Consider the following 66927-nt stretch of genomic DNA (forward strand, 5'->3'; position numbering starts at 1 on the left):
ATGCCGCTCTTTGCGCGTCATCCCAAGTGGTGACTTCTGGTAGCATTTGGTTTAAAACCATAAGATTTTTTATTGGTTTCAGGATTCCTCGTAAGAGAATCTTGACAAGTAGATCGTTCTTGATTGATAAATTTTTGTTACCCGTGTCGTCGTAGATAGCGTTGTATGTGCGGTTTGTCTTGTCGATAAACATTCTAACAGGCTGGTTGGGTTTCTGTGTTAGTTTCTCAAGCTTTTCAATTTGCTTGTCTCTGTCAGCTGGATGTTTGAAATTGTCCTTGAGTGCTTGCTTCCAAGCTGCATAGGCTTCGTTCGAGTGAGCGCGGGTGCGCTGGGAATGCCATTTAAGGGCGGGGCCTTTGAGTCTTTAGGCGAAATTCTGTTTTTTAATGTCGTCATTCCAATTGTGGATGGTAGTGATTGCTTCGGCTTCGGAGAGCCATGATGAAATGTATTGCTCAGTGGCGTTGCCGCTGAAGGAGGAGATGGCCTGTTAAGACACAAATATCAGAGAAGAGTTTTGTCAGTTTGATACTCAAGTAGAGTGTGTATTTTGTCTCCTGATTAACGTAGGAGACAAGTTCAATGAGACTTACCAAACACAGGAATTCAATTTCACACAGTATTACAACACACTTGTTCTTTGTCAGAAAAACCACACAGTGAGGAAACAGTATCTTCCAACTTCTCTGCATCCACCCATCAACGTCGACAGCCAAGCGTCATCACTCCGACGTTGTCTTCAATGTATTTCTCAGTAAATAACAACACTGACATCTAGTGCTGAATGAGTTCAACACAAACCTCAACATGGCCTGTGTGTCTTCGCGTCGGTTTAAGGCCGTGATGAGGTCCTGTAGAGCGTCCGCCATGACTGGGGGAGTGATTACGGCTGGGTTTGGTTGTAGGAAGAATTCAGATATCTGTGGTTGTGGTGAAGTGCTAACCATAGGCTGGTCAGAGTCGGTAGATGGTGAGTCCAGTTCTATTGGGTCTTGTTGGCTACGTTCGTTCAATATCTTTATGGCTTGATCGTTAGCAAGTTGGGAAAATAAAAATGAGTCTTTAAGGGTTGCAACTTGTGAAGTTAAGGCTGCGTTTGTATTTCGTACAGACAAATATTCTTCTTTTTAATGGTTGAGTACAGATTCCATTTGGTTGGTGCCTGCAATCTGTCCTTTTAAATTTCTGACTGTAGTCTCGTAGATTTTGTTTTCCTCGTTAACTCGTTCCAAGGTTTTTCTGAGTTGAGTGTTTGTGTGTTCAAGGTGATCAACTTTTGGGTGGGTAAAAGCTGGCACAACTGAAGTCAGCTGTTGCTGCGCAAGTTTGTATTGGGCAAAAAGTAGGGTGTATTTCTGGTTTACGTTAAAAAGTTCAGTGGTGTGTGATTGGATGTCTGCTTTTAAAGTTGTGTTTTCGTTGAACAAAATTGAATTATTAGCTTCAAGTGATTTTTTGTAGTGGAGATTGATATCTGTTAATTCTTTATTGGCGTCTGCAAGATTTGCTTTATCGGAAGATAAAGTTTTTTGTGATTCTGCTAATAAGAATTCTTTTTCGGCTAGTTCACGTTTGATGGTTTGATTTTCTACAGTGATATTGTCAAGTTGGGTTTTGTATAAGGTTGTACTGATTTTAATTTGGTTCTGAAGACTTGAAATTTGTTTGTTGTTGCAAGGTTGTTGCAAGGCTGCGGATTCGGATTGAAAGGATAGTTCTTTAATATTAAAAGTTGTAAGAGCGTCTTGTAGTCTAGCGGTGTTGTCTGCGTTTGTTGCTAACGAGAGTTGAAGGTTGCTGGCAAGGATAGCTTTTTCCTTAAAGGTAATCTATAGTTGTTCTGCTAGTTCGTTGGTGTGAAAGTTTGCTGATCGGGCTGTGGCCTCGCTTGAAAGCTGCAAACGGGTTGTGTCGGATTCGAGTTGGGCAATTTGTTTTTCTGCTTTTTTAAGTTGTTTTTTAAGCGTTTTGTGTTCGTTTTTTTTGTGTTGAATTGTTGAACTAATATAGATGTTTGTTTCTTATCGGTACTTTGGGAAATTTGGAGTTGAACGGCTTTAATGGACGATTGGCAATTTTCAACGGCGTATTTATATAAGATTAGGTCGTCTACGAGTCTATTTCGCTTTTCGTTTGGCAAGGTTTCTTCGTAGTGATAATGAGTAAGGGTCTGGATGGAAGTTGGGGAAGTTGAAGTCGGAGGACTATCAGCACTTCTTGCTCGTTTAATTGGTGGTAGGGGTGGATAAAGGCCAGGTTGGTTAGGTGTGGGGGGTCGTATCGTTCGAGAACGAACTGCTGGGGCAGATGGTGGGTTATCAAAAGGACTTTGAAGAAATGGTAGTATTTGAAGATTGTTGTAGGCTGGAGGATCGATGGAAATAGGTTCGATAGCAGCAAATGCTGATTCGATGGGTAATAAGGGGAATAAGGTTGGAGGTGATGGTGATGGATATATATTCGATGATATGATTAATAAGTATTAGAAGTATTAGAAGTATTAGGTGGGCTATTATTTCATGAGTGCTGTCAAATGTTAGAAAATTAAATTAATTGTTTTTGTGTTTGTTGTAGTGTACAGCACACACTCTTAGCCGTCTGCATCGCTCTCGGGAATGCCACTTCGTTGATTTTGTTATCCAGTTTGATGGGCGTGAATCCCTTGAATCGGGATATTAAATCTGTTAAAAATCACGGGTGGAAATTAATGTAATGTAATTAACGAATCATTTCTCAACTTTCCCGTTCTTTGCCATTACGCATTGGATGATATGGCGCAGCTTATTTACTTATTAAATTTTGTTTGATTTGATAACTTTCTACTTGTAATGGCAGCCAGCATTAATTCACTACTCTACTTACTTTGCTCGAAATGTTTCACTCTCTTCGTCTTGTCAAGGTTATACCAGTCAATTTTCACAAGTCTCTAAAAAAATTCAAGTATTCAAATTAAATGACGGAGCATTTTTTCAGTTCGATATCTCGGTGTATTCTGATTCTTTGTTACACAGTAGAATCAGCGCAATGCCGAAGCAATTTAAACGCTTCTAAATTCAACTTGCATTCATCAGCTAACTTTAATGGTGTTTCTCCGTCATCGTTTGGAGCGTTGACATCTGTTGTTTTTTCAAGAATTCCCTTGAACAAATCGAGTGGAATATCCGACCATAGAACGGCCTCATGAAGAGCTGCGTAACTTTTGAACCTTTTGATGTTGACATCGAAATCTTCCATTTCTCTGCCGTCTACACATTTTACATGTATCAGTAGCTGTTCCGTTGCAGTTTTCGATTTGTTAAACAGCGCAGAGTGAAGGGGAGTATCCCCATATTTGTTTTATTGCGTTGATGTAAATTCAAAATAAGATCGTGTAAACATTTCCGCGTTGACAATTTACTTTAAAGATAAAGATCCTTTAATTCAATCGCAAGTTGATTTAGCTAGCTTTTACATGTATCAGTAGCTGTTCCGTTGCAGTTTTCGATTTGTTAAACAGCGCAGAGTGAAGGGGAGTATCCCCATATTTGTTTTATTGCGTTGATGTAAATTCAAAATAAGATCGTGTAAACATTTCCGCGTTGACAATTTACTTTAAAGATAAAGATCCTTTAATTCAATCGCAAGTTGATTTAGCTAACATTTTTTAATTTAAACCTACAGTCGAATGATTTTTTTCAAATAATGAAAACTATTTTTATCAGTCACGGAAGTTGTTTGGGCTGCAGGTCCGATGGACCTTGACGAATGTTCATTCAAAGATTAGCGAGGGGGGGGGGGGGGGCAGAGGCCTTGAGAGGAAGAGAGCTGGTCCGCTCAATAATTTTTGCGACGTGATTTTCTTCGTTGGGTCTTTCGGCTCGGCTGGGTGTATAGTTCCACATCATCTCATCTCTTCTCATCTCACATCGTCTCATCATCCACACGCTCACGAATTTTTTTTCCCGAATTCCCGCCTCTTCCTCCTTGCATGCGCGCTCGATCGATTCCCCACCCCCTCTCTCCGGCGAGTCTGTCTCTTCTATTATCCGGCGGAATGAATCGACTCGACAGACAATACAATCGGCCCATCCGCCATTGTAGGTTCTTCTTTTCCGTCGTTCCTCTGAAAAAATGTTCGTTGTTCATCTTCTTCCGACGCCCGGGGACTTTGCCATCAATTCGAGTGTTTTCGGTTTATTTTGGTTTGACTTGTGCAATCGTTTTGTGCGATGTCTCAATATGCCACCGAGGCTAAGGCAACATCTCTTTCATCCGTGTTGCAACTTGAGAGAACTTTCCTGCGTCCACTTCCGACCGTCATCATCATCATCCCCCATTTTTGATTTGAAAAACAAAACAACAAAAACAAGAACAAACACAAAAGTGGCGGCGGCGGTTCTGGTGGTCCTGGTGGTTGTGTTGAAGGGGGAAGGAAGGAGGAAGGGAAATGAGCCGATAATATGTTGCACGCCAGATAAGAAAATGAAATGAGAAGGGGAGAAAGAAAGAGAGAGAGAGAGAGACGAGTCAAATTCTGTGGCGTTTTAGCGGACGTGTAAATAATAATCATATAAGCGTCGAGGCGCCTGCAAAATGTCCGCAAGTTCGACTTTGTGATGCCATGGAAAATAGAAGTTGCCATTTAAGGAACGGATGGATTTTTTCTTTTCTTATTCTAACCTGTCCATAACTCAAGAAATCGACTCTTTTTCTACACACGGCAACCGAATTGTTGAATTATGGTGATGGTTCGATGCTAAGTGGAGTGGTATACGTCAAGGCTAGTGCATCAGAACTATGTGGCGTTACGACAGGTAGATTGTTCATAACTCACGTTTTGTGATCGCGGGGACTGAAGACGCAAGAAGGCGTCCGCGACGTCGAGCCAAGGGCCTGACCGGTTGGTCTGTGATTAGAGCTCTATCAAAAGATGATGGAAGGTTCGGGCTGAAAGATGTTGAAGATGTCAGCTTCACGCAGGCACGTTCACCAAATGTAACAGTTAGTTACAATGAGTAAATGCACGAACTCAAAGTATGGGAGACAACTTGTATTTGTTATGAAACACAGATGTACATGTTACATACAGTAACAGTTATGCACACAGTCCTGCGGAGTCTCAGGTAGACTCCACTTAAATACTAGTGAGGATGCTGACGTGGCTGTGCCTTGTGGGCACAGACTGTAGGTCAGTTTCCAGACGATCCAGATATGGATCGTTCACGTGCATCTGGCGTGTAACTTGCCAGCTACCGCCTAATAAGGAGAGTGTCTCGGCTGTTGCTATGTGCACGGTTAAGGAACCGTTACAGAGTTTAGACTGATCGAACTTCGAAGGGAAGCACACAAATTCTTTCGTGGTAGTTGTCTACTCATATGAAGGAAAAAATCAAATGCAGCGGTGGCGCTAGAAGAGAGCGCCTACTATTTATCAGATTAATGAATATTTATGATTGATTGCAAATAGAATGCGTTAAATCGGTTTAAGAAATAATAAAATTTTAAATAAGTTTAATTGTAAGATTTTTTCATAACTTTTGTGAATTAGTTTCCCTCAAGCGAGAGAAATCTTTACGTTTTTATTGACTAGAAGCGGTTTGGCTTTTACTCGCGGGCTTACACTAGCATTCCAAGAAAATTCCAAGGACAACAAATTGCAAGTTTGCAACCATAAGCTGCTAGAGACCGGTTAAGTAGAGACGTTTATCTTTTAAAACTACAAAGCTTTCCGTCGAGGTCTCGTTAAAAAAAGCGATCCCTCGAGCAATTGTAATTCTAAGAATAAAAAACGGAGTGAGACTTTTACAGTGTTGACACATTATTTATTTAGCTTTTCTAAGTCTTTTTCGCGCCTAGCGCGCCCAACACCCTCAGACCTGTTAGCTTCTGAGTGCGGACAAAACAAAACAAAACAAGAGGTTTTTGGAAGTCAAGACAAAACAAAAAACTGACAAACATTTCTGGGCGAATGAACTGAAACTGCAAAACTTCTGTTGGACTCCAAACCAAAACTTCTGATGGACACCAAACTCTATTTCGCCGTTTCCTTGACAATCCTTGATTGGCCTTGACCGCCTCGTCCTGCACCCTTGTCTGCTCCTGTTTTGAGTTTTACATACAAAATAGAAATATAAAGAGACTTTTAAACAGATCTGGGTGGGTGGGCTGGGAGATTGCTTAGCGGGATCGCTAAAGCGATCCCTCAAGCAATTTACAAATTATAATATAAAAACTCCATTCCACTTTTACAGTGATTTCAAAGATCGGTGGATGGAAATTTTTTGGCTCAAAACAGCCTGCGAAATCGATAAATTAGTGGTCGTAGGACGCCTATAAAACCGAGTGAAGGTTGATTCGGCCGCCCAGTCACCCGCCGCTAAAATAGAGCCAATCGGAACGCCTTGCGCTACCGCTTGAGATGCGGCCGCATTCCTAGTTGAGTGGGCTGTAAAAGACGCATCTATTCCGGCTTCTAAAAGCACAGACTTGATCCAGCGACTTACGGAGCTGGAAGAAACGTGATTGTAGGGAGCAATGACCCCCAAAAGGAGAAAAATGCCGTTTTTCTCATTCCTTTTTACATCTGTTGTGTAGATGTAATTGCCTAAGAATTGAACAGGACAAATAAGCGGGTCACTCAGCTTGTCGACCACAGTCGTACGGAAAGCACCACCGTGCTGCGCTTTTCTCGGTCGCCCGAGGGAAAAAGAAACTCCGGTGCTGGAAAAGTACACTGATTGTCGGAGAATGGAGCTCAGCTCCGAGACTCTAAGTGTAAGGATTCCGCCAGACTCATAGCAGGTAAAAAGGGACACTTGACTTGCTAAAGTCACCCTCGCTATTGGAAAGAGTCAAGGCCAAGAGTAACCGACACAAACTAGACCCATAACTTCCAGAACAATTTAAACCTTATGCCTTTCTAAAAAAATTCCCTTTGTTTATGAAAAAGACAAGGCCAAAAGCTGACGCTACTAAAAATTTGCCCCATTCTTCAACATTTCAAAATGTAATAAATAGAACTAGCAAGTAAAAAGAATCCTCGGTTCAGTTCCGGGAGTTCAGTTCAGTTCCGCCAGTTCCGTCTAAACTGTTTTTCCTCTGCACTACTCGATTCTACCCTATCCGAAATTCTCTCTCTGGACGAACTTACCGAGAGGTCTTATCATCATCCGTGCTTAAAACTTTTCGAACCAATCTTCCCTTTTTCATTCTTAGTGTATTAGAAAATGTGGTAAATACAAGTATTCATTTAATCTTATCTCAATTCTTATGCTAGTAATTTACGCCATCACGCAGCGTAAGTGATTACATAAGGAATGTTGCGAGCGCTAACAGCGTCGCTAGCTTTTTTGACAGCTGCATCAAATTCAGTTGGTCGTTTGGGCCCCAAGACGCCAACAGCGACACCACCTCTTTCACATTCCACGTACTGGAATATTTCGGGCGGGGTGGGTTTCGGTTGAAAACTCCTTTCAACAATTGCTTTACGAAAGGCAGCCGCCCCATCGGAATGGCTCCTGATCGCTCCAGCGTTGATGACAGCATCGACCTGTGGATGTTGATGAGGCTGTATGAGAAGTTTGCTGCTTGGAGGCCCGCCAAATAATCCAGCACGGAATTTACAGAAGCCAACACGGGATCCAGATCCTGTTCACGACACCAACCGACCCAACCGTTCCTCTCAGCAAAAGCTCGACCACTTCTTCCGAAAGGCCTTGGTCTTGAAATCGTTGCCGGATAACTTCCACGCGATCAGTAGAAGAGGGAGTGGGTGTGCCACACCTTCTGGTGACGTCAGCAACTTCTTGTTCGGCGTCACAACTTTCGCCACGTCCACTGCCAGATCCAGCAACATAGGATACCATGGGGCGCTGGGCCAATATGGGCTCACGAGAACTACGGTGGCCCGCTCCCTGCGAATCTTGGCTAGGCTCCTCGGGAGGAGTCCGAAAGGGGGGAAGGCGTAGGCTTTCAGTCCTTCCCATCTCACTGAGAAGGCGTCCACTCCGGTTGCTCCCGGTTGCGGCGTCCAGGCGTAAAATTTTGGAAGCTTGCAGTTCCAGGCCGCAAAAAAACAGATCCACTTGGCACTCCCAATGGTTGTTCAGGGTTGAGAAGACTGCTTGATCTAGCGCCCAGTAGCTGCTGTCTGGTCTCGTTCTCGATTCTTTGTCGGCGATCACGTTGAGGTGGTCCGGCAAATATCCTGCATGAATCGTAAGATGAGTCTCACACCACGATGAAATCTGGCCGGCTAGAAAAGACAAAGATTTCGAACGGGTGTCACCTCCTCTGTTTACGTAACAGACGGCAGTACTATTATCCATTTGTAATGATATAAAAATGTTGGATGCCGACGCTGTAAATTACTGGAGTGCAAAAAACGCGGCCAGCATTTCCAGTTCATTAATATGTCGCGACGCGTCCTCGGCTGACCACGGCCCTCGAGCTGTGATTCCATTGCACACTGCTACCCAACCGGAGAGAGAAGCGTCTGAAAAGATCGTTAAATCCGGCTCTCCCTGAAAAATTACTTTTCCTTCCGATGAATCCATGCTTTGAATCCACCAGCTGAGATCGGCTTTCGCTTCTTCCGATAAAACTAAGAATTTTTCAAAGTCGCCGCCATTTCTGCCTAACATCCAAATTAGGTCCGACTGTACTTTCCTGTAGTGGGCCTGGGCGAACGGCATGGCCGGAATGGCACAAGAGAAATTGTCCATCACTTTCGCTAGGTCTCTTAATTTAATTATGTTGTTGTTTAGGGCCTGAACGCACAGTTTGCGCGTCTTTTCTCTTTTTGCCGACGGTAGAATAAAGGCCAGGGACAGGGAGTTCAAAATCATTCCCAAAAATTCCAGCGACTGAGTGGGGGTAGGGAGCGATTTCTCCCAGTTAATGAGAAAACCCAGTCTTTGGAGGAGATCCGACGCCATCTTGACATCCGCCAACAGCCCCTTCCTTTTTTTCATTCAGGAATAGCATATCGTCCAGATATATGATCACCCTAACTCCTCTAGAGCGCAAGGCCGCCATAACCGGTTTTAAAATTTTTGTAAAGACGCGTGGGGCTGGGGCTAAACCAAAGGGCAAACAAACAAATTGATAGGCTATCCCCTTCCAACGAAACCTTAAAAAAGGTTGGTGGGCGTTGCATACCGGAACCGTGAGATACGCGTCCCGTAAATCCAATTTGGCCATCCAGTCCCTTTTTTTCAACAAGTTTTGTATCACATCCCCTTCCATTTTAAAGTGGGAATAACGGATATGCTGGTTAAGATTCTTTAAATTGATTATCGGTCTATATAACCCAGTCTTTTTGGAATGGCGAAAATTCTACTGAAAAAAACCGGGGTGTCTGGGGCTACTGCGATTGCCTTTTTTCTAAGTAGGTCTGACACTTCCTTGTCGCAAACTTCTTCCATTTGCGGGCCCATTGTGCAATCTTCCGGCTCCTTGGACTGAAAGGGTTTTGAAATAAAAACCGATGCGAAAACTGGCGTCCACGATTTGCAAGACCCATGGGTCATTGGTGACCGACCGCCATTCTTTAAAAAATAATTTAATTCTAGCGCCTACCGATTGGCCATCTATATTAGATGTCGGAAAATGGGGGAAAGAATTGTAAATGACTGGCACCGGACTGGGTGGAGATCGCTCCGTGGTCGTACATGGCATATGACATGATCGACAGAAAAAATTGATGGAGAATTGACTTTCACATACCGCGTTTGATACGAATATTTCTCTTTGTTCTCTCCGTGACGCGAAGTTCCAGGGCGCTGCTCTTCGGGCTTGTCGGACCTTTTCTGAGACGTCTTTTGACCAGAGCCTCCGCTCCAGCCAGATGAAGCTACTTTTTGTAGCTTAGCGTCCTCGTCCGCTGCCTGCAACAAGGCCGACGTAAAAGTCGGACCAAAAAGATGATTGACCTCCGTCGGAGAAAACTTTGAGGGATCCTTCAGCAAATTCTTGAATCTTGGGTAAACGCTATTCATTACGTTTCCTCTCCTGTTCTTGGAGATAAAGAAATGGGCTTCCGCCCAGAGCTCGATTGCGTTCTCCAACATTCTGCCTTCCAGAAATTGGACATTTGACCGACGTCGCCAGCGCCGCTCCGCTCGACTGAATAATTTTCTGTGAAGATCAGCATCTACATAAGCATCTACACAAGTGCATCTTACCATGAAGTCATGAACGACGTGAACTGACACTGTCATGAACGACGTGAATAGAGTCAACAGACGTCTTTCCACAATCCATAATTCCACAGCATTTCTACCATTTTGCTTGTGGAAACGATTATAAATCGATATGAATACGTACATTTTGGAAAAATCGATACATTCCGTTCCGCCGATTGAAACGGCTAGATGGCGCCATGCAGTTGTATATTTTTTAAGTGATTTGTAAAATAAATAGCACTAGTCGAGTGCTATTTTTTTAGGGGGTCATTTGGCGTTCCGTAGTAAATGGTTTTCTGCTTAACCAGTACATTCTGTTTCGAATCAAATGACGCAATTGTATCGAAACAGTGAATTTCAAATGTCTTTAAATCTTGACAAGGAACCATATTATGGAACGCCAAATGACCCCCTAAAATAATAGCACTCCACTAGTGCTATTTATTTTAGAAATCGCTCAAATAATATACAACTGCGTGTCGCCATCTAGCGGTTTCAATCGGCATAACTGATTGTATCGATTGTACGCATTCATATCGATTGATAATCGTTTCCACAAGCAAAATATTGGAAATGCTGTGGAATTGTGGATTGTGGAAAGACGACTGCTGACTCTGTTCACGCCGTTCATAAGAGTGTCAGTTCACGCCGTCCGTGAGTGTCAGTTCACGCAGTTTATGGTAAGATCCACTTATGTAGATGCTTATGTAGATGCTGATCATCACAGACAATTATTCAGGCGAGCGGAGCGAAGCTGGCGACGCCGGTCAAATCGGGTCAAATGTCCAACTTCTGGACGCATTTGTTCTAGAGAGGTGGCGGCGGCCGTCTCCTTACGGTTTGACCGATCCGTCTCATTCCGCCTCGTCCAGCCGGACCAACAGCAGGAAAACATACACCCACAGATCTTCAGCGTCGACAAATTTCGTCGGCAAACCCATTTTGTTCTTTTTCCTTCTTTCTTTATAAGCCCAATATTTCTTTAGTTTTTTCGGTTTTTTTCCCTTTTGGTCATTGATTCAATTTGATGCAATTCGATGGATAGAATAACTGCACGTCAACAACCACCTATATAAAGACTCATCCAGCTATCATCCAGTAAGGATTCCCGCGCTTCCGGGGGAACCTGGCGAACGACGCGTCTTCAACGGCCGGCGCACCATAAGTCTAAGGCTGACATGTTGGCATTTGTCGACGCCGAAGATCTGTGCTGGGTATATGTTTTTCTGCTGTTCGACCGGCTGGACGAGGCGGAATGAGACGGATCGGTCAAACCGGGCCGCCTCTGTCTACAAATGCGTCCAGAAAATGGACAATTGACCGGCGTCGCTAGCGCCATTCCGCTCGCCTGAATAATTGTCTGTGAATATCAGCATCTACATAAGCATTCACACAAGTGGATCTTACCATGAACGGCGTGAACTAACACTCACGGACGGCGTCAACTGACACTCTCATGAACGGCGTGAAAAGAGTCAACAGGCGTCTTTCCACAATCCACATTTCCACCATTTCTCTTGTGGAAATGATTATCAATCGATATGAATGAGTACAATCGGGAAAAATCGATACAATCGGTTCCGCCGATAGAAACCGCTAGATGGGGCCACGCAGTGGTATATTATTCAAGGGATTTCTAAAATAAATAGCACTAGTCGAGTGCTATTATTTTAGGGGGTCATTTGGCGTTCCATACCATAAGACGTAAGTAAAAAATTAAGGTAGAATTTAAAATTTTCTTAATCCGTTAACTATGGCACGCCAAAAGAGTCGCAAACAAAATATGAAAAAAAGAAAGATTCGCCGCAGCGCCATCCAGCGGTCAATATAGAACTACATGTAAAATTTCCCAAAATGCAGAAATTTTATCGGTTATGCTTTTTTCATGGTTATTTGTCATTATCATAAAACTTTAAAAGAACTGGTGTGTTTATTTCATTCCCTAAATATAGGGGAGAGTTGGGCAAGTAGGTATATGGGAAGCGAAACGAATTTACCTCATCTCCGATGGACAAGCCTAAAAAAAAAAAACGTGTGCCGTTGAGAGACTTTCTGGTGTCTTGAGTCTTGACAAAAGAATTCGAAAGGGATTTTCTCGCTTCGAGCTTCTTTTATTCATAACTGGAATTGACTGAGTTTGAAAACAAAACAAAGTCCCCAGGCGACTCCTAGATGGGGCGACTGCCACTACAACCTCCATAAAAAATTGCTATTAAAAAAGTAGCATACTGTCGAATTCCCTTGCGTCAGTTGGGTGGGAAATTTAACAAGGCAACCGTTTCTCAATACCCAAGCTTCATGTCACGCCTTCTAACCCGTTCTACCACTGACTAAGACGTCTGTGGTTCTACGTTCTAGAAGCTTTCCCCGCCTCAGGTAGATCGTGATTTTATTACTTCACACCAGGGGCTTTAGTTAACTCATTTCGTCTACTCACCACCGGTTTTGCCAAACTGAATACATGAGGTTAATCAACCTAAGTTATTAAAAGGTTGCTCATGATGGATACCTGTTGAAGTTAATGCCTTAGCCCACTCGACCACATGCCGCGTACATACGTTGCGAATGGTAACCTATTTAAATTAACATACCGTGTGTTTATTTCTCATTTTGGAATTAGTTTTTGTATGAAAGGAAATGAAGAGTAAATAAAAAAGTACATTTATTTCCTAAGTTTTCCTTTAATTTTAATTTTCAAATATTGAATATTGAATCTAATGCGAGGTTCTTAAATCCAGTCAAGCTTTCAAATTTACCAATGCATAATTGCATATGGTTCAAATCCTTAAAAATGATAAACTTTTTCTATTCAAATTTGTATTCTATGGTTATATGATTCATGATTATTTGCCTTTCGCATTATTAAAATAGAACTGGTGTGTTTATTTTTTTCATTCCCTAAATATAGGGAATGAAGTGCCGAGTGGGGCAAGTAGGTATATGGGAAACGAATTTACCTCATCTCCGATGGACAAGCCTGAAAAAAAAAAAACCGTGTGCCGTTGAGAGACTTTCTGGTGTGCGTCTTGACAAAAAAATTCGAAAGGGATTTTCTTGCTTCGAGAGAAAGAAAAATAATTATTTAAAAAAAAGGGGGCCGACGCCATGCTGTGTGCCACATGCTGTCGAGTCGTTCCCTTCTTCCACGACCATTTTTTCCCTGTTGATTGATATTCCGGTTGATTCTTTCTCGACTACTCCGCCTCGTCCTCCTCTCCTTATGGCCCCTTTAGATGGTTCTATCGGTCGCTCCTCTTTTTATCTCTCCCTCTTGTGGTGATGTGAAATGGACAAATGGTTATTGATTATGGCCTCGCCCTATCGACTTTTAAATATCTTCACACTCTTTTTTTTTAATTATATATTTTCAGGGCTTCTTTTTTAGATTGAAACCATTTTGTTTGGTTCAAACATTTTTTATTTTTACTTGTACTTGTCTTGTCTTGTCTTTTGGCTTTTATTATTTGAGGGTACTATAGGCAATAAAGTCTGGAAGAGATTCTTCGAAATTCCATTCCGTCATGGTATTCCGGATGAAAAAAAACGTGACGCGAATGGACAAGTTCTGTCTTGTCGTTCCAGTTCCGTCGTCGTTCATCTCCTATTTTCTCTTGGGCACTTACGTAACAAAGTAGAAATGTTGATCAGGCCGCCCCAAAATCGAGCCTCGAATCTTATTTTTTTTTCTCAAAACGTTATTGTTGCGTTGCATCCTTGTTCTTCTGACGCAGCTCAGGGACGCTCAGGGAAGAAGACGGTTCCACAGTTCATTTGAGCTTTGAATCACCCCCTCTCGCCACCCCTGGCAGCAGCACCCGCTTTCCACAATCCCCGACATCGACGTCTATTAACAGACACATTTTCGGCTAACAAGAACAAAAGCAAAAATACCTTCCAATGTAATTTGACTTTGGACAACTAAATCTAAATTGCAAAACGAGGTGAACATTCAAATCATTTCCGGCGGCTTTCAGCGAAGACAAGGTGGAGGTTTTCTCATCTCGGGTGGTCTTTAATAGCGAGTAAACGGTAATGGGTCGGTCAAACGGTGGATGCTTCCGAGTCAACAACTTACTCATGTGTGTAAGTAAGCCTATACTTTATACACAGATATTGTGTAGCCTCTTCTACCTTTTCTATTCCCCTCCTCCCCTTTGCTGGATTTTGGCATCCACTTGGGTAGCCGGAACACTCTTAATTGCGCGCGCTGGATTGTAGGTAAAAAAAGAAAAGAATTGGCCTTGGATTGCCGAGCAAACGAAGGCCACTACTACCGCTTCCGGCCGCCCCCCCCCCCCAATCTTGTTTATGGAGTCATAAAAATACACAAACTTTTTATTCCTATCATTCCTCCTCTTCTTATTCCGTTTCAATCTTCCCTCACTTCTTTTTCTTCGTCTCTCTCTACGTATTTAGCGCTTGTCTGTGCTCAGTGGCACCTGCTGCTGCTGCCACTGGAAAAAGTCCCCGAACTAAACAGGAGACCACCGAAAGAACTCCGTACGTTCCAAAGGCCATGACTCTCTCTCGTCTTCTCTTCCGCGTGTAATAAAACGAGCGTTTAGTGAAGCTGCGAGTCGAAATGGAGGCCACGTTACGTAGGCAAAAGACGTCGGGTTGTTGGGTGTTGTTGGGTGTTGTTGGGTGTTGTTGGGTGTTGTTGGGTTGTTGTTGCCTACCTGAAAAAGGATATGAGCTTGCCGTGCTTGCGCAAATTGCCGCGGTTTGGTGGGCAAATTTTCGCCGCTGCTGCCGCCGCTGCATCCGGACTGATTCAGCAGGTGCTGAGTCTTGCTGCTGCTGCTGCTGCTGCTGGCGCCGCCCGGATTCGATCCTCCTCCGCCGCTCCCGCCGCCGACCACGACGACGGGCGTCGTGTTGGGTAATGACAAATGAGCCGGCACTTTGTCGCCGATGATCCGGACACACTCGGACGGAAAGAATCCGACATCGAATCTGCGTTGGCCTCGCCACCACATGCTCTCTTCCGGCGGAGGCATATCGATCACGGATATCATATCACCCACCTATGGAATTAGGCAGCACCCACCTATTAAATTTAAAGAAATGAGAAAAAAATAGACAAAATAATGGACTCCGGCATCCGTCTGTGTCTATCTCAATGAATGATGGGCCAACGGGCCAGCAGGACGGGCTGACATGGTTTCTTGGGGGACTATGTGTGTGTGCGTGTGTCTACGTAAATGAAATGAGCGTACATACTTCGAAGCTGATCTCGTCCGATGCAACGGCCGCGTAACGGCGCACGGCGTAGGCAGCGGCCACGGCCGGCGTGTTGATCTCGGCGTCTGCATCGTCGGACGGCGGAGGTGGGTAGAGCCGCCGGCCTCGGTTGTCCACTTCCAGCCAGTTGAGGACGGAAGCGCAGTTGATTAAATTGCCAGCGATGGCGCTCAGCCAATTGACGTAGTTGGACAGCAAAGGTCTCAGCGCCACCTATCAGGAGGCGAAAAATAAAACAAGACAAATCAACAACACTGCGTGACCCAACAACCAACGTTTGTTTACCAATTTCTCTCTCATTACCACGCAAAAAAAAAAAAAAAAAAAAAACAGTACATTCGCGATCTGGGGAAATGGTAGATGGCCTCCACCTCTGATTTCGTTTTCGTTACTTCTTTTTAAAGCGCAATGACAAAAAATTTTCTGCAAATTTTGACAAAATTTTCTTTGACGGTCGTTTCTTGATAGATATGACGTCTCTTTTCCCTCATTCAATAATTTGTCAATTTCGTGGAGGGTAGCACCGGCATTAAAAAATTTTTTTATCATCATCAAAGGCATCGAATGGAGTGGACGGCGAGACGGAAGCTCCCCGGTTACGCAATTTGTCGTTTGTCGGATCAGCGCATTCCAGTCGAGATTCGTTAGTCGAAGATTCATTGACGATTCGGTTACACAGATGTTGGGTTAAGTCATGTGTCGACCGGTGTCGACTGACAAGTGGCAACCATTCGCCCATTCGGGCCTGAAAGGAGAAAAACCAACCACAGGAGTTATTTTCAAATACAAATCTAGGATTTAAAAAAAAGGCGGAAATTACGATTTCGTTGGCGGCGTCGGTGGACGGTTCAGTACTAATGGATGTTTTGATCGAGTGATCCGGACGAGCCAATCTTTGCCTCAACTCGTCAAGAGCCAATTCCAGGTGTCGTTGCTGGTCAGATTTGACGGAAACCGGAGGTGGAGTGGATCTCTGAGACGGAGAAGAAATGACCGCCGTTTTCGCCACATCGGCGTAGGTGCGCTGTTTGGCTCCAGTTGCTGCTACTTGAGTCTCTTCGATGGGCTTAGATGGTGGGTCCTTTGAAGGAGAAAAATTACAAGTTTGTCTATTTTGAATATAAAAATTATCCTGTTTTGAAATGCAATTCACGAAGAAATGGATAGGGTATGGATGTTGAGAAGGGTTAGAAAAAAGAAAACTCGAAGCATGCTTGCTGAAATATGTTTTCGGCGGTTGACACTTGATAGCATCGAATTTCAAGTTAATAAAACAAATCGTTATTGAGCCAGTTTGGTAAACCCTGTTCCTTTATAGTCTTTAGCTATTGTTTGCTTTTTCTCTTTCAGAATTTTCAGTTCAAAACTTACCCGGCGTATTTTCTTTTTTTTTCTTATAAATTCTTTTCTGAATCGAGTGTCTTCCATGTTATACGAATTTGATCCAAACCGAGATACTGATCTGTCCATTTACTGATAAAAATTGAGAATCGGGAGGGGGGGGGGGGGATGAACGGGGTGAAAAAAATTGTTCAGGGCGACAACCAGATTCCGTTAGTGGTAGCTCCCTGAGAAGAGTTGTCTGCCATGTAAACTATATTTATATTGACTATGGAACTTTGAAAATAAAAAGAGAATTAACAAACAGAAAACAATAATTTTAAGTTGGGAGTGAAAGTTTCATCTGTTTTATGTACATCTCAAAATCACAGCAAGTCTAGTTTAAAAAAGAAAAGAAAAAAAAGGGGAATTATTTATTGATACGCCATCGATAGTTTTGCAACAAGAGCGAAGCAAGTCAAATTCCCATCAGATTGGGGTAAAGTGGGAGATTTATAAAGGCGCTAGGTAATCTATAAAAACAATACGCCAGATGACAATCAACTATTTACAACTTCAAGTAGAGAAGAAAGAGAAGAATTTGAGGGGGATGGGGGAAGGTACTATGTTAGCTAAAATTAGTCCTATCGTTGACTTCTTGTCAAACGGCTGGTTGACGAATGATGGCATCAAGCGACCCCATAAGTCTTTCGTGCAGGATTTCGACCTTTTGAAAGAAAATAATTATGTTAAGTTAAGATCTCAACGAATAACAAGAAAAGATAAACAAATAATATTTTACTTTTGAATGGATTGCAGAAATTCATTAAACTGCATCGGTCCCGTTAGTATATGAGATATGGAAAGCCGTCCTGGCCGTTGAGTAGCGTTGAGGTGATGCAACTTGTGGTTGATGCACTGGATGTACCTATAATAAACCATTGCATTAAAATAAAACAACGAAAACAAAGAAAAGTAATATTAATGCAAGCCGAGTTTTTAGGCTTTTGTCCTGGATTGAAAGTGTAAGTATTTACCATTCCAAGAACTAAAGGGAACCTTTCGTTACCTTCATTTGTTTACTGGTGACTTTAATAATGATGAACTTGTTGCATCAACACGCTGTAAATCTCTTGATTAGCGCCGAAGCCAGTCGCGAACAGATCCAGATGGATTGGTCTGTTTCAAAACAGCAATGAATGCATGAAAGATATCAGCTTTTACGTTTTCTTCACGCTCTGAAAATGCCAGACATTTTTTGATTAATTGTTCCAATTTTGATCAGAACAACTGAATTTTACGAACCTTTAAATCTAACGATCAACACAGGAGAAATGGTACTGTAAAAATCTATTAGCAAATCTGGGCGGGTGCTGATAATCGCCTCTAAGCATTTTGCAGCACATCGTCGTACCTGAGGGGAAAAATAAAATATTTTTTTTTCCTTTTTTTTCTCTTCCGATGATGAAATCGTTTACTCACTTTCCAGGACATGTCGTCATCATCCGAATACTCTTCCTCACTTTCTTCATCTTCTTCTTCAGTTTCCATATCTCCTTCGTCATCTTTTTCTTCCTACAACAAAAATTATTACTCTACAAGTTCGATAATTCAAATAAATGTTAGCTGATGTTTCGTACTTCGTAATTGTAGTTTGGATCATAGGCTAATAGTTCCAGGCAGATACCAGTGAGAGTACCAATGTGAGGTGTCATCTCTTTAGAGCATTTGTGAACGAGTGCCTCAAAAGCCTGAAGACAGAACTCTCGGAGTTCATCATCATCTACGTTAATGAACTGAATGAGACGGCACCACTCTCTCCACGTTCTCACCAAAGCGATGACCGGCTTGTCGACTAGTTTCTATTAGAGGAAAACATTTAGCATTTATGATGCAACAATTAAGTTGTCAACTGATCAAGTGTTTGGATACCATATTATAGCACCAACTGCTTGAATGTAAGTTCTGGTTGTTGAAGTGGTAGAGTTCTTGGCCAGACCATCAAGAAGGTGTTCCATAAACTTCACGTATAGAGTATGATGGCACGACACAACCAAGTGGCCTAAAGCCTGGATTGTACGTTTGCGTACTGCAAGACGCGGCGAAGCTAGCTGGGGTAATAATGCTTCGCGGATAGCTTCGTGAAAGGAGACCAATCTGGTAAGCAAATCAGCCAAGATATCAAGGGCCTCTAGTTGTACTGACACATCTTCTTGCTTGGCAATTGCCGTGTTCAAGCGACCTGTTATTCTTTTACAAACCTGGTTGGGGAACAAACCAAAGCATTTAAAACATCAATAGAAAAGAAAGTAAATATGCCATTCTGTAGAACTTACAGATGCTGCCATTCCAGATGCAGTCAAAGGGAGTTCACTAATAACAGTTTTTAAACCAATCAACGAGATATCTCTTAATTGTTCCTTGTCTGATGACATATTTGTGCAAAGATGTTTAACAATCGTTTCCACTTGAACATCCTTCACTTTTATGACTAAAGGTCCACTATGAATTCAATCAAAATTATAAGTACCGAGTGAATTTCTGTACATTTCTGGTTTAACTATACATACCATCTGACGGCCAGGTTCTAGACTTCACCATTCTTGTCCTCCAACCAGCAAGGAAGCATCTTAACAACCTTTCGCTCAGAGTCCAACTTGATGGAATCTTTCTGTAACTCTCCCATCAAATCATTGGTTGCTATGAATCGGAAATCCTTATCGCTGTAAGCCATCTGTAAGTGAATTGTTTTGCATTACATTGACTGTTTGGATACAGTAGAGAGCATGCATTGCCTCTTGAAGAGCAAGCATTGCAACTGTGACGTCTCTTTTTTCAATCGAGGGTGTATCTGTTGAGAAAAGATGGAAGAAAAGCCTATTTCTGGTTTCTTCTGCAGTCTGCACTGATGAGACGTAAACCGACGTAATGAAAAGGTAGGCCATGGGTATGGAGAGATGAGATAGTCCTATTCATTTTATTATAAAATTTACATGACGATTTGTAAGGATTCTACATGTGAATTGCGAATTTGAGAAATAGTTTGAAAAAATAGTTTGAACTGATACGACTACGCTGATAGGACTTCGCGCGAACTCGCATAGGGAAATTTGAAAATTTCATCGCGTAACGTTTGTTCTTTGTTTCAAAAGGATATTAGGCTACACTGCCAAGTTTTGAATAATCGAAATGCGCTTTCTTGGATTGGTGGCGGCAGGTGGCGCCTCTCGAATTTAGCTTATATCCAGAACATTCTCTGAGGGACAGCGAGTGTTGAGTCGATTTCTTCGTTTTTCTCATTTCTAAATGCAAAAAATCACGAAAAAATTTTAATTTTGCCCAAAATCAAAAAAAAGAAAGAAGAACACTACTTTAATTTAAGTTAGTAGTTAAGGGGAAAAAAATTTCCTTCAGTGAAACAACTTTCTTACTCCATCACAATCTGTTACTCGTTTTCTACGCCTTTGTCTCGAAGTAAATTTTCAACATCCCAACATGGCAACCATCCCTTCTCACGTGTTTGTATCACATTGCGTCAATTAGTCGTTTTCGTCAGTGAAACGTTTCATATCCCTTTTGATAATGTTGCATTATTTTTTGCTAATCTTCTCTTTTTATCTGCAGATCAACTTAATATCTTTTGCCATCTTGAATTTCCTGAAAAATGATCAACACTGCTGGAGTTAATTACCCAATTGCCTCTCTATACGTTGGTGATCTTCACAATGAGGCCACTGAAGCCATGCTTTTCGAGAAGTTTTCCACTGCTGGGCCTGTGATTTCCATTAGAGTATGCAGAGACATGACCACTGGTCGTTCACTTGGCTATGTCAATTTCCCACAACCAGCTGATGGTAAGACACAATTATATTCAGTCAAGACTTTTTGTTAATCCTTCTTATTGTAAAACTGAATGAGCCCTAGACAGCATGAACTTTGATGTCCTTCGAAAAAGACCAATTGGTATCATGTGGTCACAGCATGGAGTATGCAGAGAAATGATCACTTGCCCTTCACTTGGCTATGCCTATGTCAATTTCCAACAACCAGCTGATGCTAAGATAACAAGTGGGTGTAGACTTATCGTTTATTCTTCTTATTGTTCAACTGAATGAGCCCTTAGTCTACTGTATTGATTGAGTGAAAGTTGAGTAGTTGAAAATTTTATTTCTGAAGTATTAATGCAGTAGTACAATTTCTGTGTTTGATGAATTGAGTGAAATGTTTATTGTTAAAGTGAAATTACTCGTAATTGCGCCTACGGTGTTGTTTTTCGAGTCTGCTTTCTCGCTGGCGACGTTGATGATCTTCTCTTATATAGTTGTTCTCGTCTATTTTCTTCATCATTTTGACGCTCGAACTGACGACGCGGATCAATTTGTGGCTCCCGTAGAATGAGACGTGGTGGTTGTAGGACAAATCGTGTTTGTTGTTGTAGGGAGTTTACATTTGGATGAGCAATGTTATGGGGTGGTTGTGGAGTTTGAGACAAATATTGAACAACTTGAAAATGTCTGCGAGTCATGGAGGGAGCACAAACAACATATGGAGTACTGATATTGGACTGTTGGACATGAATTTGAGAAAGTTGTTGGTTGGCATTTGCTCGAACAGGAAATTGTTGAACAGGTGGGAATTGTTGAGCCCGAGTAGATGTTCCACGAGGTTGAGAAGTTGTAGTTGTAGTTAAAGTAGAAGTTGAATTTAAAGCATGGAAATTGACAGGGTGACGATAATTAGGATCCTTAGGAAGTGCATGGTATTGCCATAACAAAGTCGTTTTCCTGGGTCCCCATCCAAACCCTTGAATTGGTGAATACTATTGGAGTAAAAAAAACATAAGATAAGAAAGTGAAATTGTCAACAAGGTGAAAATATAAATTACCAGATGGCGAGGGAAAGCCCACGAATTGTGAACAACAGCGTTGTTGAAGGTGTAGTTAAACCCAGTACGATACTGGGGATCCAGAATTTTCATGCTACGCTGTATTTCCCTGTGAGCATTGCACTCTTCAACAAAACTGATAGGTTGCATCAGTAAAGCTCTGAAATGTTGAATTTTGGATTGATGGTATCCACTTCCGGTCACTGATTGCGCTTTGGCAATATCTTGCATTGATATCACGGGGTCGCTGTAAAGAAAAATGAATGTAAAATAAGTTTACAAAAACAAAAATAAGCAAATACGCACTGTAGTGAAACGCCATTGATTATGTTAACACCATTGTTGAAACGATATTCGATCCCATGGCGGTAAGATCGGAGCAATTTCTTTAAACTCCTTTGTATCTCACGGTGAGCACTGCACTGCTCAGTTAAAGTTGCTGTTGCTGAAGTTAAAAAACGCAATGCATCTTTAATTCGCCTTTGATGGTAACTGTTACCCCTAACAACTCTAGCCTTGACAAGATCTGAAATGGGTAAAACCATTTTCAGAAAACAGAAACTCGCACAGCATCACTTTTTTTTTTGGCAAGCGCGAGCTGAGCGCCGCTCACTTTTCAGCACTGAGCGAAGAGCGCTGAGCGCGCTCTCAAATCAGTGAGCGACTCCCAACTCTGTATTTATGTTATTTACAACATGCACTCGTGTACCAATCCGGTTATGTAAGGCCAAGCCAAGTGAAAGCGAATCCTGTCGGAATGGTAGCAATGTCTGACAACGGCCATTGCAGCGTTTAGCTCAACGACCGGAATCACCATTATAACCTAATAAATCATATTTTACACGTTAAAACTATTTCTAATGAAAAATAAAATTAGTAACTTACCTTTCGAAATTGGTTGTTTTTTTTTCGGCAAAGGATGTCTAAGATATCAACGGATTTAAATTTGGATGTTACAGATGTAATTACATCTTTAAAATAATTAATCAGATTTAAATGAAGACTAGATCCGGAAATATGGTCACTACTCTAGTGTCTCGCGTGTCTGCAGGCCAATCGCACGAGCCGAGAAAGGGGTTAAAAAGTTGCCATTTAATATGAATTGTTTTATTTATTTTGCGTATTATTTTATTTCTCAATAAAATATTATTAATAAATTATAAATAGAACTAGTAGTAATCTTGTGCCAGTTGTAAGCTAATGTAAGGGAATTAGGGAAACATAAGAATTTGGTGCGTGAATCATTCTCCAAGGCAACGTGGATAATAGAGTTGGCTAACGTCCGAAGTTGCGATTTCGATGAAATTTTGATTGCTACTGGTTATAAAAGAGAGTAGAGAATAAATTGAGAGTAATAAAATTCACGTTTATTTCACGTCTGCTATCACGCAGTTGGTCGTTAAGTTTTTGGTTTATTTACTTAGATAAACTTCAGAATAAAATCGATTCGAAATCGCCGTCGCACTCTAATGAACATTCATCATGAAAACCATATTTGAAAATAACAATCTGAATGGGAATACGATGATCAAACATTCCTAATAAGCTTCTGTATGTTAAGCCCCCTCCCCCAAAAACTTCCAAAACGTAAACTACAGCTAAAATAAAGCTAAAAAAATCTTTAAATTTACGGAAATGGAAAGAGCTCGTTGAGATCTATCGATTTCTGTAAGATTTGAGTAAAAAAATGTAAAGAGCTGAAAAATTCCGAAAAGAGAAACTGAACAGTTTTCACTTTTCCGTTTTTGTTCGATAGGGTCCAGTATAGCGCTAGATGGGAAAAACGGAACTTTTCACTTTTCCGTCACTTCCGTCACTTTTCACGTTTCTGTCACTTTTTTTTATGCAACGACGTTTTCAATATAATACAACCAATTTTTTTAAATATAATAAAACAAATTTTAAATATAATTTAAAAAAAACGAATTTTTCTAGTACAACAATTATAGTTGCTTTTATCACTGGTCAAAATCCTCACTTATCAAATCTTATTAGACAAAAATTTAAAGCGCTTAATTGGATCGGTATTAATTTGATCTACGACCAAGATTTCTCTTATTTGAAATCAAGATCCTGTCGGAGTTCCTATTAATTGATATCAAGAACATAAATGTATCTATTATATATTTAAGGTCATGGCTGATCAATGGGTTCCATTCCATGTGAAAGAAATTACCACTCCAGTAAGGACTTTCTATCGGCGAATGAAAGAAATGAATGTTTCGGTTTCCATAAGAGTGAAGTAGAGCAACGCAATCACAATTGAAATCACCTAGAGTTCTAGCAACTAAAAGATATGAACGATTTTCAATGTTGAAGGAATAAACAACTAGCTACTGATGTAAAATCGAGAAATCTTTGAGATTAATATAAAAAAAGGTAGTACAATTAACAGTGAGACGAATTTTACTATACTGATGTATTTGTGTTACTTAAGCCTGTGATTACAACACCTGTTACTTCTGTAACCTACAACTTAATTCTTTTATCTTCAGGCAAGATTGACCAATTAGGTGATTGTTCTACAGACAGCCAGTTGAAGTCATCGATACAGTTCCAGTGATTGACAGAAAGTTCCAAATTTGCACGACTGAATTCTTCGGCCTTCTCGCAATATTCTCTATACAAAAATCAAGTTATTAATTTTCTTAAGACCTTTAATAAATCTTAATATATATATATACCTGTTGTATGGGGCGAAACGGCAAGCGAAGCAATCTTCAACTATGACTCGACTGCAGATATGGAGATAAAAGTCGCACTCTTTACTTTTGTGGATACGCATTTGTTGACAACCCACAACAAATATCGAATGAAAGCAGTCTTCTAGAAAGACAGATGTAAGAACTGGCCCTCCAATAATTTTACAGTCACGTAAATTAGTCATGTGAAGTGCACTTGGAATTCCTTTGATTATGATTGTGCTTTTTTCCAAATTATCAAGCCAAATATCTTTACTTGATGATTCCATTGAATCAATTGTTATGGTTTCATTTGTCAAGTTGATTAGTGTAGGAAGTAACCCTCTTGAAGGTCTTTCAGTAGCCGAGCTAATTTTTTCTTCTGGGCATTCAGTAGGCAGGGACATAACTTGAGGTTTTTCCTTGTTAGTCCTGGTAAACTTGAATTTTCCTTGACGTCTAGTTTTCTCTTCGATTTCTAAAATCCTAGTTTTTAACTTCATTATTTCTCCATGTGCTCTTCTCAGTTCATATGCTGGAAGACTAGGGGCATTTTCGGACACAAATCTGGTTAAATTTTGAAGAGCTTCACTTGCAACATTAGTATTCACATTTTCACCACTTACTAAATTATTAACTTTTTGCTCCAACAAGTTCAATTCACTGAGAAATGCTGCTAATTGTTGTTGAGACATTGTTATGCAACTATAGACGCTATTGGAAGGTTTACAACACTGCTGGATTTCTAAAGTTCACTACCAGAGTTATTCACTTGTCACTTTCTTTTTTCACATGAATCATGTGTTGTTGTGATGTTGGATAGTGTTCTTTTGTTTTTTTGTTGTCTGCTGCATTTTTTATTACCTCCATCATAAGCTTTTTTTTCTTCTCTGCATCTGTGGCAGGCTCTGCTGATGGTGCAAGTTCTTTTAGAAGTTTATGTTCATTTAGTTCTGTGAATTTTAGTGCACCGTAGCCTAAAGCTGCAAAACCTCCAACATAATAAATTATTTTGAACAAAGCCATGTTAATCAAAATTATGAAGACTGTTTCTTTTCACATTCCCAGATTTTTGCATCCAATGAGCGAATATTGTTGGTCGAATCAAATTTTTCGCCGAGACTGTAGTAACCTTCGAGTATATAAGGAAAATTATCTAGTATCGACTTACGGAACGGCCTAGATTTGTTCATGCGGTTCCACACAAAATAACAACCCGCAAATGCAACGACTTCTAAAACAAGAATTCCCTTTAAAAAATTTTTGAAATCATAACCTCCACTACGAGGGTATTTTTTCATTCTAGATTTTTCTTACTTTTCAGTCATTGCATAATATAATGTCGACGACGGAAGCAAACGAGCAGACAACATTACTCGCCTTAGGGTTGCCAAAATTATATATATTTTTGTTTATTCATTATAAACTATAGTTTATGGACGAGTATTTATATTTTCTTAAAATCCTTATTGAATTTTGCAATGAAAAGAGTAAACAACCCACAATATTTACTGGCTATTTACATAATGACACGTGTCATTACTTTTTATAACTGGCAACTGTTATCTATCTGTCATGTCTGCAGTCTGCTATTGAAAAACTACTTTCTCTTGTTATGCTTTTCGAGTTTTGACTAATACCCAAACATATTTACAGTTAGAAAAACTAAACTTACGTCGTGATAGATCGAAACCCGGAGTCAAGAACCTTATTGTTGTGCGTAAAACGGAATGAGATTACATCATGATTATTAAGGAAAAAGTCATACAAGCTCCAGATTTCTGAAAAGAACAACATGAAATATAAGCGGCTCGGATTGATTGTGGCTTTTTGCTTCGCTAGTTGGCTTGTCCTTGCCTTTGTCATCTTTAATGAAAATGCAGTGAAAAAGATTGATGTTGAGGTAATTTTAAATTTTAAGTTTATTATTAATTTAGTTGGGTGTAGTATCCTTTCATCTTTAAGACGAGAAAAGGTTCCCTGTTAAAATACATCCAAGAACTTGAAGTGCAAATCAGCCAACAGGAAGAAACCTACAAACTACTTGTGGACAAACTAAAAAAATTGACACCAAGGCCTGAAAGTATTTTGCATGTTTGTTTGTTTTTGTTGTTTTTGTTTTTTAATTTAAAATTAAATTTTTAATCTATACCAATGTTTTTCATTTTGAAGATGTTTTACAAGCCTTGGAGATTAAAGAATCTCCTCTTGAAAAACCCAAAGTTCCATTTCCAGCCACAAAAAAAGATGTTACACAAGACATAATTCTTCCTGTGCTCGTGTTTTCTTGCAATCGCCCAGACATTCGTCGTAGTTTAGATGGTTTGCTCAAATACAGACCAGATGCCAAGAAATTCCCTATAATAGTCAGCCAAGATTGTGCTCATGGTGCTACTGCCAAGGTCATTCGCTCATATAGTGATGCATCACAAGTAACTTATATACAGGTAATTCATTAATAATTTTAAAAGAAACATACCAAATAAGATCATTTTTCTATGTGATTATTCAGCAACCTGACCAAAGCGAACCGATTGTTCCGCCCGGAGAGGCAAAGTTCAAAGGCTACTTTAAAATTGCACGGCATTATTTATTTGGCTTGAGTCAGGTGTTTCGCACGTTCAACCATACCGCCGTTATAATCGTCGAGGGTATGAACTGAATATTAATTTTTAAAAAATATATATAATTAATAATACTTTTCGTATCTGTGCAGATGATTTAGACGTGGCCCCTGACTTTTTTTCATATTTCGCCTCAACATACCAGTTATTGAAGAATGACCCTTCGTTGTGGTGTGTCTCTGCTTGGAATGATAATGGCAAAGCAAGTTTAGTTGACGTCGACCAGGGAAGCAAACTTCTTTATCGCAGTGATTTTTTCCCGGGATTAGGCTGGATGATCACGAAAGAATTGTGGGATGAGCTAGAACCAAAATGGCCAAAATCGTAATTATTTATTATTATTTTTTTTTTAATCTCCACACATTTTAAATTGAAAAATGAAAATTTCTTTGTTTCAAATTAAAGTTACTGGGATGATTGGATGAGAAGACCAGAGCAGAGAAAAGATCGTGCTTGTATACGACCTGAAGTATCACGCACAAGAACATTTGGCAAAATTGGAGTTAGCAAGTAAGTTTTAAATCTTTTTCACTACTCTTCGTCGAATCTGTGGACTAAATCAAGAATGTTATTGTGATTGTTTTAGTGGTTTGTTCTTTGACAAACATCTCAAATACATCAAACTCAACGAAATACCAGTGGATTTTTCCAAGGAAAATATGAGTCGTCTAACACAGTCTACTTACGACGCTGATTATATCCGGAACGTGTACAGCCTTCCGCTGGTATCAGCCCCAGACGTTCGCACCAATGTAAATTTGCCGTTCGACGGTCCAGTTCGAATTACCTATCACACCAAAGATACCTTTAAAAGTGCTGCAAAACTTTTGGGACTGATGGACGACTTTAAGAGTGGCGTCCCTCGAACAGGCTATCACGGAATCGTTTCCTTTTTCCTCAACGGTCGCAGAATCTATCTGGCTCCTCATTCCAATTGGAAAGGATACGACCTAACTTGGAGTTGATGTGCCAGTAAATGATGAATTAGACATAATAATGTTAAAAAAAATACAGATAAATTTATTGATTAAGATAATATTGTTTTAAAATTGGTGAACTGTTTTGTGTGATAACATTGCACGAGTGAAAGGAGACTTATTTGCTTTTTTTTATACTTCCAAAAGACACCCATTTTATTGGTACACAGGCGTGAGAAATACACGTTTTTGCTTTTTGAATGAAATAAAAAGTATACTCTTACTCGTAGCCAACAACAAAATTGGCTACCTCCCAGTTAGTGTCCAATTCAATGTTGTTTTCAATGGTCACTCCTTCCTTCGTTATGGTAGCGATTTGATGCTGCAATGAGTAATAAGTAAAACATTTTCTTAGTACAGGAATACTTGACAGATGGATAACACCAGACATACCTTATTCAAAGCTCGACAGTCGCGATAGAATAGGACTCTAAGACAGTTGATGAGCAAGGCGCGAGCTTCTTCTTGTGTCATTTGCGGTTTCTTTTCCAAGCCCTCACGCATCAGAGGCAGAGCAATATGAGCTCCATACCCGGTAGCAATCTTGGAGTCACTGAAAGCGGTGCCGATCTTGTCTACACAGCCCAAATACGGCTCGCCATCCTCAATACCTGCCACCAGAAATGTGTTCCAAAGTGGGTCAAATTTTGATCGTCTATTGTAGAGCACTCTGGTCAACCAGGTGTGCAGAGCCTTTGGCTTCAACGTGAAACCATCATCAGCACAATCTTCATCAATCCTGCAAAAGCAAACTAAAACATTAAAATTTGCTCAAGTAAATAGTTATTAATTCACTTACACTTTCTGTTCAATGATGGATTGCAAATGCTGGAAATCAGCAATATCTCCAGTAGCTCCAAGCACAGTAGAGTTGTTCACCTTGATGATCCTTTCAATTGATCGAAACTTTGCCATACTGCCATAAGATCCCAACATATCACCAGCCAGCATGACACCACCATCAAATATCAGACCAAGGATTGAAGTACCTGTTGTCACTGGTGATCTGTAATTTGAGTTTGAAATCTAATGAGCAAACTGAATCACCACTTAGAATGGGGTAAGAATAAGATACATGGAAAAGAAAAACAAATCAGGATAAAACAATGCATCACACTGAAGATGACTTGACAACCCACTATTCCAAATTAAACATAAACTAAATCAAATTGATCAAAAGTAAAACTCTAAATTGTTTTAAAGAAGTGTAATGGAATTTACTGAGTTCGTGTGATGATGCCTCCATTGGATGTGGTAGGGGTGACACCGGTTCCAGGAAAGTTAAAAAAGCATCCCGGTGCAGGACCGTTAGGCCACAATGAAGGATTGATAATGGAGTTTGGATTAGCGTACATATTGTTACTCAATCAACGACTGAAATGTTTTAATTGTCAAACGTTTTCCTTGAAGACGGCGATGTAATGGAGAGATCGTTTCACTTTGAAGTTTCTGCAATCTCACTGCGCTTCGGAAGAAGTTTATGTTTACACCGCCAGGTGTCTATTTCGTAAATAACAAATTGCCACGCTTTTTGAAAATGCTCGCACATCAGAAGAAAAATCTCAAATGTCAAGTGAATTTATGGGATATTCTAGTGAGATCGCATCCCACACATGGAATCGATTTTGAAATTTGCATGAAAATGCGTTAAGTCGTATCGAGAAGGTATTTCGATTCACAGCCGAAACCGATGCAAGTCAGGATGAGTTCTGCATATGGACGAGCAGTCGCCTCTAAGTTATGATTCGGCCGCGATTGCCATAATGATACGCGATTTGCACACAAGTATAGCTTTACCATAACAATGCCATGAATGAATTCTGTCGGTTCTTCTTCGTGCGGACTTTAACTTACACACACACACACAAAAATAGGTAAAGGGAAAACTAGGATTTGGAATATTTATCGTTCCTGACAACGAAACTCTCGATGGTTGCGTATAATCAGTCTTTGGTCAAAGTTTTAGGTTACTCCTTTTGTAAAGCCGCACAGCGATGACGAAAGTGGTGGAAAGTGATGCGCGCAACATTTCAGAGCGCGCATGCATAATCATGACAAATGAGACGAAATATTTAACCCGACTTGTTTGTTCAGTTAAACGCCAGTAATCAGAACACATTTGCTAGCGTGTATACACTTGGTAAGGAGAGAGAGAGGTCGAAATGACGATCAGCACGACGATGCGCTAATTGTTGTGTCAGGTGGGCGTCTACGTGCCATCAGCACGAGATCAAACGGGATGCAACAACAACCAAAATGTGTGTGCGGTGGTGAAAGGAACTAGAAAGAGATGTAGAGAGAGCAGAGCTACTACTACAGTGGGTTAATGACGTATTGTATGTATATATTCAAACGGAAATTCCCGCGAATTTCAAGCGCCCAAACAAAGTTCTCGGCTGGCTGCTGCAGCATGACAGGCGGTGGAAACGAGACGATGATCGCGAGGTGGGATGTAACCGAGAACAGGAAACAAAAGACTCGGGGGTGATGGGCAACAAGATTGATGGGTGATATATTGCTGGCGAGGCCATCAACTCGGTTGTGTACTATACTTATATAGTGATCCTGGTTCATCCCATATCTCTTTATTTATACATGAAAAGGAGAGTCGATGTTGGCTGTTGTCACCTGTTGTATGCTAATGAATACTACAGGCGCCATACCTCTGCGTGATGGGAAGATATGGACGTTCAACAGTCACTGAAACTCTTGAAGTCCTGTGATAGTGCGCCGTTCGTCGTCGTGTAACATCAAGTCCGGTAATAAAAAGACACCAAATGTCGTTGTCTCGTTTTTTTTCTTTTATCATCGAATGAATCGAATAAAGAAAAAGGAAGGAATACAATCGACGACTTTATGTGCATTCCAAGGACAATTCTTTTTCGTCAGCGGTGATTCGCAGAATCCTAGAAAAGCGTTTTTTTTTCGGGCAAAATAAAAAGTCAGGGGATGATATTTATCGCCGAGTCATCGATACGTACAGCGTGAGAAAAATCCATCGACGCTTTATTATACTAGTGTATACCTTTTTGCGTTCAATTTGATAAGCACTCCTCCATGCAACCCCGTTTGATTCAATTTGGAATATAAATTTAAGAGATTGTCATCTCCGACCGAAACATGTGCCGGTACTGTTGCGGTCTCCCAAATAGGGCCATCAAATCTGTATGTTATTATGTAGCCTGGCCTGGCGGTTGGGTCAGAAGAGAGTCTTCTTCTTCATCTCGGCTCTCATCTCTTATGTACATTGTAACCTCTGAAGATGCCAGCACAAGAGTCTCTCTCATCTCATGTCAGACGAAAAAGCAGCAGCGGCTGCGCTTTCACCTGTTATAGACTTTCAGCGTTGTTGTATTTATGCCGGATGGCCTACATGATGTTCTTCTCTCTCTCTCTTTCTCTTCTGCTGGCCCTTCTTTTAAACGCTCTTCTCTTGGGCTTCTCTCATGTCCTTGTGCGTCTAGCTGCGGCCCCCAAACCGAATAGCGTCTTCTTCTCTCCTCAGGCGCATACGCGCAATCTGCATAACATTATACAATACTACGTTGTATACTATTCACCTTTCTCTCTCTATTCTTCTCTTCTCCTTCTTCTTTTTTATTTAAAAAAGAAAGAAAAAAAGATTATCCGATGCGAGGAATGACGACCGGATAGACACGACTGCTTAATATTCAAAATAGGTGCTGCCCAATCAGACCATTTTCCCGCATTTTCCCCAATAAATTCTACAGTGAAAGTGTCGTGAAATCCGGAAAGGATAATCAAAAGAAAGAAACATGTGCGATTCTTTTTTTCTTTACGTTAAACAAGAAGAAAAGGGCGAAACAATTTTGCACGAAATTTGGGTTTTTTTGTTTTGTATTTCGGTAGTGATTTTGATACATAGCAGCCGTACACGACACAACAACATTTTAGAATTTGCGGGCAATCAAGCGTACACTTTTTTGCGGGTAGATGTTAAATCAAAAAAGGTCGGGATGAAAGTGAAAATAATGCCCCGACCGGTAGAGAAATTTTGTAACTACATTTTCATTGCTGTGCGAGAAATACTGGGAAGAAGACGAAATGGCCCACCCCTTTTGTTTGATTATATTTACAGGCTTGCTGATGGAATCATCGAAAGTTGGAAGACGAGATGTGCTGCTCAAGCCTTGACGGTGGTGGTAGGAATGACGCCGAAATTCTGGTTGAGGTTGTAGAAAGACGCGGCCTCTGAGCAGGGGATGGCGTCGGTGGGGAAAGTGCAAGTCATACTCTCCTATTATTCGACGGTGATGTTAATTTAATCAAGTCAACAGATACAAGCTGCGAAACAATCGCTAATATTTGGTTAGACAGACCTGGTTGAAGATGGTCTCCTCCGGGCAGATGAAGCTCCACTTGAAAGTTTGCTTAGTTCCATCGGCCAATTCGACGGGGTAGCAGATGTGGAAGAGTTGGCACTCGTTGTCGACATCAGCGTAGTAGCCGTAGATCTTTCCGTCGCACGAAAAAGTGTCGACGATGTTGTTTCGGATGGCGGTGGCGTTGCTAGGTAATCCCAATTTCTCCTCGATCGTTCCAGCCTGTCGTCGGACCTAAAGAAAAATAAACAGCCATCCAATCGAATTCACATATTAGAATCGAATTCATTTAACTAAAAGAATGCCAAGAAACTTACTCGGTGATCTCCGAAGGGAGAGGCCAAGACGACAGCGAAGAGAGCAAGACCTTTACAAGAAATCGAAAGTAGAATTAGATTTGAATAGAATTAAAAGAGAAGAAGAAGAAGCACTAGAACTCACCGCAGATGACAGCTAGTGAGTTCATTTTTGTTCGTTCGAGTAACAAGTGATGCTTTAACAGGGAAAGTCACGCGGCTTTTATACCATCGGCGCATCCCTCCGACCCGCTGGTCCCGCGGTCGAAAGAAGAAAATGGCCGGCAGGTTTTTTTTTTCAAAGCAGATTCCTCCCGCACCTGCTCCAGCCCCCTTCCATTGGGTGGAGGTGGTGGGTGGCGGGAGAAGAAGAGAGAATCTTTCACGCTCTGCTCGATTCCCCCCCAAAAAAATACCCTCGCCGAGTCTCTCTCGTTCATGTATTTAGGACCCACCCCTCCCCCGCCATGGGATATTACACAATAGAATACTACGTGTATACACTATTCTGGTGGATGGGTTGTAGATGGATGGACTACACACATCGTAGACACTCCCGCCCTCAACCTGATGGTCATTCCCATTCATATCGTGTACACACGTACATATACAATCCTCATATTCCTTCGTACTACCAAAATGGGTAGAACGAAGAAATCTAATTCAACGCGCCCACCCATTTTTGGACGATTGTTAAAGTTACATCCATCATTGCAATGGCTAATTTATCCTAAGTTTCTAACATTTTCCCTTTGTGTGCGCGCGCTGATCCCTTCAAATTGCTGCCGCACCGACTCCCTTCACGACCGGTATCGAGGCAATCGGCAGCTGCGGACTTTTTTTTTTGTGCATCGTGACACACAAACAGTAGGACGTGATTCATCATGTGAAAATCTTAAAAAAGAAAAGAAGAGAGAGAACGGTCAGGCGAGCGGTCCATTGTCAAGGCGTTTTCGAGAGATCTTTTTTTCTTTTGCCATAGTTCACGGGTTAGTTGATTTTCCCTTTCGACAGGTCAAGCCGAGTGAAAGGCGTTCGTCCTCCGAGCAGACATTTCGTCCACCCATTTCGTTTTGATTCCACCGCGACGCTGGTTGTATCTATCGGGCTATGAGGAAGATGTAATTCAAACAATAACGAATGAATCACCAGCTCGTAAACGAGGAGAAAGAAGGAAACGTGAAAAAAGTGAAAGGGCGAAAAATATATCCAAAGATTCCAATCTCTCTCCTCGTTTTATTTTTTATTTTCTCATCTGATTTATTATCAAAAGGAACTTCTTCTTCTTCTCCTCCTGCGCATGGCCTACAGGGGGGAAACAAAAATGAGGATTTCGTGAGTTTGTGTTTGAACTACCGAGAGATCAAAACACATAAAAACCCTTACGAAAAAGAAACTAAATAGAAAGAAAGAAGAAGAAAAAAAGGAGGTTTGAGCTATTAACTAGCATGTGATGTCTGTATAGAATCAAGCGCATAGATCCTAAAGCATTTGAGATAGTAGGAATGATGGGGCGCTTTATAGGCATCGTACTACAAACACAACAAAAGAAAGAAATTCCGGACACTCGTACACAGAAAAGTGTCTCATCTCTATGGGGTTTAAACCCGTGAAAGTTGTGCACCGAGCCGGATAATTTTTCGGCTTTGAATGATGGGCTTAAGATTTTACCCCTGTTGAAAAACTGGATCCATTAAAAAGAAGAAAAAAAAGTGAGTTTATGGGGCAAGTCAGTCAAAAGTCAGTCATGGGATGTGTCATTTTTTGAAATAAAATGTAGTCAAGTCAAAGTGTAAGTTAGGCGCAACCCTTGACCTAAAATAGTGTGGGATGTAGCATTTGCTGCTGCCCTTGGGCAAGGTTCACTTGTTGTCTTCGGTGGGGATGTTTTCTCTCTCACTCGTTGATGAGACGTCAATTGTGACACCTTTCTCATAAGGCACCGACTTGGGAACCCGGCAAGTCTGGCGAATCCAATCTAATCACGAATACATCCAGCGTGCAACGAAGAAAAAAAGTTATGAAAAAAATGTTCACCTTGCTGTTTTGCAAGCGCATGCGAAAAGTCGATCGAGTCGATGAATAATGGATGATTCATTCGCTAGCGCAGGATATCCATCAGTCGCTGGGTATTGTACGGAACCTTTTATTCAATTTCGGGACAAAACGCCGTCGCCAAAATAGCGGCGGCCAGAAAATTGCTGTTGCAAGGTCTGTTGAGAGGTGGTTGAGAACACCCTGAATAAGAGGTGGAGGTTGTCTCTCATCTATAATTACAACAACGCAGAGAGATAATAGTTATCTGTGAAAATGGGTGGGATCGGGGAGGTGTGTAGGTTTTTAAATGCCGTTTCCCGCCTGTCCCGACTGCCTGCCTTCCATTGCTTTTGCCCAAAAAAATGGAAAATCCCGCACGAAACAACCGACACCCAATTATTAAACGAGTCCATGAGCGACGTCGGAGGCCATCACCCGACTACGACGTTGTTGTTGTTGTTCTTCTTTTTTATTAGAAATAAAACTGTCTGAAGGAGAAAAATCAAAATCATTTTCTCAGTCCAGGAGACGGACGGGTCATCTCTTTTCTCTTTCGTCACGACGCCGCTTTAATAACGTTGGTTGTTGTCTATTTTCTCTTTCGTTGGGTTCGTTCAGGAGGGAAAGAACGAACGGCATACCATATATTTCCTCTTCAAGTCGGAATCGAATGGCCAAGGACGTGGAAAAGTGAAAGGAAGATGCCAGCACCACCACCACAAGGAAATCAAAGAAGAAAAAAACCTTCTCTCCCCTCAGTCTGTTGCTGCTTCACGTATAGTTTTATTATATTAGCTCTTTCTTTCTCTTTCTGACTATTTGATGGGCCGCAGCGCTACCTACTGTATATATCTACCTGGTTCAAATCGTGTTGTTATGCGCGCCGCCTCACCACCCCAAAAGAGAGAAAAAAACTTCTTTTGGGTTGATGAGAGAGGATAGAGCCTTCTCTCTTTCGTCACGGCTCACTATTCCTGCTTAACCCCCTTTTTTTTTATCCTTGTTCATTCATTTTCTGTCTTTCTTCACTTGCGACTCGTGGGGAGAAAATAAATCTCGGCGTCATGAGAGAATAAACAGACCAACCGCAACTACAACACAAACCGGTCATAAGCCACCGACCGAAACGAACGGCGGCACGAAAGCAAAGAAACGTCAGTCACACGAAAAAGAATTGTGAATTTTCTTCGTGTTGGGAAGCATTTTTCAAGTTGTTTTTGGCCAACCAGCGCACGCACCCGATGTCGGACATTGTTAAATTCCCCCTCTCGCCGGCAAATTGCGTGTTGTGCAGCCGCAAAAAGAGGTTTTAGGCTCCCGATTTCACCGCAGTTGATAAACTGGGCAGACACACAACGGCGATTAAAACGTGTCGACCAGTGAAGAGGCGGGACGGCGGTTGTTGATCAAAACTGGCCAGCACGATCCTTCCTTCTATCTTCTTTTTTTTTTCAGATAATTCCCCGTGGCGTTGAAACAACGAATCGTTTTGGCAAATGCTACATCATCATTGATCATTGATTAGGTACTACCCCATTCTGCGCGAGTCTAATTCGTTTAATATTTAAAAACGGCGCCTATTTGAGACTTGTACGTGTGTCGCTGTATTTTATTCCTTTCCCATTGACTCTCTCTCTCTCTCTGCACCAAGTGCTGACAAACGACTTTCCCGACCTGTTCTGACCTTCCTCCCCGGTGTAGTTTTTCTTTCTTTACAACATCCTGTCTGTCCGCCCCCAAAGGGCAGAGAAGGATACGTTACACGTACGCACACGAATGTATCACATCATCAATTTTGCTTCTCCAGCCAATTTCATAACTCTGAAATGGAAACAAAAGTGACAACTCATCAGTTGCGGGGCCGAAAAGAGAGAAATCCGTAACTAGTCAGACAAAAAAATAACATAAATTTTACCCGTTGGAAAACGAAACTGAAAAATTCAGACAATCGCGGAACGTGATACGCAAAAATTTCAATACAAAACTGCTGGGGAAACACGACGACGACGACCAAAACAGTTAATAACTGTGTAGGGGGCAGCAACAAAAAGAGAAATGAATAAAAAGAAAAAACTGTTGTCCTTGAATAACTTGTTTTAAGAGAAAAGAGAGAAAAAATCTTCATCAGGACTCTTCTTTGATGATGATACAGTGTAACTTTATGGCGCATGGATCAAGGACATTTCGCCGTTGTCCTGTCCAATAAAAATGTTAAAAACGAGAAAAAAGAAAAGCCGTCAGCGATAGGTGGTAGTAGTCGAGTCATTTTATATGGGTAGTATAGTAGGACTGTGGCGAAAATTTCATCGCTCGTGCGCGACGGGCGAACGACTCCATTTGTGGCTCATCTTGTTGACGGGGGGTCAGAATATCATTCGCATTTATAGCTCGTTGCCGATTATTACTAAAAACTATACGATGATACTTTAGACGGACGGAGGGGGCGAACGAGAGGGCGGCATTGTCCCGGCATTTTCCCTTTGTCTTTTTTCTTTCGAGACTTAATGGCTTTCGTAGATGACTAGAGTGGATAAACACCTTCGGCATCGTGACCGGAATTCTCTCATCAACTCGGGGAGGAGTTGACTCCACTCAATAAAAGAATAACACTAATAAACCGCAACAGCCTTAAAAGATATTCTTAACTTTTAAATCTAAATTGCACGTTTGGTGGACTGGTTCGGTCCCAAAAACAAGCCGTTTAGAGCTGCCAAGTACACTGGCATTCGTCATACATACAGACGGTTATTTTAACGATGGAAAATTTCCAGAAAGAGAAAGAAAAACGAAAACTGCCGAGCCACTCACAAGATATTCACGTGTGTGTGTTTGCACTTTTTGTAATCTCGCGAAATAAAGGTTGGAATTTTCCCATTATAAAGCTCACCATTTACTTTTGGATGAAGGTGGGAGATTACTGAGAGAGATGGCGGGATGTTGGTTTATTGGCCGCCGTCATTGTCCTCGTCGTCGGCTGGCCGAGGCTGGACGCTGTTGTAATGTTCTCCCAAACCGTACATGTGGCGATGGTAAGTGAGCAGTACCGGAGTAGATGATGGATCCGTGAATTCTTCGCCTATGATAACAGGACGACCTTCAGCCTGCACGACTTCAAAGGGACGTCGTAAAACTTGACTTAAAGCTCGCAACTGCAGTTAAGTGTTGTTATTGTTGCCGCAAGGGGTCAGAGGCAATGGATAAAAGAGAGAAAAAAAAATACACAAATGGAAATTAGTTTTCATCCATTCATCGTCAACGGAAAGGCCCCAAGGTTGTGCGCATCTCCTAAAGAGGAGGCTCCATCATCAATCGAAATTTTCCCTCCCTCCCTCGACAGGCTAAGCAATAGTTATTCATATTTTCACTGAGCGCAACAACAGCGGTCAAGAATGAAGAAGATTGTATTGTATGTACCTCCAGCTGGCTACCCCACGCGGCGGTTCGTTGGAGATCGTCGCAGTATTTCATGTATTGTTCTTCGTTTTCCACCTCGTCCATGAACGGCATGAAATCGTCCACGTTTGAACGCATAAATTCTGCCGCAAGATTGCGAAGTTGCTGCACAGACTGTGAGACACCTCCGCGGTTAATTTGGTGCAGTATGGCCGCGAACATGCTGGGGAAACAATGAAATATATTACGCCTTGTACGAAAATGAATTATGTAGAAAGTACCAGTTGCCATCAGATGGTATTTCAAAGAAAGTCAGATTTCGCTTGGCCAGTATTGCTTTGATTTTCTGGGTTTCAGTGTGCCTGACTCCCAAAAGATTAGCTTTCTCCTGTTCTTCAATCAACTGCACCCTTTCTTTGGCTTGGTCCTGTTTTTTGTCTCTTCTTCTTTGAGCCTTTGTGACTTTTCCTTCACCCTTGGCTGCCAAGTTTACATCTTCTAGTTGCTCAGAGATTTTCTTGGTTTCAGCTGTGGATTCCTTTTGAAAAATTAATTCAAAACATGACACAAACATATTTATCATATCAATGGGCTGCACAACCTGAAATTTCTTCAATTCTGCAGCATGTTTAGTCTCTATTTCAGTTTCTAGCTTGGCAATCTCCTCAGCCACGTCCTTCTTTTTCTTTTTGTCTCCTTTCGTTGCTGTCTTCTTCAAAGCTTGAATCTTTGCTGTTTGAATAAATATCAATAAGCAAAAAATATAAATAAACAAATATTCTCCGAGAATATGCAATTTTGAAAGTCCAAAGAACCTTGAATATCTTTTTTTTCCTTCCGGTGCCGAGCCAATAATTCTTCCTCGCCGTCCAACTCTTCAGCCTTCTCTTCTATTAATTCATCGGCGGAATTTTCTTCGGCCATTCTTTCTTTTCGAATGATGATTACAACACCAAAAAGCTCTGTAATCTCATGCGATCATAAATAAATGTACCTCAATAGGCACATAAATATACCAAGAATCCCCTACTAAACTGACTGAGCACACATGAGAAATGAGAATTTTCGAAAGCTAGCAGACGATGCCAGCTCATTTGAAACTAAACAGCATCCTTTTTGTATAAACACACGAGGACAATCGATTACCCAAATTCAACGGTAAAAATTGCCGTAGTTGATAGATGGTGATGACTATTCTTCGGTTTTTTCATCAGGTCTTTTGGTTTTTGGGGCTGCATCGATACAAAGAGATCGAGGATTACCCCTTTCCTTTTTTTGTTGTTTGCATGGCGAGGCGTTTCTGTTGTATACGCGCGCGTCCTTGACTAGCTAATCTACACACAAGACATATGGAATTGTGCGCGCTTTCTAATAAGACAGCAAAATTTCCTCAGGCTCAAGATGCGCTTGCTCAAGTCCAACAACGATAAAGCTCCCTTTGTGATGCAATAGTCAGCAGCTGCATACCATTTTTCTCATTGCCCCGCCAACGTGAAGCAAGTCATTGCTAAAACACATTCAATTTGCAAATAACTGTGCATTTCTCAAAACCACTTGAAAGTCAAATTTCAGCGGCACTTAATGTTGAACGTGTATTCGGTACATCAATCATAAAATTCCAAAAAACTTAGCGGAATGCAAAATATGCCATTCTTCCACGGGTTAAATCTTCGGACGTTGCTAACAAACTAATATGTCGCCATGGGAGGCTATTTGATCAGATTACTAAATAATAATGAAGAAGAAGAAAGAGGCAAGAAATAATTCGCTATCTTTTGCCATCAGCGTAGTATCGATAATAATGGCCTTCAATTTGACTCAGAAAAACTTATTTAGCCAGTGACCACAAAGGATCGAGTTGGCTGAGCGGATCAGAAGGATCAGACATTGAACCGAGCTGAGAGGCGTTTTTAAAACTTTCTTTTGTAACGCGGTGTATATTTGTTTGGCCGCCGTCCAACGTGAAGTTTGCAGGATCAAGGATAGCCAACGCCCCTAGAGCCTGGCTCTTTTTTGGCGTAGGTGTGTCTGTCGTTTGCAACATCGCTGCTGGTTCTTCTGTTACTTGGGAAGCCACTTCTTCCGTTGCTGTCGTTTCTTTCAAAACATTCGCCGCTGCCTCCAACACAGGTGTCGCATCTACAAAGATCGAACGCGTCATAAATCAAATGCAAAATGTTGGCAACGGTTAAACATTTTTACTGTTCGAAGGAGTTGGAATCGGTGAATGAATGAAATCTTGCGATGGATGATGTTTCTTTATAGGGGATCCTTGCAATGAAGTCGTTCCCGACAAAATTCCTCCTATATTCAAGCAAATTATTGTTATTGTTATTTTTTATTTATTTTTTATGTAAAATCTTTTAGAGTTTATTGAAAAACTTTTACTTTTCATGAGTAAATCCTGGGCGTGATAAAGTAAGGCTTGGTAAGCAAAGAGCAAGTGTTCACGATCTCGGAACATGTTGCGTCGATGCTGGCAAAGGCTCGCCGCAACCCGTACGACGTCCAACAGTCCATGGCCTATCAGAAAAGGATTCATCATTATTTCATGCAAGTAATGTTAAGCTTGTACAAATCGTATGATGGATGAGCTTACCTGAAGTAAGGTCATTGAGGGCCGTAGAGAGGAGGCAAAAAAGACCAGTACGTCCTGCGCCCGCCAGACAATGGACAACGATCGGATGGGTTTTGCTTCGTTGCTGCTGCCAACAGTGAAGCACTTCATTCGTCAATTGAAGAAACTGGGCAGGCGAAGCGGGAAAGCTACTTCCAGGCCAAGCTGTAAATTGTAAGTGTATGACTACACGCTGTTTGGCTTCTCCCTAAAACAAAACAAAACAAAAAAGTCGTCAACTCTCTGCATAGGTGAATTTAAAAATTCATAGAAAATGGAAGTTGTAAAAATAAAATTACGTTTTTGCTGAGACCAAGGATTCGTTCGTGGCAATACGAGCGGATGTTACTGCTCTGAAGTGTTATGGTCCAGGGGCCAGAGATGACATCACGGCCCTTCTCTACAGGCCAATAAATAGCTATCGTTGAAGGGCTGGGCTTGGGTATTTCGGCGTCCGAAAGTAAACAAACAACAATTTCAACCGATTGTTGCCATATCATCGTCCAAAAGTCCTGCTGGCTGCAAGGCAATGGCGTTTGAGTGGCGATGAAAGAGGGAGCGCCAGGCGATAAAGCAGGAACCAAAGAGGCGTTAATGTAATCATCCTTTGTAGTGGGCAGCTCCACACGATTGTGGTCGTAAGGTAGCACATCTGGGAGTCGGTTCTTCATGGGATAACACCGCGCCACCGAAATACTGTGACGAGTTGACTCACGCTCTTGCAATTCCAGCACTTCCTTCCAGCGGGTGTCCAGTGAGGTTGGTCCATTGAGACTTTTGCGAGTCAGGCCGTCCACCAATTTGTCCAACTTCTCGACCTCCACAGCCAATTTACATGCTAATTCAGCGTCAGCTAAAGGATCTTTGTGGCCAGTGGTTGGGAGCGTTGCTAGTTTCACTTCAGATTTGGTAGGTGATTCGTGGAAAGGAAAAGATTCAGTAGCGGAGGAGATGGACGTGGGTTTGATTGGATCAGGCGTGGCAACAGGAGCCATCATAACCGCCTTGATGGTTGAATTGGTCAGCGTAGTCGTACCTTGTGTACTCCCACCAGGAGTTTGAGCCTCTCTAGGTTGTGGCTCCAATAGACCGCCGATAGGAGCCATAGGAACAGAAAGATCTAAAAGCGTCAAAAGCTCTAAATTGCTAGCGACTTGTCCAACGCCTGTGGGATTTGGCGGCACGGTGACGGGTAAATGAGCTACGGGAGCCTGAGCAACAGTAGGAGCGGGAGGAACTGATGTGGGAGCCAACGGAGTAGGCTGAAGAATTTGCTCTGCGGCCGGAGGATAAGAATTGGCAGCCGGATAGTAAGATCCAGGATGCTGGTAGTGATAGTTATTGACTGGATCAACTGGATTTGGATAGTAAGGATAATGTTGATACTGTCCGATTCCGGAAGCCGAAGCGGCGGTTATTAATCCCGGACCTTGATGTCCGGCTGACTGAGAGAGAGCCGAATTATTAGTACCTGTTACTCCGTGTTGATAACCCCCACTCCCGTCTATGTTTGGATTGGACGAGCTGTATCCGTACTGATATTGATGCATTGAAGCTGCAGCCGCTGTTGTTGTTGCAGGCGGATAGCCGTACATGGAACTGCCCGGATAATAGGGATACTGTTGTTGCTGAGTTGGAGGAATGTTTACATGAGTGTTTGGATAAGACAAGGGACCCGATTGGGTTTCTCTCCCAACGGATGGTTGGTTCAGATAACTCGCAACCCCATAAGTCTGCTGCTGTTGAGATACGGCAACAGCCGTTTGGGAAAAAGATGAAGGAGCTGCAGAAGATGGTTGCTGTTGGGTTGCCGGGGCAAAGTGAGGAGCATAAGCCGATGAAGTTCCTCCATTAGGAGTCATATAACTCACTGTTGGGTAATTGGTTGAGGAATTAGAAGTTGTTGTTACGGGAACACTGGGGGTAGGTTGTTGCCCCATTTGAGAGACTGTAGGGTACGCTTGTTGCTGCATCGACAAGGCGATGTCGTACGATGTCGCACCAAGAACTTGGCCATAATAGTTGGAAGTAGGTGGATAATTCTGAGGTTGCATATGTTGAGTTGAACCAAAAGACTGCGGGTTGTTTCCTCCTCCTGACGGTTGCTGACCCAGATACGCCTGACCTCCTGCTGATGGATAAGACGGTTGTTGGGGTTGGCTAGTAGGAATCGGATGCGGATTGACTGCAGTGGTGGGTTGCTGATGAAGGGGAGAAGCCGAAGGAGAAGGATAATTGTAGCTGGATTGAGCCAAACTAGAAGCACCCGGTTGGGTGGCTGAAAACGACGAAGACCTATCAGTTGTTTGGAAACCACTACTATAAGTTGGTCTTGGTAGATTTGGTCCAGAAGGTGGGAACCCACTTTGGGAAGTATTATTTTGATAGTAATAAGAATTGCCGTCAGGCACATAGGGCGTCGATTGCGGATGGCGAACACTCTGCTCGGCACCAAGAGGAGTCGGACGTTGATACGGGTAACTAAACGGGGCGACGGCATCAGCTCCAGCAGAACCCGGTGGAGGTGCTGACGATGTGGTTGGAATAAAAGATGGTTCCATTCCAACTCGATCTTTTTTCATTAAATGAAGAAAATCTTTCAACTTCGGACCGCTCGTTACATCAGTAGATTCTGGAATTTCGGGTCGTGGGTTGGTCACATGAGTGGGGCGATTCCGTTCTCGTGCAGCCTCCTGCTGTTCACGCTCTTCCTGTTGGACACGACAGACGGATCGCAAACGCTGCAAGAGTTTCGTGACATTCGTGTCCATCTTCCTGTAGAATTCGAGACCTTTTTGGCACTTTGCAATCAGATCTGGATAGGCCTCGGCGGAAGCCATCAGAGCAGCCACGGTTGCAATTCGACGCTGCTGAATGTCGGCGGTGGAGCGTCGCGTGTCTGCGTATCGAGCATTAGCTTCCGTTAAAGCAACAAGGATCTTCTCCTGGGCTGAAAGATTTTGTTCGATTAACGAAGTCAACCGTTGGTGCTTTGCCAACTCCTTGGTAAATAGGACCTCTAAATCCGTTTGGTGGGTTGCCAATTTGGTGATGGCATCGGCTTGAAGGGCTTCACGTAATTGAGTGTAAAGCATTTGGCGTTGTTTGCGCATCTCTTCCACCTTGTCGAGAAGCCGATGCAACTCTTTAATAGCTGCTTGGTCTTTACTTGATTCCAACACTTGAATACTGGGTAACTGAGCTTGGATTTCAGATAATGGAAGGCTTAAAGTCCGCAAATTGTCCAAATGTGAATTGATGGCTTTATGCAGGGGCATGTTGGAATCAGCAGCTTTTGCGTGGGCTTCGACAAAGCGACCAGCTTCAAGCGAAAGTTCTTTTAAGATCATTGAAGGGGGTCGTTTGCCTTGGCCTTGATAAATCCTTACATTTTCTTGTTCTTTGCTCAAAAGATTTTGGATTTCGGCCAGTGAAGACTCTACATCAGTGTAGACCGACGACAGCTCACCCATGGCATCAATCAGACTTTGGACCACGTTTGTTTCGACACTAAACGCTGCGCAGAGATCAATCAACTCCTGCGGTAGACCCGTTGGTTCCAAATGCACTCTCAATTGGTCAACCTGCATTTCAGTAAATAAATCATTTGTATGTGGCTAAATGGAGAACTATTGAATATTAACCTGAAGTGATGTTAAAAACAATGCCAATTCTTGATCTTTTTCTTCGACATTTCCACCAACTCGACGTAGTAGTTTGGCTTTTTCCTCACTGATTGAAAAACACACGAAACTTTAACTTTGGATGGCTTTGAATAATTCAACAACAATCGTGCAATACCTGTAGAGTGAAGATGTTTCGTGAGCTTCCATGGGTACTAATCGATGAAAAATATCCTGGCCAGCGATTTCAGGGTCTGTAACATCGAAAGGCGTGCCTTTCACAAGAGATGCGCCCTTAATGTCAGGTAATGAGGCGCGGTCGGGAACTTTTTCATGGTAAACGAATTCGTTTTCTTTCTCGGCTGCCTTGAGTTTGCCACCAACAACGTCATGGACGAAAGAAATCGCGTCATTGACACTTTCTGATTTATTTTCTAGTTTTTTGGCTTTTTTGGTCGCCTCTGTAAGTTTATCCATTGCAGCCTGTTAATACAAAAAAATCGTGCTGAATTGTAAAGAAAGATAAGTTAAAATGTCAAGGAATACTACCTGAAAGTAAGCAAGTCTTTCTCCCATCTTCTGCATCTCCTCACTATGTATACCCATGTAGAGCAAAGCCACACACTGATGGAACGTCATCTTGAATTCGCTGTACTTTTTCCAAATATTGTAAGCTTTGACTCCGGCAACTTCGACTAGGGCATTACTGTATGTGGTAATTGTATGAATTAGTATGAACCTAAATTATGTGTAAGAGCAAGTTAAATAAGGTAAGAGTCTTCCTATGCACTCACAACCTCCTAACCTTACTTAACCTCATTATAAATCTTTATTGATTGAACATTACCCATCTGGAAGGTTGTCACCCTGATCCAGCACTTTAACAGCTGACTTGTAATAATCAACAATCTGGGCAGCTGCCTGTTAACCATTTATTAAAATGTTTTGGATTTGCTGAGAGATGATTACTCACTTATTAATAAATTACCCGATTGAGTTGCTTAAGTTGCCGTGGCTGTGGCACGGGATGCTGCAGATGAGCTACTGGATGTTGTTTTTGATGAGCCCGATTCTTCAAAGGTTTTGTCAGATAATTGCGCTTTAGGTCCAGCGTTCCACAGTGCATCGAACGTGTCCATCTGGGCTGTCTTAACAAACACCTGATGCAGTCCAGCAGCAGCGAATGTTAGTAAAAACTGAGCCGAAAAGTAATCATTGTGCGGCTCAGCTGTTTTGTTCATAGGCTACTCGTACTTGACTCGATCGGCTAGAAAAAAAAATCCAATTTCATTCATTATTAATTAAAAATTGAACGATCAAAAAGATATACCTTGTCATCCGATCCAACTGTCGGGTTAGTAGGATTCGATTGTATTGTCACTTGAACGACACGTACTCTCCGTCCAAAATATCGCGGGCTGGAAGTAACCTGGACAATACCTTCCACCTTAACGGCCAACTGCGAGCCAATGGTTGTCGTTATCGTCTCTCCGGCCACTCTCGGCTGAGGGCTCACCGCCAACTGTTTAGGGTGTATACAAAATCAAGTTCAAATAATTCACTAATCTTATAAATCATTCACTTTAACTTGATGGAAGTGGTCTGCAGTGTCTGGAACATGAACCGCGGAAAGCAAAGAGGTGTTTCTATGAGTAACTTCAAGCAATCCAAGATGCATCCAACGTTCTAACAGATTAAGGAAGAATAATTAGATTTAAATAGTGTTACGGATGTGAAAAATGATCATACCAAGTGATTAATAAGTTTCAAATCAGGGATGCCATCGCGGAAACGTCTTACGAGATCGACAGCTTCAGGGCATCGAGTGGCCATACTCCGCACAGCGACGTGATCTGCTTGCACCGTCTTGTTGATCATGGGCAGATCGTTTTCGACAGTCATAACGCCTAGCTGAGACGCCCGGAGGTAGGTGGACTCGACCGTCTGGGTCATGATCAAGGCCGTCTGCTTTTGTAGCTGCAAATTCGTGAGGCTCTCCTGGTACTGGTCGGGGTCGAAGGCGCTCTGTCCGAGCTTGGACAGGCTTCGGCCACCTGCCGGAGCACAAACACCGACTTCCTCAGCTGGTGAGTAATTCGACCGCAGCGCTGCAGTTCGTCTCGGGTGGCAGCCGCTACGGCGTGAGCGATGGCCGACGGCGGGGCTGTCTGAAGCGTTCGACAAGCCTGGACAAGTTGAGAGCACGCCGACAGGAATTCGACTCGCAATCGGCCGAATTCGGCTTGAAACTGAAGAACGCGGGTGGGGCTGGTGGTTGCCTTCAGTGAAGACATTCCCTTCCAGATAAAGCTTCGAGGCCAACACTAATCTTTCTATGAGAGAAACGGCTACAGCATCGGATCCAGTGCCGCAACTCAGGTGAGATTCGGCCAGGGTGAAATCGCGCAATCCCTGAATCCAAAAGTAGAGATGCTCAGCGATGCTCCGTCAAAATGCGGCCCAACAAGCGATCCAGTATCTTGTGGGCAATGGAATGGTGGCCATATTTTATAAAAAACCAAATAAGAAATTAATTATCGACTGAATTGAAAACATTTAAAGCAAGGAATTATACCTTGTGGCAGAGCGGGCGATTCGGAAAGCCACCCACAAGTTGACCCTAAAGATGACTTCGTGGACCACTTCGCTGGCCTGTTGAGACCAACAATGAGAGGCGTGCGTCTGGAACATGAGAACGCACAACAATGGAATTGCCAACAACTCTTGATCGCTTTGAACGGTGAGTTTCTTGAGCATTGACATGATGTCAACCAATGCTGGTACAATGGCGGACGGTTGGGTGTCTCCGATGGCAGCCAGGGCCTGGCACAGCAGGACTAACGTGGAACCGGAAGATTGAAGCAAAAGGCGAGTGAGGCAATCAATAAGGTGTCCCTGATTTCTGGTCCGGCGACACGACTCAGCTGGACGGCTGATGTCAACGCAATCTTGAGTTCCCTCTCTTCGGTTTTTCCCGCCAAGCAGAGGCCCAATATGAGCGATTCGACAGCTAGGGCAGCGTCGTGGCTTAAATCGGGCACTGAAGACGACAAAGAATTTTGTTTGCTAAATATAACTACTAGTTGGACAAGTAGCTGAACTGCTTTCGCTGCAACAGACCGGTCGCAACTGTAGCAACACTGATTCTAAATCAAGAGCAACTTTGTATCTAAAATTATGGAATAAAAATACTGGGTGAAATCGACAAAAAGGTATCTTGAATTTTAAAATTGAATTACTAGCTTTGAGGATAAAACAGCCATGGCTAGCGGGTTACTAGAACGTCCAGCGATCTGAATTTTCAAGTCAGACAAAACTTGAGCCTGGACACCTCTCCTGGAATCGCACAAATATTCAAGAAGCAGGAGTAGCTGTTGAGGGATTTCGACCAGAGTTTCACTAGCCAGCAGTGTGTGTAGTGTCACACAGACGAAATTTTGGGCAGGGTAGCTGTGCAAGAGCTGTGCGCACAAACGTCGAACCATGGCGGCCGTGTGAGCATCATGGTGCATGTACTGCAAGATGGGGATGAGCTTGAGCTTGATATTTACAGGTGTTACCAGTCCCTGAATCATCTCGGCAATTTTGCTGCACATGTTGACGGAAAAGGTTCAAGACTGTGCGGCAAACTTGGATGCGGCGTAGATAGCTGCCTCTAACTCTACAGCATCGTGCAAATCCAAACTGTCGCGAATGCTGTGATTCACTGATTTCCGATCATAATAATTTCCATACTCCCCAAAGTTCTCAGTGCCATGAGATCTTGCAATCTAACCATAAAAACAGAATCAATATTGAGTGATTGAAAATTAGAATAATATTCAAAAGTACTGGATTATTGGAATGAATAACTGTGAATATTATTTTGACAAATTCATCCACGTTGAGGATCTTGTCTAGATGCCTTTCACTTTGCTGGCAGACTATTAGAACACACAGTCTGGGGAAATTTTTTTAAAGAAAGTCAAATTGGAAACACAGATTGGAAATTATAAACAAACATCAACACTTTTAAATTCATACCTTGTCCTGAAGACCTCTTCCAGCTTTAGGAATGCAGAATTTATCAGAATCGAAAATGGATACTTCTCAAAAAGTCTAGGGAAACAAATAATGGCCTCACAGAGCGTAACCCTGAAAATTTGCGAATAATTTGGATAATTATTATCAGAAGCTTTCATTAACATCAAAATACAATTTCATCATGGAAATAGCCAGCTAGTCGGTTAAAACATGTAAACTACCTTTGTCTAGCTCTGTTAAAGCTGTGTTTGCATCTTGTTCTGGTTTTCCAAATAAATGTTCATTAAATGTGGTTCTCAAACCTACAGTTAAACCATTTCATCCTCAGTAAATAAATCTTCTAAGATCCACTCTCTTTTCCTTCGAACATTTTGAAGTTCAATGTTGTTGTCTCTTCTAACATCCTATTCCTATCCCCTTTAAATTCCGGTCAAGTGCTAATCAGCAACACCACGCGCTCTCCTCTCTTCAAAGTTTCCATTTATTGAATATATTGGAATTATTCGATTCCGATTGAAATAACCTAAACAAATAATGTTGAAATAACAATTTTGAAATATTGCAACTAATTTATTTGAGTTTTAAATTTAAATCATCATCTTTTAACTAGGGCTGTGGCCCGGGCGATGAAAACCCGGGCCACCGCCCGGGCTGAACGAAAAAAAAACCAACCCGACTCGACCCACCGAGGCATTTTTAATGGTTAGTTGGCAGCCACCCGAGTTCCTCTTTCTCTTCCCCATGAACGCCATACCAAACCTCCTCTTTTGGGCTAAATAATTGTTCGCAGCCAGCCATCATCAAAGGTGAAGTCTCCACATTTTTCAGTTTATAACTAGCCGATTACTATTTCTTAACACAAATTAATTTAAAATCCTCGGTTATTTTATAGTTTAAAAATTTTTTTCGTGGTGTTTTTCGTTCAATTATGTCGACTCGTTACCAACATACGTCTACATTTGACTTTCCCTGGCAATTGACAAGTCATTAACGTTATCCTCTTTTCATATTTTTAGATGAAATCAGTCTGTCAAAGACGTCGATCAGCACAAGTTTGTCAGGGCCTTGGCTGCCTTCTATAAAAAGGGAAATGTCAAGTCTTTAATCACACTTTGCTTCTGAGCTTTCTAATGTTGACATTTGGTTCTAGGCCTGACATAGTGAAGATCCCAGTATGGAGATTGTGGGCACCTTTCGATGAAAAATTGGCTCCTCACTTGATCGCTTTACTGGCCTGGCACATTTATCTTCTCCCATTTGAATCAAGACCGTAAAAGTAAACTTGTCGGGTTTTCTGCCAACATAGCTCTACATATGACTTTCCCTAGCAATTGACAAGTCATTAACGGTATCCTCTTTTTTCTCTTATGTTTCATTCGTAACATTAATTTATGGTGGGTGAATGTAAAGATTTTGATGCATGAATAGAAAATAGGTCGGTATTACGATGTTTACTCAATTTATTCAAGAAGTTATGGCACTTTTCTTAATCTAAACATGTTTGTGTTAAATCAATGAGACTAAGTTGGAAATTCACACAAGCACGACCTTATTTCTCTGTCTCCGCGCACGTCTTTTGATGCCATTGTGAAGTCTTTGTTTTACTTGTCTCTCCTTAATTTTCTTCCTCTTTTTTCTGTCTCTTGGTCGTTTTGGTAACATGTCGAAAATCGCTTCAATGTGTCCTCGACGACCTGCCCATCCAGGAACCAGCAATGGAGCTTCCTAATCAGTCAGGTAAGCGGGAATTAATTAAGGTAACTGATACAACTTGCGCTGTTACATACCATAAGAAAAGGTATGAAGTTGTGCGACACTTCGTTATTAATCCTGTACTCGAATCCAGTTCGGAAAGTCGGGTCAACGAACTTTATTGATCGTTGCACTTCCCTGTGCAACATGCATTCGTGTACAAATCCAGTGATGTAAGGCCAATACGCCAAGTGAAAACGGATTCTGTCGGAATGGTAACATTGTCCGACAACGGCCATTGCAGCGTTTAGCTCAATGACCGGAATCACCATTTTCACCTTACAGGTGAATCAGCTCTGTTACGACTTGGGGGCTTTAGTTACGGGGGCAACAGTCGTATTTGGGGGGGGGGGCGACAGTCGGGAGGCAATTGGAGCAAAGGCAGGGGGGCATTTGTTAAAGGTGGGCGATCGTCGCCATCGCATGAAAAAGCAACATGAGCTCCACTCTTCTCCCACTCCAGCCAGGTCCAACAATCGGGGTTTGCTGTAAAGAAAAATGAATGTAACATAAGTTTACAAACACAAAAATAAGCAAATACGCACTGTAGTGAAACGCCATTGATTGTGGACCACTCCATTATTGAAACGATACTCAATTACATGACGGTAGGATCTGTTCAACTTCTTTAAACTCCTTTGGATTTCACGGTGGGCACTGCACTGCTCAGTGAAAGTTATTGTTGCTGCTGCTAAAAAACGCAGTGCATCCTGAATTCGCCTGTGATGGTAAGTGTTACCCCTAACAACTCTAGCCTTGACAAGATCTCAAATGGGTAAAACCATTTTCAGAAAAACAAAAACTCGCACAGCAGCAGTAATGTGATAGCACTCGCGCTGTTACATACCATAAGAAAAGGTATTTTTTTTTATTTTTTTTAATTTTTTTTAATTTTTTTTAATTTTATTTTTATTTTTTTATTTTTTTTATTTAATATTTTTTGTTTTGTTTTTTATATTTTTATTTATTTTTTATTTATTTTTTACTTTTTATTTATTTTTTATTTTATTTTATTTTATTTTTTTTGGTTGAGTAATGAAGGTGTGAATGGCATGAATGGGATGAATATGCGAATGTTGATTATTGAAATTTGTTCGAGCATGAAACTGTTGAACAGGTGGGAATTGTTGAAAAAGTTGATTTGCCTGAGTGGATGTTCCACGAGTTTGAAAATGTTGGGAAGTTGAAAATTGTTGAGAATTTGTAGCATGAAAATGGACTGCTCGACGATAATTAGGCTCCTTAGGTAATGAATGGTATTGCCACATCAAAGTTGTTTTCCTGGGTCCCCATCCAAACCCTTCAATTGGTGGATACTATTGAAGGATGAAAACATAAGTTAAGAAAGTGAAGTTGTTTTTAACAAGGTGAAAATATAATTTACCAGGTGGTGAGGGAAAGCCCACGAATTGTGCACAACAGCGTTGTTGAAAATGTAATAAAACCCAGGCCGATACTGGGGATCCAGAATTTTCATACTACGTTGGATTTCCCTGTGAGCATTGCACTGTTCAACAAAACTGAGAGGTTGCAACAGTAGAGCTCTGAAATGTTGAATTTTTGAATTTTGCTCAGTGAAAGTTGCTGTTGCTGAAGTTAAAAAACGCAATGCATTTTTTACTTTGATGGTAACTGTTACCCCTAAAAACTCTAGCCTTGACAAGATCTGAAATGGGTAAAACCATTTTCAGAAAAACAAAAACTTGCACAGCATCAGTAATGTGATAGAACTCGCGCAGTTACATACCATCAGAAAAGTTTTTTTTTTATTTATTTATTTATTTTTTTTATTTTTATTTATTTTTTATTTTTTTATTTTATTTATTTTATTTTTTTATTTTTTTATTTTTTTGGGTTGGGTAATGAAGGTATGAAGTTGTGCGACACTTCGTTATTAATCCTGTACTCGAATCCAGTTCGGAAAGTCGGGTCAACGAACTTCATTGATCGTTGCACTTCCCTGTGCAACATGCATTCGTGTACAAATCCAGTGATGTAAGGCCAAGCCAAGTGAAAGCGAATCCTGTCGGAATGGAAGCAATGTCCGACAACGGCCATTCAGTGATCTGCCGAATCAATTTTGATTCCAATCAAAATTTGATTCGAATAAACGATTCGAATCAGTTTTGCCTGATTTTTCGATTTTTTATTCTTACCCAAGTTTGATTCTGATTTTTGATTCTGATTTTACTATTTTTCATTAAAATTTATTCATATCAATGATTCTCTAATTAAGAATCAATTTTTTGAATTTTTTTTGAAATTTTTGGCCTTCGGCCAGCGCGGAGTGGCCGAAATCAAGCTGGCCTTGGTCGTCCAGCCCCACGTGACGCGAATCCGCACCGATCCCAACAACGGCCGCCTGGTGATTGAATTCCAAACGGAGACTCGCTTCGCCGGACGCTACCTGGAAGGCGGAAGTCGACTACTAAGTCCTCCGCACCACCACTTCGTGGCCGGCCAGTGGCTGGGCTTAGACCTGGAGCTGATGTGGAGTCAGATCTACCCGACGGGAGCCACTTTCCAGAAGTGGAGGGCCGTCTCCAATTACACGCTGCAGGACTACACGGGCAACTACACGCTGGTGCTGGCCCCTTGATCCGTCCGATTCTTAGCAGCCGGCCAACAAATTTGGGCGGCCGATGAACAATAAAAAAGAAGATTGCCAAGCGGCCGACCCGTTCAACGTCACTCTGCCCATCCATTACCAACAGCCATTCCGGCCGGAACCCGTATATTACTCCCTAGAGTAAGTTTGTGTGGCCGTCTCTACATAAAATATTTTTTCACCTTCACAAAACAAATCGTTGGTTAAACAGTTAAACATTTGACAAAATGTTCCCGGCAGGCCGGCAGCAGGGCCTGCAAATTGTTGTTGCGGTTGTTGCGTTGCTGGACAATTAACGTTCAATTTCTTGTCTCATCTAGGACGACGTTCCAGTTGACGAACGACGTGCGGGCCTTCCTGAGAAAACCACGCAGCATCGACGACATTAAAGTATAATTAATTACAAATTGAAATTTCCAAATGAATTGCAATTGATGTGAAAGTTCTTGTCCGTCCTTTTCCATTTTTATTGTTGCTGGATGTGAAAGGATGCTGAATTCGAAGGTTCGTTCCACAACGGAGAACGGGTTTACGGGCGCGTCCTTTGGCATCCAAGCAACGAGCTCTCGCCCAGCAACCGCCTCTCCATCGAGAAATTGTACCTGTGCGCCGGCCGTGACGGCTACGTCCCGCTGTTCGAGCCCAATGCCGAACGTCCCCAGTTCGGATGCCTGGAGAACTCGCAGCGATTGAAATACCGACTACTTTTATTGGTCCGTCCATTCGTCCGGCCTCTTTTATTATTTCACATTTCCCTGGAACAATTTGATTTTTTTTTTTAATTTTTTTATTATCGATAGGATCGTGAGGACCCGTACGGAAGTGACAAGGACGTCCAGGGTCTGTCCCTGGACGCCAAATTCGCCAGCCAAGTCGACCAGCTACGCACCGGCATGGCTCATTTGCCCAGCATGGACGGATTCGTGTTCAGCGTCGATCCATTGTTCCAGCTGGAGCCTGGAATTCCTTGGTTTCTCCAGGTATTTTATCTTCACCCCTCCCACATAGTACAATTGATGCCTGGACACATCTACGATAATGGATGGTGATGATGATGGTCACGCTCCTTATCCAGTCCAGCAATGCGGGGACAGGTTAGAACGGAGACTGGCCCAGTTTGATCTCAATCTCGGTCTCCCTGTCCCGGTTACGTCCGGCCTTTCCCCCCTCCTCCACAATCTGATCGAAACATTTTTTTCTTTTTCCATTTTTATTTATTCAATTCAATTTTCATTTTGGCGCCAAATAAAAAAAAAAATGTAGGTCTCCTTTTCCGAGCAGCCGGTGATTGGAAGCGGGTCCATGTTCCGCTGGAAGCACCAGGAATCCGGAAGCCAACTGAAGGCCCGTCGAGGCACCAACATGCGCTTCCTGCCATTGGACTGGCCGCCGTCCGGCCACACTAAAAGCGGCACTAAAAGCGGCCACAAAAAAGCGGCAAGGCGAGCAACAGCCCCAACGGTGGCTCTGACGACGAGCCTCAGCCGTCGGCCGTCCTGGCCTCGACGCTCTTGCTCTTGGCCGGCCTCTTGGTCATTCTAGTCATGGCCGTTTTGATTGTCTTCTCCGTGTATTAACGACCGGCCCAAAATAAAAATAAAAATCACAACAGGAGCAGCAGCAGCAGCGACACGAATCACATCAGCGACGACATTAAAATCATCCAGACGGGCGGCAGCGGTGGGCGGGTGGGCCGGTGGCCATCATAGGCGCGGGGGAAGAATAAGCGGTGGCGGCGGAACCATTTCCGGAAGAAGAAGAGGAAGAAGAAAACGAATCGACTCCGATGAAAGCTCTCAATAACAACGGACGGATAGCCAGCACATCTGGATCCATCAAGATAACCCTGGTTTGATCATATGACACACATTCACATCGACACACACACGTAAACATTTATATATATATATACTGTATACTATACAATGAAATATGAGAAAACACAATTATTTTTAATCACCTCCCAAACCCCCCATTTTTATGGAACAATTTTTTTATCGATTGGCGGACGGGGATGAGGAGCTGATGAGGAACTGATGATTGTTTCCGGGTTATTAGTCTTGTGGCTTTTGTCGTTGGGGTCCAGCTGGCGCTGCTGACGCTGGCGGGCCAGCAGGCTGGAGCGGAAGGCCTCTCCGCGGATAGATGTCCGCAGGGCATTGGCCCAATTGGATGGCGCCCGAATGAAATTCGAATCCTTGGCGGCAACGACCAGCAGCGAATCGCCGCTGGAGGCCGTCACCGTGTCCGGCTCAATCCTGCAAACCAACTCAATAAAATTTTTCAATGATTAATTTCGGGGAAATCAATCAACTATTTAGAGTATTGAATCATTACTCTTTCTGTCGTTGGCATCACGGGAAATCCCAGAAACTTTGATCTTTCTCTCTGACCTCGATCGTCTCCGGCAGAATGGCACCCAGCGTCTCTGGAAACATGAGTCCGACGATGGCACCAATCAGGGCCAGGATTCCTAGAATGGTCAGTGGCAAAAATTGACTAAAACGAGCCTGTTATTTAAAATTCCGATTTTTAAAAGGGGTTAGCCAATTTTCCCGCCAAATTTCGAACTTTACAAGTACATTTTCTGCTGGAGCTTATCCATATAGGCAAAATGAAAACGAAAAAAACCGTGCTGTTAACTACAAAATCATGTATGTCAAGCTGAGCGCTAGATGGCTAGTTATTAAAAAAAAACGTCACTAGTCCCATACGTTGCCAGATATTCGATTTTTAACATTTGGTACTTGTGTCGTTTGGAAATTAAGTCGTCGGGACATAAGTCGTCGGGACATAAGTCGTTTGGAATTAAAGTCGTCGCTCGGGACATAAGAGCATTGGATCTTTTAGCCACAATTACTGGAATTTAAAGCAATTGGTTACATTTACTTTCGGTACGCATGTCGTTGGAATAATTCGACAATGGGAGCTATGTCTATATATGACTATTTGGAACCAGTGACGCATTTAACCTAACGCCACTGGGACTTGCGTCCTGCTCCGGAAAATGTATAGTCCCAAATATTAAAAAAGCGTGTACATCTAAAAAAAATTGGCAAATTGAAATTGATCCACTTGGAGTATTAGCGATATTACTTTTAGAATCCAAAATGATTTTTTCATTTTTTTCCACAAGGAAATGTAAAAGAATAGGCCATTATCATTAGTATACTGGAACTGGACTGATGTTCAAGGTTGCGTTTTTGTTTAAAATCGGCAACGTAGCACTTCGTTCACTTACGTTCACTTCGGCCAGACAGATCGGTTGGCCCTCCTTTGCGGATGCGGTTGATGTAGATCCCTCTGACCCTCTCTCGTACAGGCCGTCCGAAACGCTGAAACCGAAATCTTCGTACACGGAATCCTTGTGCAACGTCACCTGAGCCTAACGGAAAAGTCAACGCATTTCATTTTTGAAATAATCAATCGCCTTTAAATGATTTTACCTGGTGGATTATTTCCAAATTGGACGGCAGTTGGGAGCCAGGGAAGGCCGGCGCTAGGCAGTAGATGGGTGAAGCTCGAGAGGATTTTCTGCAGTTTTCGGCATCTGGCCGTTGCGGATGGGTTAGTTTGCGGTAGTTGCGGGGTGAAGTGCTGCAACGCTGGACCAGAGCTAGATCGCTCATGCGGATGACTTGCTCAGCCGTCTCCACTTCCCCGTCTTGCTGCTGCTGACCCGGCGACGTCCCAGCAGCCAAGTTGGTCGGGCTGCTGCTGCTGGGCACAGAGCCGTTGACGATGACTTTACACTGGACTTCGAATTGGCCGCTGTCGACGCTGGGCGAGCAGAGCATGTCCCAGCACTGCTCCCGGTTGTTGTTCTGCCTCCGTCTCACCGTGGCGCTCTCTTTAATCAATCAGAAGAGAATTATTTTGAGGAAAACATTTGAGTCGTCAATTTCAAATCAGGTGACGCACCGGCCGTGTAAATCAGCGTCAAATCATTGTTGTTGTTGTTGTTCTGGTTGGAGGCTCCGCTAACCCACGATTCGACGGCGCTATCGATGGAAGGAAGCGGAGGCAACTTGAGATGCAGGTAGCCTAATCTTCTCTTTGAAGTTCTCCCGTGTTGAGCACTTCTGGAAAACAATCAAACGAAACGCGGATAAGAAATGTCTATTTAGTATGGTTATTAATTTTCTCAATATTCTACTGATTATTCCTACTTGCGCTGGATTTGCCGATTTTCAGCGTCACAATGTCGCCGGAATTCTGGAGAATCTCAATGGCTTCGGAGAGGAGTTTGCCCTGGAGGGAGCGGCCGTTGATGGCCAGCAACCGGTCACCGGCGTGAAGGGCTCCGGTCCTTTCGGCCAGTCCTCCTTCCGTCAGCCCGGAGATGCATGGCGATGGGATCGTCGGGGCTCTCGGTGCCGGAGATTGTGATCACCAAAGGACCTCCATGCCAGACGAGCTCCACCGTGTAGACGACAGCGGCCTGTTGCGGCAACTCATCCGCCGACTGGCTTTTATGCAATTTCAGCCGGATGATTTGCTCGCTCTGCAGGACCGAAAGGGCCTCGTCGATGGTCCATATCTCGACGCGGCTGTTGTTGATGGCCAGCAAGCAATCGCCGGCTTGGACGGACGGCTTGGACGGAACCCGTTCGATGGGCCACTGAGCCTTGCAGAACGGCGCTGACGGCCAAGCTCCCGTCGCTAGTCCTCTGTACTTTGGCATCATCTGAATGGGCACCCGTAAAAAAAAGCAAAAAAAAACAAAATTTAAAAATTTCTAATCTGAAATGAAAATAAAATTGTTATTACCTTGAAGAGTGATGCCGAGTGATGCCGAATGTAGACGACGATCCGGTAGGTTTGATCAGTTTGAGCCAGTAGACTCCGGTGGCCGGAACGACCGAGTCGGCCACATCGAACTCGACGTCGAGCGTCATCCGAGGTTTAGAGTCTCTCATCAGTTATACAACGAAAGTAACTACTTTCGACCCTAAGGGTGTAGACGATATATTTAGCTCTTTAAAGCTCTTTTTCCTCGCTACATGCAACGCCCCTTTTTCCTCAGACTTTTTCTAGTTCTTATACGGGGATTTCGTCGCAAAATTTTCCTCGCGCCCCGAGGAATCCACGTTTCGAACACGTTCGCGTCGACAGGTTAACAAATGGGCTTATTCGTGAAGCAGAAAGTTTGAATAATTCCCGTGTGCTTTTCGACCCAAACCGTTACGTCCTAGACGAAAGGGAGAGATTTGACCGTCCCATTTATCGTGAAAGATTGCCCTTGAGACGCGCATTCGAAAACGTCTACCCACGTAACGAAAATCCGTATTTCGACGTGTAGGGTCAACCACCAGTTCACGACTCTTATGTTCGTGATCACGCCAGAGCGTACGGCGCTTATTTCGAGTGCGAGCAGGATCCCCGGTCTCAGATGGCGGCCACAGAGTAGCGTCCGTTTTGCCACTGAGGAGCCGTCGTTACCCGTTAGAAAAATAGCGGCGGCAAGCGGTTTACCGACCGTCTTGGAAGGGACTCAGGCAACAGCAGGCCCATCTAACGCAGGCCAGAGTGTGGAAACCAGACAAGAAATAGAAATGGTTGCCGTCGTCAACGTCCCGTCCCCACCAACGTCCCGTCCAGTACCCAAAGCGATCTGCGAGGAAATAGCGTAACTTGTATCGGTTGGCGTTTCAACTGAGCAGTCGAAGTTAAAATCTAAAGAATTTCCGTTAGCGTATGAGGTTACGGACTTTTCTCTTATGCCTCCCAAGCTAGACGCATGGATGAGCCGTCGGTCCAAGGATAAAGGCGTTCTTAAATCGGTCAGTGCTAGGGAGGAATCGTTAGTTCGAACCCAGCTCAAAATTATGGACATCGGTCCCCCGTTGATCGACCTTTATTCACTGCTCGCTACGTTGGAAGAGGCCACGGCAAGTAGTTTGCGTCGCTCAGTCGAGGCGGCCCTGCAGCAGTGGAGCCGTGCGTTGGCCCACATCTCCAATTTTCGCCGTGAGTCTGTCGTACACTTCACGAACCCCAGAGTTGATTATCTGCTGAAAGATGACAACTGCTTTGCAACCGGTAAGGAGGCCCGCGAGCTCCTTTTCACCGGCCGTTTCCTTGAAAAGATTCTGAACGAGGCAAATCAAGACGAGACGCTAGCTAGAAGAGACAAAGCGGTGGCTGCCACAAACAGAAGGAATCCAGTTCGGTCGACCAGACGTGACCAACACATATCTCCACCAACACGCCATACTCACTACGGCGTGCCACATTTTGATCACGGTGGTAGAGCGAGAGGACGGAGAGAAGGTGGCGATCCCAGAGGCGGTCGTTGATGCGGAAATCGCAACCCAAGAAGGTATGAGTTATCTCGCCCATTTATAAATGTAGCATCTTCAATAGACATAAAAGTCGGTGCCAGATTGAGCTCGTTCGCTGATCATTGAATAGCGGTGACTGACGACCCCTGGTTTTAGACACAGTAGCGGAGGGTCTTAGAATCAATTTTCTTTCCGAACCTTTGCAACGCTCTACACCTCGTGACGTTTCCATGTCTGAGGAAATGCAAGCTGTGTGTAAGACGGAAGTGGAAATTGAGGAAATTAAGGATGGATCAGCCGGTTTTGTCTGTTCTTTCTTTTGTTCACCAAAAAAGACGGGAGGGCATAGGCCAATCGTCAATTTTAAACCGCTCGACAAATTTATTGTTTATGAGCACTTTAAGATGGAAAATTTAGAAACTGTCCGTTTTTTAGTTAGAAAAGGGGACTGGTTTATAAAATTAGATCTCAAAGACGCGTATTTGACCGTGCCTGTTCATAACTCCCACCAAAGATATCTACGTTTTCAATGGGAAGGGCGTGTTTTTCAGTTTAAATGAATGGCTTTCGGTCTTGCCCCAGCCCCTAGAATCTTCACAAAGCTTTTGACTTGCCGTCGTTGCCTTTTTGAGGAAAAGAGGGATCAAACTAGTACTCTACCTTGACGATTTCCTTATTATGAATGAGACTGAGGAGGGGTTGCACGCCAATTTAAAAACCACTTAGGCATTTTAGAATCTTTAGGTCTCCTTATCAATTGGGACAAGTCCACCACCATTCCCTCAAAATGTATCGAATATCTAGGGATGATTGTAGATTCAGATAGACTATCCTTTTCATTACCCGCGGCCAAGGTGCAAGATGTGATGGACGTGTGTAAAAAACATTAGCCGACGGTGAGGTTTCATTACGCAAGGTTGCTTCTATTCTCGGGAACTTTACATGGGCTATTCCAACAATTCCCTTCGAACAATCCCATTACAGAAGTATGCAAAACTTCTATATTACAGAGTCAAAGAGGGTGGGAGGTGACCTGAATGTTAAATGTACTCTCTCTTCTGGTTCAGTACTGGATTTGGAGTGGTGGGTATCAAATCTGAGCGCGTTGAATGGCAAAGATTTTCCCCAAAAAATCCCTGACATTGAGATTTTTTTTGGATGCGTCTATGTCCGGCTGGGGTGCAGTTTGTGATAGCGTTGCGACACGCGGTCCTTGGACAACTGCACAGACTTCGTTACATATTAATCAGTTGGAGCTTACTGGAGCTCTCTACGCTTTGCAATCATTCGCCGGGGAAGCGCAGGGCCTTTCCATTCGAATGTATCTGGCCAACTCAACGGCCGTGTGTTACATAAAAAAGGGAGGGGGAACCAGGTCAAGTGAATTGACGACCACAGCTAAGAAATTAACTGAATTCTGTGAGATGCAAAATATCTCAATAGAAGCTGTCCACCTTCCCGGAGTAATGAATGTGGAAGCCGATAGAGTCACGTTCTGAGTGCGATTCAAGCGATTGGTTATTGGATCGCTCGTTCTTCAGGAATTTGAGTAGCGTTTGGCCGACTGATATTGACCTTTTCAGTTCTCACTGGAACGCATGAATGAATTGAGAAAATTGAGAAATGAATTGTATGATAAAATTAGAAAAGAGAAACACACCATTTACATGAGCTTCTTGATGTTAAAAATTAAATTTTTCCTCAGTTTGAACATTTCCTTCAGCCTGCAATCACATCTTTTAAGAAGGGTAGCGATGTATTTCCCTAAATGGAACACAAAATAAAAAGTCGACAATTAAGTAATAACTTACTCTCCAGCTGAATGTTTAAATGTGTGGAAGGCCATTGATGGGCCTTGAGCTAACACATTTGGGGAAGAACAGCTATCCTCTTTTCCCCTTTGAGCAATAAAGAGGATTTTAATATCAATATAGAAAGGTTAGGTTAATCAAATCACCTTTTATTCAGTAGTTTTACTGCTCGGTATACTTCTAGGATACCAATACCCTATATGAAATGGCAACGTTAGAGAGAATTTATCCAATGAAGGTGCAGCATCCTTGAAATAATTACACCAACTGGTTTTGCCAATCGCCACTGTGATAGAGCTACCAAGCTGACCGAAGAAGATCTAAAGAACATGGATTGCTGGAATAGTGGTGTTTGGGAGATATAATTCACTTATGCAGCGCCCCAGATTTGGAACAGCCTCCCCATCGACCTAAAAATGTCTCCCTCCATCGAGAACTTCCGAGCCGGCCTGAAGACCCATCTATTTAAACTCGCTTACCCCGACTGATGATTGTAATCCCTGCCCTTGATCAGCGCTTTTGAGCATAATTGATTGTAAAAAGCGCTTTATAAATACAAACTATTATTATTATTACTATTATAAAAAGGGATTAAATGTCAACTGAAGGTAGATGCCTTATAACATTTGAAACGGTTAAAATTGCATTACATTTCAAGTTAAGTTGTGTTACCATTTGCTCCTTTTTTCCGTTGGGAATGGAGAGAAGTCAACGTCAATGACAAATAGCCGGAGAGATATTTTTCCTTTTACAACTCGTTTGAAATGCCGAAGAATGTCTGACCAAAAGGGTTTTGGTTTTAAGAGAAGCGCCATTTGCAAGGTCGTATTTCTGGCATTTTTCAAGAAATCTCCAGCTGTCTTATTCTTTATAGTCATGCAATTGCTTTTATTGCCCTTTTCGTGGGCTTTGGTATTCTTTTTCTTAAAATTCGTAAGGATGAAGACACCATCCCTTTCACTGGGCTTTCATTATAGACCTAGTTTAAGAGTGCAAGACAGTGTCTTGCATCTTTGGATTTTCTTTAATAAAACAGACTCTATAGTCATTATATTATACATGTGGACCTAACGGGAAAGTAATAACTTACTCTCCAACTGACTGTTTCAATATCTGGAAGGGCAATCAATAAATTATTACTTCTTGCTGCAAGAATTTTATCTTTATAATTTCCGGTCATGCGTCTGTTGGCATTTTCCCAGCATACTCAACGAGGCCAACCACCCGTTTTGTACACGATTTCTCGCTTGACTCCCAATCTGGGGGATTGACGGACCAGTCAGTATAATTGTTGACGGACCAGTTTACCAACACCCATTTACTTGACATGACTTCTATGATAAAAAAAACATATTTTTGACACAAATGAATTGCAAGCATGCGGATTTTTCTAAATTTTTAATGGAGGCAAAAAATTGTGATTTTCAACTGTCATTCGATATCCATGTTTTGTGGGTTCAAATTCTCTGATTGAACTTCCATGTATTGGATTGCAATAGTCAAAATTAAAAGAAGGCGAATTCATACAGTTTACACCGAGTCAACTATTGAGCACCAGAATCCCATTAATTGTCACAAAAATTTATAGTTCGACGATGTTGGTGCCTGAGTTCAGCAACAAGTGGAAAATTGTGACGTACTTTCCTGCTGACTGCTATAAGGTATTGAATCAAATGCTGGAAAGGATGGTTTTAGTGGTTGAGAATATCTCGGTCTTTTTAGCCACTTAGGAGGCACATTTGGATCTTGGCATGCAATTTGAGGTCACTTAAACCCATTCGCACGCCCACCTCCCCAACTACTGGCCCTCAATGGACAATGATGTTATTGTGGCCGTTATATCCTGCCCAACCTGCACAGATTGCCTGCCATCTCATCTATCAGAAACTCTCCTTCCGCACTCTTCAGCTTCCCGCCATTTTTATTTAAGATTCGTAAATCTCGGCGCGTACCGCGGTCGTGCGTTGGATGGGAAACCACAGTTCAAGTCCAAATTTTTGTCTCAGTTCTTCGCGAATTGGACATCAGTACCGGCCGTTCGTGGGCCTACCATCCTCAGTCAAATGGCTACGCATAATCCACCGTCAAAATGGTAAAGACGCTCATCGCCGGTTCCTTGTCATCCGTATCTTTTTACCAGGACAAGTTTGGCAGTGCATTGCTTCTCTACCGCAAAGCTCCCATTTCTGGTAAAGAGTGCCCGTTGCAAATTTTTATTTAGACGGCCAACGCGTGATCTTATTCCCTGCAGCGGTGTTCATTCGCCCCGGAAGGGTTTAAGGCGACGGGGCTTTTAGATAAGCGCGCAAGACGATACAAGGATCTCCAAATTTAGATATTCAACCGTTCCGCGCATCCCCGTTCCACCGCTGGCGATCGGTTACAGTTTGGTCATCCTTTACCTCACGTCAAAACGTTGGTCCACTACGGGAGTCAAAGTAAAGGTGGGGCACATTCGAGATTACCACGTTAAAAAACCGGCCGGTTGGTTGTTCCTTTGTTTGCAGCAAAAACTTCCAGCGAGTGCTTCCAACCAAGTGGTCAGCTTCACCCTTCCTGATCCGGTTCCTACAACGGCTTCTCCGTTTTCCCGTAAAGATCTCATCTTTATTTGCGTTTATTTTTTTTTATATTTTTCTCTCATGCCATACGTCAGCTATTTCAACCCAATTTCGTCCTATTTTCCTTCATCTCTTTTTTCTTTGGTCCCAACATTTGTCTCCGTGATTTTTTTTGTGGGTGTGTTTTCCGTTTTATTTTTAATTTAGTAGCACCGTTCCACTCATTTTCCACAAGGTGCTGTCAACGGCGGCAGTGTAACTGCTGATAATTCGCAGGCGTGGGGTATTGAGCCAGCCAGAAGCATTTAGAACGATGCCTTAGAGAGCACAGGTTGCTGAAGGGTCCCGGGGACGTGCATAGTTGTGGCAACGGAGCTGATGGATCCGCTGGCAATGAGGCTAGGTAAGGACCCAGCGAAGAAACCGCCGCCCCAGTGGCCGTGTCCATCTTCGACCAACATAACGTGGTTGAAGTGGCTCTAGAACATGGCGGCAGGAATGGCGTCTGTGGACTCACCGGAGTCCGGAAGCACACGGATGGAAATTATACAGCTGTTGTAATCCGGAGAATTGCCAAGCTTCACCAATGTGCGAGCAACAACTGGGGTAGCACAGCTATCTTCTTGTGCCTTCAACGAATAATTGAATTATTGTTAGGCGGATGATAAAAGGTATACAGTAAAAAGTACTACTTATAACCCCGCCCCCTAATACCCAAAAATAAAAACACGCAAACCCTAAATGTAAGTAAAGGGTACCAGTTTCATAAAGACAACCCAGAAATCCTCTTCATATTGATAAGATTCTGTAAGACGTTACGAAAAACATGGTAAACGCATCATATGTTCCCACTTTACCTTAGAATTGTACATCGTAACCCAAAATTTAAACCCCCCACTGATAATGCTCATAACATACAGAATTTCCATGTACCTGCTAACTGAAAATACCCAACTGGCAGAGGAAAATCTGAGGCATGTTTATGCCATCCATTTTCGATTTTGCTTCTTTTTTGGGTCACATAAGGTTCAAAAGTCTACCACAAATTCGGTAAATGCCTGCAACAACTCCACACACATTCAACGTTACTGCCATTTTTCTCGGAAATAAAAATATAATTCTATCTCATGTTCTTACCACCCCTGGGTAAAAGAGATCTTTATTGGTGACGTAGTGTGGAAAGGCAGATCCCGTTGCTTTTTCTTCTTCTCGTTCTCTTTCTTTATGGTTTTTCAAATAGGCGGAAAGCAGCAGACCGAAATTGCTTACTGCCACCGAAACTAAATTGTCCGGCATTTGCTTTTTCGGCCGCAATGGAATGTATTAAAAATCAACCACAGTCATCGGCGAACTTTCTTTCTTCTTTCGATTGCCTGGAACTTCATGCTTCACAACTGCGTTTTTTGCTGGTGGGCGGTCTTATTGGGGGTAGGGATTTACCATCTTTCTCTTTAGTTTCATTACAATTAGTTGTATCCCTCCAGAGGATTAATACAAGCAATCAAAATTTAAAACATTCAACTTATCCACCTGGCAAAAAAATCTTACTATCAGAGTATGATTATCATCTTGCTTTATAACATATATATTTGGTTGTTTTATTGGCGTTTTTATTGAAGAGTTTTGTTTATTCAAATTTTTCCTCTAAGCAATGTTTTCGTGTTAACTTAGAACCATACTGAATTTGAGCATTTCACTGGAATTTTTAGTTATTCAGGCCTAACGTTTGACAGGTAATAACTCTGCGTTTCACATAGTAAACTTCTGGTAGAAAGAAAATTACAAATTAAGACTCCAAACTCCGAAATAAGTAAGGCTGCGCCAACAGTTTTAAGTTCATGAACAACTGTCCAATTTTTCTTTCGTTAGTTGCTAGATGAGTTGATATTTTTCAGATTTAGATATTGTTCATCAATTGCACGTTTGCTTTATAATTGTATTGCAAATAATTTTTATGTGACAGCACAATCGACACTGCCTGTTTAGTAGCCTGCTTTGATACTTTAGAAGTAGAATATGAAAAAAATATAGAAAAAGAATATTAATTTAAAGTATAAGTTCGCAAAATGTTTGAAAACTTTGGTTTGTTTGGCAAGTTACGTTTTAAAGTTAAATTAAGATTTGTTTGTAAATCTCTCTTTCTTTCTTTTCTACTACTCCCTAGATAGTTGTTTTACAAAATGCTCAATGAAGAAAAAATACATCATCAAATCTGCTATAAACTCCGTAACCCGATACCAGCACAATGGATGAGATTAAGCATTAATGGGATAGGAATCGATGCCCACCAAGGACTTCCTCCTTTGCTGTTGTTAGAAACATTAAACTGAAAGATGTTGACCAAGAGCAAGCAGCTTTACCGTGGGGAGTGTTTTGCTCCAACCAAGCGTGGGGTAAATATAACCGGTTCAATTTCATACATTTTCGATTTGAATATAAATTTTTACATGCAATAACAAGAAAAAGAATTGATCAAGGCTTTTGTATATTACTGAGGAAATCTTTGGTTTTTTTCTATTTCAATGGTTTTTCTATAAAATATTTTAACGGAATCGTTCCTATCTCTTAAATAAGTGTATTGGCGACTACATCTTATACAAAATGACTCAAGACTAACTCCCTGAGATTGTTCTCGGATATCGATAGTCAACTCAAAGATTAATTAGAATGTGAATTAGCTTGTATTGTTCATATTAGCTTTAAGTGAGTACATGCGAAGTGCAAGGCTTCTCTAGCATCGAACGGGTAATTACATGAGTATTAAAACAATAATGGAAAGAAGAATAAACCCAAGAGGTGTGGAGTGAGCCAGTAGTGAGAACTAAGGTACACATTCTTTGACGGATGAGTCAGAAAGACTGAACTAAAGAATTGGACGCTGCTTTTGTTTTTATACCGAAAGATAAGTTCAAGTAATGTAAACTTCTTCCAATCTTCTTTTTCACAACAACAAGGGTGACTTTCCAAATGGTAAGCTTGACTCTTCTTTGGAAACCTTTGCGAATAGTGAGGGTGACTTGGTAACATCATCCGTTCTGTGAGGATATCTGAGTCTAGACGATAATTTACATCATTTAGGCAATGTATTCTTCGTTTTGAAATGACAGAGCTTTCACGTGTTTGGGATTCTCGGTTACTTTTTGTGATGAATTTGAAACATTGTTGCTTCACTAACCTGAGAGTAAACATTGAAAAATTGAAAATTGTTTTCCTAATATCCATTTGATCAAGTGTTTTACATCTGCGACATTTAAGGGTATGCACAAAGATGGACCTTTTTGTCTCAGAGTAAGACAAAATTTGTAACCTTTTTATATAACCGTTTTTTGTTGTTTCAGTCCAATATGATTTGAGCAGGACTGCTGAATTACAGAATAAGCGACATTCAGGACCAGTCATTCAGGCCCGCGTCTTACAGGCTTACCTTTTTTTTCGTGCCTTTCAGGCCCAATTTTGGCGACATTTAGGCCCAAATTCACGCAGAATGGAATAGCTCTCCGCAAAGCCCAGAAACACTTTGATTTCCCACTTCATTTTGACCTCGCTCCGTTATTGAGACCGGATTCTATTTTAATGTTGCGATATAACACATTTTGCGCAACCTCTTGCGAAAGTACCAAGCCATTCCAATCCAGTAATGTGCCAGGTTGTTGTAAAAAGGGTTAAGCTGCACAATTAGATG

General features: G+C 42.2%; 9 protein-coding genes and 2 long non-coding RNA genes across 16 annotated transcripts; 3 read left to right on the plus strand and 8 right to left on the minus strand.

The window, feature by feature from the left end:
• Window positions 1–14505: 14505 nt before the first annotated feature.
• Window positions 14506–19830, minus strand: LOC124352506. Of its 3 annotated transcripts, none has more exons than XR_006921466.1 (12): window positions 19297–19830; window positions 19067–19232; window positions 18663–18991; window positions 18371–18592; window positions 18213–18305; window positions 18036–18144; window positions 17800–17968; window positions 17533–17658; window positions 16231–17457; window positions 15390–16155; window positions 14846–15216; window positions 14506–14736 (listed from the first exon to the last, which is right to left on the minus strand). It is a non-coding gene; the product is annotated as an uncharacterized LOC124352506 (long non-coding RNA). The 3 variants fall into 3 exon arrangements; XR_006921465.1 differs by having other exon boundaries at window positions 14507–14736; window positions 14846–15193; window positions 19301–19829; XR_006921464.1 differs by having other exon boundaries at window positions 14507–14736; window positions 14846–15193; window positions 19297–19828.
• A 123-nt stretch (window positions 19831–19953) lies between these two features.
• LOC124352508 lies at window positions 19954–20942 on the plus strand. Of its 2 annotated transcripts, XR_006921467.1 has the most exons (3): window positions 19962–20281; window positions 20355–20584; window positions 20655–20942. It is a non-coding gene; the product is annotated as an uncharacterized LOC124352508 (long non-coding RNA). The 2 variants fall into 2 exon arrangements; XR_006921468.1 differs by having other exon boundaries at window positions 19954–20584; window positions 20649–20942.
• A 46-nt stretch (window positions 20943–20988) lies between these two features.
• LOC124311915 lies at window positions 20989–22180 on the minus strand. The gene is made up of 2 exons (XM_046776281.1): window positions 21616–22180; window positions 20989–21549 (listed from the first exon to the last, which is right to left on the minus strand). Exons 1-2 carry the CDS (start codon window positions 21844–21846, stop codon window positions 20989–20991), a joined length of 792 nt encoding a protein of 263 aa, XP_046632237.1. The 5' UTR covers window positions 21847–22180.
• A 1837-nt stretch (window positions 22181–24017) lies between these two features.
• On the minus strand, window positions 24018–25333 carry LOC124312257 (tubulin-specific chaperone C-like). Its single transcript, XM_046776711.1, has 2 exons — window positions 24300–25333; window positions 24018–24235 (listed from the first exon to the last, which is right to left on the minus strand). Exons 1-2 carry the CDS (start codon window positions 24989–24991, stop codon window positions 24085–24087), a joined length of 843 nt encoding a protein of 280 aa, XP_046632667.1. The 5' UTR covers window positions 24992–25333; the 3' UTR covers window positions 24018–24084.
• A 509-nt stretch (window positions 25334–25842) lies between these two features.
• LOC124312256 (alpha-1,3-mannosyl-glycoprotein 2-beta-N-acetylglucosaminyltransferase-like) lies at window positions 25843–27953 on the plus strand. The gene is made up of 7 exons (XM_046776710.1): window positions 25843–26199; window positions 26262–26379; window positions 26469–26743; window positions 26809–26947; window positions 27013–27244; window positions 27326–27430; window positions 27507–27953. The coding sequence occupies exons 1-7, from the start codon at window positions 26092–26094 to the stop codon at window positions 27883–27885; spliced, it is 1356 nt and encodes a 451-aa protein (XP_046632666.1). The 5' UTR covers window positions 25843–26091; the 3' UTR covers window positions 27886–27953.
• A 70-nt stretch (window positions 27954–28023) lies between these two features.
• On the minus strand, window positions 28024–29363 carry LOC124312258 (proteasome subunit beta type-4-like). The gene is made up of 4 exons (XM_046776712.1): window positions 29119–29363; window positions 28697–28903; window positions 28291–28636; window positions 28024–28219 (listed from the first exon to the last, which is right to left on the minus strand). The coding sequence occupies exons 1-4, from the start codon at window positions 29250–29252 to the stop codon at window positions 28118–28120; spliced, it is 789 nt and encodes a 262-aa protein (XP_046632668.1). The 5' UTR covers window positions 29253–29363; the 3' UTR covers window positions 28024–28117.
• Window positions 29364–31737: 2374 nt separating this feature from the next.
• LOC124312645 (U-scoloptoxin(01)-Cw1a-like) lies at window positions 31738–32793 on the minus strand. Its single transcript, XM_046777136.1, has 4 exons — window positions 32682–32793; window positions 32558–32607; window positions 32238–32474; window positions 31738–32155 (listed from the first exon to the last, which is right to left on the minus strand). Exons 1-4 carry the CDS (start codon window positions 32704–32706, stop codon window positions 32042–32044), a joined length of 426 nt encoding a protein of 141 aa, XP_046633092.1. The 5' UTR covers window positions 32707–32793; the 3' UTR covers window positions 31738–32041.
• A 590-nt stretch (window positions 32794–33383) lies between these two features.
• LOC124312644 (deubiquitinase OTUD6B-like) lies at window positions 33384–39046 on the minus strand. Of its 3 annotated transcripts, none has more exons than XR_006910600.1 (6): window positions 38782–39046; window positions 38568–38698; window positions 38248–38504; window positions 37988–38189; window positions 37461–37722; window positions 33384–33841 (listed from the first exon to the last, which is right to left on the minus strand). XR_006910600.1 is itself a non-coding variant. In XM_046777134.1 (6 exons), exons 1-5 carry the CDS (start codon window positions 38888–38890, stop codon window positions 37516–37518), a joined length of 906 nt encoding a protein of 301 aa, XP_046633090.1. In that variant the 5' UTR covers window positions 38891–39046; the 3' UTR covers window positions 33384–33841; window positions 37468–37515. The 3 variants fall into 3 exon arrangements, 2 of the variants coding, with proteins under 2 accessions (XP_046633090.1, XP_046633089.1); XM_046777134.1 differs by having other exon boundaries at window positions 37468–37722; XM_046777133.1 differs by lacking the exon at window positions 33384–33841 and having other exon boundaries at window positions 37398–37722.
• A 498-nt stretch (window positions 39047–39544) lies between these two features.
• LOC124312007 (tyrosine-protein phosphatase non-receptor type 23-like) lies at window positions 39545–48668 on the minus strand. The gene is made up of 18 exons (XM_046776393.1): window positions 48451–48668; window positions 48230–48340; window positions 48038–48146; window positions 47446–47976; window positions 46782–47375; window positions 45956–46685; window positions 45789–45892; window positions 45537–45728; window positions 45195–45473; window positions 45054–45127; window positions 44756–44912; window positions 44385–44689; window positions 44228–44315; window positions 40883–44167; window positions 40566–40791; window positions 40355–40489; window positions 40169–40270; window positions 39545–40105 (listed from the first exon to the last, which is right to left on the minus strand). The coding sequence occupies exons 9-18, from the start codon at window positions 45330–45332 to the stop codon at window positions 39795–39797; spliced, it is 4821 nt and encodes a 1606-aa protein (XP_046632349.1). The 5' UTR covers window positions 45333–45473; window positions 45537–45728; window positions 45789–45892; window positions 45956–46685; window positions 46782–47375; window positions 47446–47976; window positions 48038–48146; window positions 48230–48340; window positions 48451–48668; the 3' UTR covers window positions 39545–39794.
• LOC124311916 (integrator complex subunit 7-like) lies at window positions 45444–48409 on the minus strand. Its single transcript, XM_046776282.1, has 10 exons — window positions 48402–48409; window positions 48230–48340; window positions 48038–48146; window positions 47837–47976; window positions 47446–47794; window positions 47327–47352; window positions 46782–47246; window positions 45956–46649; window positions 45537–45728; window positions 45444–45473 (listed from the first exon to the last, which is right to left on the minus strand). The coding sequence occupies exons 1-10, from the start codon at window positions 48407–48409 to the stop codon at window positions 45444–45446; spliced, it is 2124 nt and encodes a 707-aa protein (XP_046632238.1).
• Window positions 48669–52623: 3955 nt separating the features above from the next.
• LOC124311918 (extracellular matrix organizing protein FRAS1-like) lies at window positions 52624–53638 on the plus strand. Its single transcript, XM_046776283.1, has 4 exons — window positions 52624–52730; window positions 52910–52979; window positions 53078–53302; window positions 53390–53638. Exons 1-4 carry the CDS (start codon window positions 52624–52626, stop codon window positions 53636–53638), a joined length of 651 nt encoding a protein of 216 aa, XP_046632239.1.
• The last annotated feature ends 13289 nt before the right edge of the window (window positions 53639–66927 follow it).

This window comes from Daphnia pulicaria, chromosome 8 (assembly GCF_021234035.1).
Source record: "Daphnia pulicaria isolate SC F1-1A chromosome 8, SC_F0-13Bv2, whole genome shotgun sequence".
Taxonomy (NCBI): domain Eukaryota; kingdom Metazoa; phylum Arthropoda; class Branchiopoda; order Diplostraca; family Daphniidae; genus Daphnia; species Daphnia pulicaria.

What these genes read in the sequence shown, in the direction of transcription:
- LOC124311915 (XM_046776281.1), bottom strand. Translation starts at nt 21,846, where the DNA reads ATGCAAGATATTGCCAAAGCGCAATCAGTGACCGGAAGTGGATACCAT. An exon ending in GGGCTTTCCCTCGCCATCTG is followed by an intron (nt 21,550 to 21,615) that starts GTAATTTATATT and finishes TTACTCCAATAG; the next exon opens with TATTCACCAATTCAAGGGTT.
- LOC124312257 (XM_046776711.1), bottom strand. Translation starts at nt 24,991, where the DNA reads ATGTCTCAACAACAATTAGCAGCATTTCTCAGTGAATTGAACTTGTTG. An exon ending in CGTTTCGCCCCATACAACAG is followed by an intron (nt 24,236 to 24,299) that starts GTATATATATAT and finishes ATTTTTGTATAG; the next exon opens with AGAATATTGCGAGAAGGCCG.
- LOC124312256 (XM_046776710.1), top strand. Translation starts at nt 26,092, where the DNA reads ATGAAATATAAGCGGCTCGGATTGATTGTGGCTTTTTGCTTCGCTAGT. An exon ending in TGAAAAAGATTGATGTTGAG is followed by an intron (nt 26,200 to 26,261) that starts GTAATTTTAAAT and finishes TTCATCTTTAAG; the next exon opens with ACGAGAAAAGGTTCCCTGTT. An exon ending in ATTGACACCAAGGCCTGAAA is followed by an intron (nt 26,380 to 26,468) that starts GTATTTTGCATG and finishes TTCATTTTGAAG; the next exon opens with ATGTTTTACAAGCCTTGGAG.
- LOC124312258 (XM_046776712.1), bottom strand. Translation starts at nt 29,252, where the DNA reads ATGTACGCTAATCCAAACTCCATTATCAATCCTTCATTGTGGCCTAAC. An exon ending in TCCATCATTGAACAGAAAGT is followed by an intron (nt 28,637 to 28,696) that starts GTAAGTGAATTA and finishes TTGCTTTTGCAG; the next exon opens with GATTGATGAAGATTGTGCTG. An exon ending in ACTGTCGAGCTTTGAATAAG is followed by an intron (nt 28,220 to 28,290) that starts GTATGTCTGGTG and finishes TACTCATTGCAG; the next exon opens with CATCAAATCGCTACCATAAC.
- LOC124312645 (XM_046777136.1), bottom strand. Translation starts at nt 32,706, where the DNA reads ATGAACTCACTAGCTGTCATCTGCG. An exon ending in CTCACTAGCTGTCATCTGCG is followed by an intron (nt 32,608 to 32,681) that starts GTGAGTTCTAGT and finishes TTTCTTGTAAAG; the next exon opens with GTCTTGCTCTCTTCGCTGTC. An exon ending in AGGAGACCATCTTCAACCAG is followed by an intron (nt 32,156 to 32,237) that starts GTCTGTCTAACC and finishes GTCGAATAATAG; the next exon opens with GAGAGTATGACTTGCACTTT.
- LOC124312644 (XM_046777134.1), bottom strand. Translation starts at nt 38,890, where the DNA reads ATGGCCGAAGAAAATTCCGCCGATGAATTAATAGAAGAGAAGGCTGAA. An exon ending in CAGAATTGAAGAAATTTCAG is followed by an intron (nt 38,505 to 38,567) that starts GTTGTGCAGCCC and finishes ATTTTTCAAAAG; the next exon opens with GAATCCACAGCTGAAACCAA. An exon ending in CGTGGGGTAGCCAGCTGGAG is followed by an intron (nt 37,723 to 37,987) that starts GTACATACAATA and finishes ACTTAACTGCAG; the next exon opens with TTGCGAGCTTTAAGTCAAGT.
- LOC124312007 (XM_046776393.1), bottom strand. Translation starts at nt 45,332, where the DNA reads ATGCACTGTGGAACGCTGGACCTAAAGCGCAATTATCTGACAAAACCT. An exon ending in TGTTTTTAACATCACTTCAG is followed by an intron (nt 44,168 to 44,227) that starts GTTAATATTCAA and finishes ACTGAAATGCAG; the next exon opens with GTTGACCAATTGAGAGTGCA. An exon ending in GATTCCAACTCCTTCGAACA is followed by an intron (nt 40,106 to 40,168) that starts GTAAAAATGTTT and finishes CGATCTTTGTAG; the next exon opens with ATGCGACACCTGTGTTGGAG.
- LOC124311916 (XM_046776282.1), bottom strand. An exon ending in TTATTCATTCCAATAATCCA is followed by an intron (nt 47,977 to 48,037) that starts GTACTTTTGAAT and finishes TTTTATGGTTAG; the next exon opens with ATTGCAAGATCTCATGGCAC. An exon ending in TGTTGCTACAGTTGCGACCG is followed by an intron (nt 47,247 to 47,326) that starts GTCTGTTGCAGC and finishes TGTCGTCTTCAG; the next exon opens with TGCCCGATTTAAGCCACGAC.
- LOC124311918 (XM_046776283.1), top strand. Translation starts at nt 52,624, where the DNA reads ATGAACAATAAAAAAGAAGATTGCCAAGCGGCCGACCCGTTCAACGTC. An exon ending in CCCGTATATTACTCCCTAGA is followed by an intron (nt 52,731 to 52,909) that starts GTAAGTTTGTGT and finishes TGTCTCATCTAG; the next exon opens with GACGACGTTCCAGTTGACGA. An exon ending in AATACCGACTACTTTTATTG is followed by an intron (nt 53,303 to 53,389) that starts GTCCGTCCATTC and finishes TATTATCGATAG; the next exon opens with GATCGTGAGGACCCGTACGG.